This window comes from Rhipicephalus sanguineus, chromosome 8, assembly GCF_013339695.2.
Source record: "Rhipicephalus sanguineus isolate Rsan-2018 chromosome 8, BIME_Rsan_1.4, whole genome shotgun sequence".
Taxonomy (NCBI): domain Eukaryota; kingdom Metazoa; phylum Arthropoda; class Arachnida; order Ixodida; family Ixodidae; genus Rhipicephalus; species Rhipicephalus sanguineus.
Genome location: NC_051183.1, coordinates 24,189,461 through 24,258,126, shown reverse-complemented (window position 1 = coordinate 24,258,126; position 68,666 = coordinate 24,189,461). Strand labels below are relative to the sequence as shown.

At 47.1% G+C, this 68,666-nt stretch overlaps 1 protein-coding gene across 1 annotated transcript; it reads right to left on the bottom strand.

The window, feature by feature from the left end:
- Nucleotides 1-17,398: 17,398 nt before the first annotated feature.
- On the bottom strand, nt 17,399-62,807 carry LOC119401561 (pancreatic triacylglycerol lipase). The gene is made up of 11 exons (XM_037668462.2): nt 62,467-62,807; nt 39,147-39,295; nt 37,496-37,779; nt 35,734-35,880; nt 34,529-34,637; nt 33,571-33,693; nt 31,891-32,010; nt 29,461-29,727; nt 21,298-21,415; nt 19,211-19,381; nt 17,399-17,940 (listed from the first exon to the last, which is right to left on the bottom strand). The coding sequence occupies exons 2-11, from the start codon at nt 39,217-39,219 to the stop codon at nt 17,832-17,834; spliced, it is 1,521 nt and encodes a 506-aa protein (XP_037524390.1). The 5' UTR covers nt 39,220-39,295; nt 62,467-62,807; the 3' UTR covers nt 17,399-17,831.
- Nucleotides 62,808-68,666: the final 5,859 nt, after the last annotated feature.

Below are 68,666 nucleotides of genomic sequence, written 5' to 3'. Positions count from 1 at the left end.
CAAGCATTCACCGAGTGTCCGAATTCCGGAGAGGGAAAAAAGACTGCAAGGAGACGTTGGCCCAGATGGGTACAGGCGTGCGTTTTTGTTCATCTATGTTTGGGTTGTCACTCTGTGTCAGAATGCCTAAAGTGTAGCCCATTTAAGCAGAGAGAAACGTAACATCGGAAACACTTTCGAGCTTAAACAAAGCGATTGACGCATGCGGCGCCCTTGGAGAAGCAGTCCTTAATGTACAACAGTAACTTGACAAAGCGACTGTTGTGAAACGGTAACGTGACCACAGTGCGACATAATGTCAACACAATGTATGTAAGGGAGAAAACAAGCATAGGCTTATGGTCGAAAGTTTTCATAAGGTAATATCTTGCCCTGTTGCCCTTGGTGTAGGGAGTAATCGAAATATTTTGAAATCTCCTCGCGATGCCCACATGATCTCTACTACAATGTCTTCCATATCCACCGCGTTCTTTGGAGACACCCGAATTACATTGATCAGTCATTCAGGAGGGGCATGACAACACATAGCTGCGATATTTTTTTTCTTTGTTCGTCCTTACGAAAGGTTGTACATAATGCATTATTCTGTGCCCTACACCCTAAAGTCATTGTTAGTGTGGATCAAAGCGTAGAAGCCAGCCTACATGCCCATTATACTCAGAGGCACCCCTTCTCCGACCTGCATAAAATGCACGTGATGTAAGGAATTCTCAGAAAAACTGCAATAAGTGATCGTGCTGCTTCATGTCATAGCGGCTCCGTGAGTAAACATTTCTACCTGCACCTTGCTACTCGTCTGCTTTCCAACACTTCGTAGACTATATCCATACATGAACCAAAACTCCAATAAAACAATTTTTCAAAATATATGCGACAGGTCCTAAACACATTTATTTTCATCCTTTCACTTGCTTTTGTTACACCATCTTGGCATTCAGAACTGTGGACTCAACGCGCTAAGTGACGTGTTTGCAATAACCAATTTACCCCAAGCTAACTTACTAGATTGCTACAGTAAAGGAGTGTCTTCTCCTGGTGATGGTATCGAGCTTTTTCCGTGATTTGCTTGATTACAACTAGATTTCAACTGGCATTAGTGTGGATAAGAGCTAATAGTTTATTTATTGCGAAAGGATTATCGCGTGCTAAAACATCCGTCTCCGCATATACACTAGCGTCATCGTCTAAGGCTCTACGTGACGGCTTATGCAAATGAAACATAGTATCTTATAACCGACTGCGCTTGAGGTGCTTCTTTGGCATGCTGCCGCAGCAGTAATAAGAACCAAGAGACGTCACCATCGTTAAATATAGTTGCACTACATGCGGTCGAAGTCAATCCGCATATTCTAAACTATATGCAGCCACTCAAACAGCCTGTGTTGAACCACGTCCGCCAATGCAGATCCTATCAGTCTGAATTTTGCTATATGTTGTCACACCACAACATGAGGAGTGGGAAAAGATATAGTCGAAATTGCTCGATATGCCGGTATACTTGAAATATGCCTGATGTACTTGTAATACTGCAAGCATATAACACGAAGCACACAATCAACCAACAAGCTGTACCGAACTACAACGTACCAATCTCCTAATCTCTGTCGTCGCGCCGTTTGGACCACACCAGGACGCGAGGAATAATGTCGACGATGCCGTTCAGCTCTGGACACCTCAGGATGGACAGCAGATCCAGCGTTGCTCGTCGATTCAGCCGCACTGCCGATCCACGCCGTCTCGAACAGTAAGGCACGTCTTCTCCTCCGACCGATGAACATGACTCCTCGGAAGAAACGCGCACTAGTCCACACCGACACGGTCCAGCGTCATCCGTACGATACAAACGATGCGCACGCACCCAGCATGGAAGGAAGAAACAGGTTGTCGCGTGACGGAGCACCTCTTCTTCTTCTTCGACGGCGACCGCAACGAGCGCACTCTCGCAAAACGGCAAGGCCGGAATAAGAAGCAGGCCGGGAGTATTAGTAGTGCCGTACTTCAAGACCACGGAGCTCGCCGACCCGCAAAAGGGGGTGGGTTGGGCCGATTCCGGCGGCCGACCGGCAAGAAGAGGCAGCCGCCTGACCTAAACCGCCTCTCCCTCACTCGCATACCACACCCCTCCCCCACTTCCACCCATTGGGGTAGTGGGCGATCAGCACCCAAAATCAAGCCGCCCCACTTTTGTCCGCTTCTTTCCTTTCCGCGCTTTATTAATATTTTCCGTCTCAAACTACAGTTGGTTCCGGTGCTGGACCTGTTGCCCGGCGTAGCCCCCGACAACAAGTCGCATGAATTCCGTCCGTCAGTACGTTATATCCTGCGTCTTGGAAGAGAGTACCTCTGTTTGCAAGCAGATGCAAATAGGCCAGCTGTGTACGGAGCGAGCGTCGTAACCGATGTCATGAGGTATGGAGGGCGCAGTAAAATAAGAAGCTCTCTCGTTCCTGGTCCACCGTTCAGCAGGCGGCGCACGTAACATCTACTCACGCTGTTCACCTTTATTGCGTACGCATGGGAAACCTCACTGTTCATTTGCATAGAGACTTGCCTTCCTTTGTCCCTTTGCATCCTAACTTTAGTTCTGTTTTTTTGTCTGCTTTTTCTTATAGTCCCTCCGTCCATCCATTTCTTCGCTCGTCTCTGGTTCTCTGGCAAGAATGAATACGACAAGAAAACCAAGAAGCGAATATCAAGTAGCACTGCACACGCAGTGCTGCCGGCAATGAACAAGTGCTTTGTTGCGTGTGGGAGATCATAGTTAGCAGTTGTAGTGCGTATAGGAAGCAGCACCTCCCGTGTTATTACACAACAACGCGCCTCTTCCGTGTCGTGCCGTTTGTACCCCAAGACCAGCCCGCAGGAAGTCCCGCGGGCTTCCTTCCTGACCTCCCGCATCGAGTACACACAAATAGCGCCGATGAAGAAAGGAAAAACTTGCACTTACGTAACAGCGCATTGTTCTAGATATCCCCCTTCGAAACGGCACTGGAGTCATTTCGCGAGAGCTAAGCTTCGCTTCTAAGTCACATCCGCTTCGGTCCTTTTCGTGAGCCCTACAGGCGGGCATACTTTTGATTCATCAATAGGCACTCGTTCGAGGCTGAAGGGGGATCTTTAGCGCTTTGCAGGCGCTTTGCCGCGCCCGTTGCTCCAGATGAAAGTGTGTCCCTGCAAAGCCACTTGCCTTCACGCAAAATACACCGCCTCAGCCTTTTTCACCGCTTCTACAGCCATTACCATTTCTTTTTTCTATTTCGGGTCAAATGAAATAGATCAGGAACGTTGTGCTAAATTTGGCTCTGTAAACGGCACGTTAAATAGGCTTTGCAACGACTTATTCTAAAACCCACGAAATCAAAAATTAACCTATAAGGGTACTTGGTTCTTGGATGTGAGCGCGAAAAGACAAGGACGAAGGGAAGAAGACACACACACTGGCGCTACTGACAACAAAAAAAAAAAAAGAAGAAGTTGGTGTCTATTCAGTTGGTGTCTAGTTGGTGTCTATTCATTGTTACGTTATTGCGCACCACTCTGAGGACGAAGACTGAATCACATGAACACAAGCGCGAACTTGAAACTGAATTTAGTAGACGGACACATGATTCTTTTATACAATCGCGTATCATATATAGTTACAATGGCATCTTTGGGGCTAACGCAGAAGAAAATAACGTATCTGAATTTGTAATGCAGGGATATACGATAGGTGCGTGTTTCCTCGGCATGAGTGGTTATCGGTGTTGTACTATTTATATTTTAACATGAAAGTGTTTTGTGCCGGGGTCCACCAAGATTTTCATGACGTATTTCCGTCACGGAAATATGGCAAAGAAAAAGAAAGCTATAAGAAAAAGTTCCGTCGACAGGAGTCGAACCCACCACCTCTCGGTCCGCGACGACGGCTGGCGGGCGTTTAGCCCACTGAGCTACCGCCAAACTTTTTTCCTTTATTGTGAGCTACCGTCAAACACATAACGAAGGCTACATGAACGCGCCTTTTATCTTTCACGATTTCCTCACGCTGTGCTCTTGCATGCATGGATGGATGGATGCTATGAGCGTCCCCTATATAACGGCGTGGTGACATGTGTGCCACCAGGCTCGGAAAACAAAAAGAACGCGCCGTTGCTGCGACCGTCCCATTCGGCGCGTTTTAACACACCGCCAGCTGGTGGCTTCGGCCCAATCCTGGCTCATAGCGTCCATCCATATCGAAAAATAGCTCTCCGACGCTCGCCTGGCTGTCGCACCGCGTTCCCCGCTCGCCCTGTGAGAATTAACTGCCAGGCTAGAGGGAAGACACGGCGCGCGTAACGTTTCTCTTCGCGTTTCACGACGCTTTGGAGGAGTGCATATCGATGATCAGTGTTTATTGTGCGCTTGCTGATGCCATATTTGCGCGGGATTCACCCATATGCGGTGTCCACGTATATGTTAAGAACTTTAGCTACCGCAAGGGTTAAATCATGGTCACGGGCGTTAGTCGTCGGTACGGAGATGTACCACTAGGCGTCAACGTGAGTGCGTCCACATCAGGCGGTGCTATATCTGCCAAACAACAATAGACATTATACAAGCTCTGATATACCACTGCACTAAAGCAATCAACTACTTCTGTGACGACACGTTTCACTTTCGTGTTTTACCGATTCCTATGACAGAGGGATCAACCACCTTTTTTAAATCAATTTTTGTAAATGTTTTGGGTTTGTTTGTAACTATGGCACGTGATTGTTTAAAAGCATCATGTGTCCGTCCAATGAATTCAGTTGCAAGTTTGCGCTTGTGTTCGTGTGGTTCAGTCGTCGTCCTCAAGGTGGTGCGCAATAACGTTCCAATTAAAAATTAAATTACGGGGCATAGCACTCCAATACTATACACAACGCAGGTTATGAATCTTATGAGGGCCCCGCCGCGGATGTGTAGTGGTTACGGTGCTTGACTGCTCAGACGAAGGTCACGGCATCGAATACCGGCCGCCTTGAGATGGAGGCAAAATTCTAGAGAACCACGTGCTTAGATTTAGGTGCACGTTAAAAAACCCCACGTGGTCGAAATTTCCGGAGCCCTCCACTACGGCATCCCCCATAATCATATCGTGCTTTTGGGACATAAAACTGCAACAATTATTAATTACTGTTAATCTTACGATAGATGACGTAATGAAGTCCTCCTGCTTCGTATTCACCGCATGAGGTACTGTAGCGTACGCACCCAAACCACGGCACACTTGCCTATTTCTTTTCTGTTTTTTTTTCATTCCGAGCTTATTATAACATCACAACCGCAGCCAGGAATCGAACCCGCGAGCTTATTCTCAGCATGATGATGCCATCGCCACTGAGCAACAGCTACGGGTAGTTAATTTTACACACAGCGCTCAAGACCACCTCCTTCATGCCGGTAAAGCATTCAAGGAAAGTAAGTGGCCAAACATTAATGGATGGATGGATGGACGGATGGACAGATGGACAGATGGACGGATGGACGGATGGATGGATGGATGGATGGATGGATGGATGGATGGATGGATGGATGGATGGATGGATGGATGGATGGATAGATGGATGGATGGATGGATGGATGGATGGATGGATGGATGGATGGATGGATGGATGGATGGATGGATGGACGGATGGACAGATGGACGGATGGACAGATGGACAGATGGACAGATGGACGGATGGACGGATGGATGGATGGATGGATGGATGGATGGATGGATGGATAGATGGATGGATGGATGGATGGATGGATGGATGGATGGATGGATGGATGGATGGATGGATGGATGGACGGATGGACAGATGGACGGATGGACAGATGGACGGATGGACAGATGGACAGATGGACAGATGGACGGATGGATGGATGGATGGATGGATGGATGGATGGATGGATGGATAGATGGATGGATGGATGGATGGATGGATGGATGGATGGATGGATGGATGGATGGATGGACGGACGGACGGACGGATGGATGGATGGATGGATGGATGGATGGATGGATGGATGGATGGATGGATGGATAGATGGATGGATGGATGGATGGATGGATGGATGGATGGATGGATGGATGGATGGACGGACGGATGAACGGACGGACGGACGGACGGACGGGCGGACGGACGGATGGATGGATGGATGGATGGATGGATGGATGGATGGATGGATGGATGGATGGATGGATGGATGGATGGATGGATGGATAAACTTTCTTTCTGGTCCCTCGGAAATCGCCGTAGCACGTTGCGGGCCGCTCCCACGTCGGAACAGAAAGACCAAGTCTCTCTAGAAGGAATTGGTAGCGGAGACAAATGGTATGAACCGTAATGATCATAGGCATGCACAAGGTGTTCTCAATTAGGGTGTGTAGAAGGGGGGGGGGGCATCGCTATGTCTTACCGCAACGCCCCCACCCCCTCCTCCACCGCTTCAGTAATCGAGTCCGAACGAAAACAAATTTCGCAATTGATACAAAAATGAAAATGGGGTGATGACGTCATTCTCAAAACGGCCGAGTTTTACTCCCGGGCTTTCCAGAGGTAAAGGCGGGAAGGGAACAATTCTTGGAACGCAACATCAGCTATCCTCGGCCACTGTTATCGTCAAAAACTTGCATCTGTAACACTGCTCTTTAAACAATGGCAGGGCAGGTAAATGTATGGGGCAGAGCTGGCAAGCGCTATTGGCAAGCGCCTTTATAGATGATTAAGGGAGGGGGGCTCCTTGCAGTCCCCCTCCTCCCTGTGCGCACGCATATATATTGTATGTAAAATCGTCGCGCGCAGCTGAACCAACGAACCAGGAGTGAATGGCTGAATGGTATTGTCACGTGGTCGTGACGTTGAAGAAGGCAGCAGTCAGCGTGTTCAAAACGAAACTCTTTACTTGGGCGAACTTGCGCTCGGAAGGTGAAAGCCCAAAGCACAAGCAATTCACACTGTAAACCGACAGCGGCATGCACAGTCGCCGGCCGTCGAGTAATCTGCCAAGCGGTAAAGCACGTCGGCATTTATACACGTGTCATCGAAGATTCCAGCGTTATCGCTGGTGGCCACGTAAGTTCCACAATAAACTCTAATGTTCACGTTGTGCGCGTAATCTTATCGGAAGGTTCTAAAATGATCTGGAAAGTTCCTAGTCACTCGGGCGTGGTTTGCGCAAGGCAGTAGTTACATTTGTAATATTCAGGTTAGAAAAAAGGAGCACGCGTGGCAATGTTTAATAAGCCTGGCCTACGACATGTGCCTAGAGAAAAACTCCGACCTCCTTTGGACTTCTTGCACGCAATTGTATAAATAGCATCGGTATCTATGAGGGTGGACATTTTTCCACACCCCGCCCCCTTTCTGAGGCGAGCCACGGCGGCCGGAAATCGAACGCGCAACCTGACTTCTCAAGCAGCGAAAATTCTTAACCATTGAGCGCACTTGCGCGATTGAGAAAGATGTTCTTAGCTTTTGCAGAGACCCCGTTGATCGAGTTTCCCACTTAGTAATACTTTACGGGACCACAGCTCGACCAAACGGTGGGTGCGGCGGCAGTACATATATAGGGCGGATCGTTCTGGGCAGTAATGACGGGCAATTATGCACGCGTTTTGCTTTTGGCATTGAACTTTCTTGGACGCGAGCGCTTGTCTGTTTCTTACATTAATATTTTTGTGCATAAAGGTTATTGAAGTTTCGTGATTTTGCCCCCACTTCTTGGGGAAGGGGGGGGGGTGCAGAAGCGGTTCGGAAGAAATTGCACAGGACAGGAAGGAGCGCCTTTCCTGCCGTGTGCACTTTCTTCGGAACCGCTTCGGCGCTCCCCGACCAAATGGCCCAACGGCTCACTATTTTGAAGCCTACCCTGCATTCTGTCGTACCATCACCAAATTCTTGTCTTGTTCATCTACACACCCCAGGTTGAATGAATAAATGAACGAATGAATGTAATATTTCATTAGAAACTCAAAAACATTAGAAAATTCATTTTACAATTATGCCAAGCAATCCAATCCATTTAACTTTAAATTTTTCTGATTGTAATTTTTGTGCGCACTACTGTAAGCGCCTAAAAAGTGACCACAGCACGTGCTAATAATAAAATATCCTTTCTGGGGCATTGACCAAAGACGTTCACATACCCAATATTCGGCCTATTTAGCTAACACTAAGCGTAATTGAACCAACAGTCACATCAGCCATTATTTAGCTAATACTAAGCAAAATTAGCCAGCGCTGAACAGCACCAGCAGTATTCGAGCAAATAAGATAGATGACCGCGGCCCGCAATGTTAATCGTACCACGTTACAGAATGTGGCTAGAAGAGCTCCACGAAGACACTGTCCTTAAAATTACACAGCTCATGTCCTATTCATCACAGCGTAAATACAACGCTACCCGTAAAGCAGGCTCCGTCGCAAGACGTTGCAAAACCGAAGGCGCATATCGGGCCGTGACGTATGACGTAGGCCCCTCAGCCTCGTGAAGAATATCAGGAGCGGAAGAAGGACAGAACGCAGCGGCGAATACATAAGAGGAATAAAAAGAGTGGCTTAAATTGTGGGTCACCAGTGAAGTTGATGGCCCGCGGCCTCGCTTCCGAAATAGAAAAGCCGGAAAAAAAGATAATGCGGATTCAATGGTCCATTCACGCTCAAGGTGGAGGTGTAGGGAGTAGCGGAAAACTTCGTGTTCGGAAATGTTTCTGTTTTCCTCAATCTAATAGACAGATACTGCAGTTTCGCATCTTGTGGCCATGCCAGTGAAGCAGAGCAACACCGTACAAGCCCACAATGCATTATACATACATACATACATACATACATACATACATACATACATACATACATACATACATACATACATACATACATACATACATACATACATACATACATACATACATACATACATACATACACACACACACACACACACACACACACACACACACACACACACACATACATACATACATACATACATACATACATACATACATACATACATACATACATACATACATACATACATACATACATACATACATACATACATACATACATACATACAGTCGCGCTCAATATGAATTGCAACACGTGAGCGCGTGGCCTCACGAGTTCAAAGATTTCGCATAGCTTCAACTTGTTTTTATATCAACTAAATGATATTTTCTTATTTGGTATCATACCCAAGTGAGAGAACAGTGTTTACTTAAGGAAATAAGGGCTGCTGGAAGCCATGGGCAGTCTTTGAACTCGTGCGGCCACGCGCTCCCGTGTTGCAAGTCATATTGAGCGCGACTGTACGTACGTACGTACGTATGTGCTCTGTTTGTCCACCAGAGAGAAAAACAAAGGAAAATAATGTGGAGATAGCCCGCACCACTCTGAGCTACAACGGGATTAAAGGGACACTAAAGAGAAACAATGAATTGGTTTAGATTGATAAAGTGGACTCGGAGAACTCTTGTGTAGTTTATTTCACCACCATAGGTTTGTTATTACAGGAGAAAACCAAGTTCAAAGTTTCATTCTTAAATTTCGCGCCGAACTTTGTAATTCGTGACGTAAAAGGTTTCAAAGAGCATTTAACGTATTTTGGCGCCACTAGCTCGAAGAAATTTCCACAAACTCGTTATGTCAAGTCTCTGGCCCCCTCAGAGGACAATGTACTTCGATTTAACCGATTAGGAACTACGTAGGCCCAAGCAGGCGCCGTCAAAAATATGTGACGTCACGGCAAATGGCGCGGGAATTCCAAGGTGGCGTCGCCACCTTTATTATCTTTCTGCGCGTTTTCTCGCTTATTAAGCGTCTTCTCGTAGCAAGCGTGGTGTTTTTGGTATCGTGGAAGACTACTTTACTAATGCGAGAAAAATCGTTTTGCTCTTTGGTGTCCCTTTAAACCAATTAAAGCATAAATGAATATGGGAATTTCCAAAAGTATATTTTAGAAAAAGCCAATTTCAAAAATGAATGTTTCGGGGCCACGCCAGTAGAGCGCGGTCGAACGCGAAATGTTAGGTTGATTAAATGTAGGAAAGTAAGTTTCAAATAACAATTGTCATCTACGTGGCCCAAATAGTTAAGATAGCGTGCGTGTGCGTGAGTAAACCAGAGCACGACATACTCCGTTTTGCTCAATACATATTTCCTATCGTTTCGGCAATTGGACTAGCCTTCGTCAAGGTAACAAATACATGCGTTCGTGAGATTGATTGATTGATTGATTGATTGATTGATTGATTGATTGATTGATTGATTGATTGATTGATTGATTGATTGATTGATTGATTGATTGATTGATTGATTGATTGATTGATTGATTGATTGATTGATTGATTCGTTCGTTCGTTCGTTCGTTCGTTCGTTCGTTCGTTCGTTCGTTCGTTCGTTCGTTCGTTCGTTCGTTCGTTCGTTCGTTCGTTCGTTCGTTGGGTGTTGATAGGTTTACTGTGATTGCTTCTCAGCCCTTCATGAAAGCAGCGTTTACAACGCCACTATCTGGATACAAAGATCGCTTGCACAAAGCACGTAGTACGACGCACGGGCTGGTCTTACCTGGAGAACAAACCACTAAAAATGCGTGACACTGGCTCGAACTTATTGAAAACAATATGCACGTGGTGCGACAATGTGTGGCACTGCCTCCTCACAATCTGACAGTCGCAAGCGCTACGCACCTTTCACCATTTCAGCGTGTGAACATGATCGCATCTATGCAGGCGTTCTTGACCGTAATAAATCCTACATTAACGTAGCCAGGAGAAAATGGGAGAGGGGGGTTAGAAACTCTCGCCCTCAAAATTGTTCAATTTCGCATGTGTATACAGGATGTCTGTGTCCGAAAATTCACAAAAATACCTAAACGCGACGTTTGTTAGATGCCTTCACAATTTTTCTTTAGCGGTATGCATCTTAACATAACTAAAGACGTCATTTGTGACAGTAATTGACAAAGTGAAATTAATAACACTTTAATTAGTGGAGTTGGGCGGTTATGTCAAATGGGAGAATCGAAGTCCTTCATGCGAAGGACCCATTGGAATGGAGCTTTGAGATTTCGAAAAAGCGGGCTCATACAGCGTCGAAACGGAAACCGAAATGCGCAAGAACGCGCCTGTCATATTCTTCCGAGACGTCCAGAACGAGTAAGAGTGGTCATAAACAACCATCAACCTAACTTCGTTGTGTGTGTGTGCGGGCTGCGCTTGCAATTATACCACGCATGGCGCCCATACCTTAACGAACGCGGAATAACTACACCTCGGTAATCGTTGTCATAAACAGTGACGTCACTCTGGTCGTCTGCTTGTTGCGTTCATCGGTGCTTCGGTTTCTGTTTCGCAGTGGAATTCGGCTGAATTTCATTACGCCACAATAATTGCTGGAGGCCACTTTTTATTCCATATCTCAAAGCTGCGATGGGGTCTTCGCATGAACAACTTAAAATCTCCCATTTGACATAACGTTTTAATTAGTGGAGTTAGGCGCTTAATTTAACTTTCTTAATTTACGCCCCAAACGGTGTCTTTTGCATCTTATGACGCCTGCCGCTACAGAAAAAGCAAATATGAAGGCAGTGAGCAAATATCGCATTTTCCTTATTTTTGAGGATTTCGTACACTTTTCTTGAAACACCCTGTATTTACATGCACACATAAGAAAACACGCAAGACAAACACGAACATATAAAAACATTGCTTGTTGAACACCCCCCTCCCCTTCCGAAAAAAAAATTCTGGCTACGTCCCTGAAAGCCTACGCAGTATCGTCTTTAGTGTGAAAGCGTAATATACGCCCCATGAAGCAGAATATCCGGCGTCTGTCGTTGGCGGACGACGACGCTTCCATGCGATGGCAAGAAAACTCACGCAACCGAGCGATGGCGTCAGGATGGCGTCATGATGACGTCATGGGATAATGTTACGCAACATGGACGTCGACATAAACGCCACACATAGACATGCAGTGCTTTCGCATCTAATGCGCGTGAGGAGACTTAGGTGCCTCGGTAACATTTTTTTACCTGCCTCGGAATTGCAGGTGCTCAAAATTATTCTGGAGCTTCCTACTATTGCCACCCTCAATTGTATTGCGGTTTTGGCATGCAAGATAAAAAAAAAACATGGCTGAGCCCTCTGTCATAGGAATCGGTATAACACGAAAGTGAAACGTGTCTTCACAGACGTATAGTTGAGCGTTTATTGGGCATTCTTTCGCCCCCAACGGCGAAGGAGTGAATGTTATAGCAACAAATTGTAATGTCGCGCGAAGAACGGCAAGCAGCTCAAAACTTCCAACGCGATGCTCAAACAGAAAGAACGCACGGAACGAATATACACAGGATGACCGCGAACTGTCGCAGTTGTAACCTATTTTTGTGCGAGCAGCGCGCTCCTTTCGCAAAAGCGGCCGCTGCAGCGAGCGAAGTGACCTTCGTGCTCTCAACGCAAGCTTGCTGTGAGAGCACAAGACGTACAAACCACCGCCATCACGAGATAAGCGCGCGCTCGAGCGACCACGACCTGTAGAGGCACGCACTCATCGATCTTTAAAGCGCGCTCTTCATCGATATTTAAAGCGTGCCCTTCATCGATCTTTAAAGCGCGCTCTTCGAGCCCTTCGCGCCATCTCGCTAGTGATAACGAAAACACTCTGATGTACCACCGATCTCTGAGTACCGCCACCGGCAAATGGTGTATATAAATAGCTCGCCGTTAGCATGAGGAAGAACGCGCCGTCTGTGGCCTAATCATTTCGCGCCGCGGAACCTTTTCTTCTAGTTTTTTTTCCTTTGCCATCTGTTAGTCTAATTTTTACAACGTCATATCCGTGACGGAAATACGTCAGTGGAGCCGTGGTGGACCCCGGCATAAAACACTTTCGTGCTAAAATAATAAAACGCCCATTTCCTTTAAGTAAATGGAAGTATTACAACACCGTAATTCGGTGTGTGTGTTTGTGGTGTTACAAGGGTTTCCTCGTAATACGTATGAATGGTTTTTTTTTTCTTTTTTACTATTTCCAGTATGTTGTTGTTGGCGGGGTATGTTGGTGTAGCTAATTTTTACGTATCAATGCTGCACTGTGTGGCTTTATTGGCATTGTACTTTGTGGATATCACTACCGTGTAATGGAATCGGGGCCTTCATTAAGCTGCGGCAGTGTTTTTCACAGCTGTCCCTGATGTTGCTTAGGTTCCGATAAATAAAAAAGTTTGAACATGGGTGGGACCAAGGCACCAAAGATCAACCACAAGTGCACTCGTGGGAGCCTGTCTTGTGATCATGATTATCCAGCGACACTACAACGATATATAACCACGTCAGAATTTGACAAATGGCTGCAACTGATTGAAAAAATAACTGTTGTCGAAGATTCTACGAGCGCTAAAGAAATAGACTGCGATACAGTTAAACCTCGACACAACGAACTTCATTACAACTATAAGCTCTCGATATAACGAAGAATCTCACTTTTCACATCATGTCCCTAGAACACCGTGCATTTGGAACCTCGATATAACGAAGCGTGTTTATTCTTAATTTCAATATAACGAAGTTTCAATGCTGCCACAGCGGAAGACCGCGGAGATAAATTGGAGCTTCTGCTTGGGCCGGTGGTCATATGGCTTAGTTCCACGATTTTTGTTTTAGTTTTTTTTTGTGTGTGTGTGTGGAACGCCTGTCCTATATTAGCACGCTGCGTCGGACCTGCATTTCTTTCGGGTTCACGCGTGACACGTGGCCGCTGTGAAGACTTCTTCGACGGCGCAGCATCAAGCCTCGGTTGCCGGTTCTCACGTTCAAGAAAATTATTTTTTTTTTTTGCCTCATTAAAATTAGTTTCTTGTACTGCCGTAACGTTCACGCAGTCTTCAAGCACTTACCACGCTAGAAAAGAAGCCTTTGGCGACTGAACTTTGCCTAAAAAGTAGAATTTCAATTTAACGAAGATTCGATATGACGAAGTAAATTGCGGATTTTGCCGACTTCGTTATAGCGAGCTTTAACTGCATTTCTGTTCTGCCGACAGCGCGGCTGAAACAGCTATAAAACAACACGGCCACCCTGCCACACTTTATTTTCACGTGCCTCCCTCTGGTTCTCTCGCTGCTGTTAATCGCGTGGCTAGAGGCACACTCGTGAACAATATCAGAAGGAACACCGAATTCGTGTATAATATAACATTACATGTAATGTACCGATATGAATGTGACGTAATGAATGGCGAGAAATACCTTTCCCCTTGAGCATTTAGTAATGCGAACACTTTTGAGCTTGCCAACTGCGTTTAGCCGTTCTGACCATTAAAAGGTAATTTCAGTGTTCCCTTTAATATTGCTCACAATTGTACACACGGGCATAATGCAATGGCGACGCCCATGCTTTAACTTTGGGTGCCAGAGAGTGCAGAGCGATACGTCCAGGGTTATCACGGCGTTTCGAAACAGGTGACACTGCTATGGCCCTCTATGTTCAAACGTCACCCGGTCCACGTTAAAATGGCACTCACGGTCTGTGGGAGTAGTTTTAAGAGGGAACGCTCAGAGTATGAAATTTAACCCTTTGCTACATGCATTATGATCGACTTTGTATAAATGCGTAAAATTTACAATGATGAAAATATTAAGACCAAGTTTAAAGCAAGTCGAATTTTACAATTCTAATTACAACATAAATACTAATCCAATTATTGTTCACTTAGTCACGCTATATTTCTTCATAAACCGAATTCAACGACCCGCTCAAATGACATGCGAGATTTAACTGCTGGCAGCGAGCATGCCTAAAAGAGTAAAAAAAATGAACAGTTTCGCCGCAAGGGCGAAGCAATGCATGCGAAAGCAACAAATTGGAATGTTATGCGAAGTAAGGCTAGCAGCGAACTCTTTTGGATTTGTTCTCGCGTAACTCTACGAAACGCTGGTTACCCTTGAGGGTTTTCGCCGTACATGTACGGCAGAAGCTTTCTGGTATCAAAGGGTTTTCGTCGTACATGTACGGCACAGCGTTTAATTTTAAAACGCGTGCCTTTTTCGATAATTTCACTTGCTTGACCTGTGCTGCCACACTTCGGGAATACGTAGAATTTTTTTTCATGCGCCGATGTCTCTTCGTCGCATTTTTCTTGCTTCCCAAAACGGCGCGCCGGCTATCGCTTGCCCATCCGAGCTCGTTCGCGGTGCAGCTGGTTTGCGCGCCTTTTTCGATCATTTCTCTCGCTTTGCATGTGCTGCCACGCTTCGGGAATACGTGCATTTTTCTTCATGCGCCGATGTCTCTCCGTTGTCGCTTTTTTTTTTATGCTTCGCAAAACGGCGCCGAAGGCCCCCAGATCAAGTTGGTGGCTTCGATTCGAGATTCGAGTTCCTCAGGACTCCAATAAAGTTCTTGTCATGTCATGTCGCAAAATGGCGCACCGGCTATCGCTTGCCCAACCGAGCGCGCCCGCGGAGTGGTTTGTTTCAAACGGGCGCCTTCTTCGATCATTTCTCTTGCTTGGAATGTGCTGCCATGCTTCAGGAATACGTGCAATTTTATTAATGCGCAGATGCACCTCCGTGCGCCGATGTCTCCGTCTTTTTTTTTTTTTTTTTTGATTTCAAAGGGGCGCGACGGCTTTCAATTGCGCATCAGAACGCGCGCACGCGGTCCAGCTGGTTTCGTCCTTCGGGTGTTTTTCGCTTCTTGCGTCCGCAAAGCTGATGGCAGTTGGGTTTCTAATCTCTCAAAGGGTGACCGCTTGTTACTCTCTCGTTTATTGCTCCCCGGGCCGCGATTACATCTGTTTCCGTGCGGCGCTAAATCACACGAACGACGCCGCCGTGATTGCGTTTCCTGTTTTAGAGCCTCGAAAAACTACGTCTTGTTGGTGATAAGCCGAAGGATTACTGTAGCTTTTTCACTCGTTCTGCTTTCCGGACGGGCGCACAACCATAGAGCTTTCTTCCGTGCGCTCACTGACGCATTTCGCTTACGCTATGGAAGCGCGCGCCGGTTCCTCTGCTGTCGGTGAGTCGAGCAGAGATTCTTCCGATGCGGACTATTCCCCAAGTGCCGAATCAGAATCCGATTCATTGGATTTCAGTTTGCCAGACGAGGATTTTTTGACGAGTTCAGACTCCGATGATGATCAAAGAGCGCCATCTGAAAAGCGTGCGCGGCGAGCCATGCTTCAAAGACTAGTCACACGCTGAAAACTTTTTAGTGTTAGAGCTCGAACATTTTTAACCGAAAAAGTTATAAACAACTGTTAAGGATTTTGCTTCATTTTACTACAAAAATGATTTTTTGTCACTTTACGGCCACGAAAAAAGATTTTAGACATTTTTTCCCTTAAATAGAATCGTCCGAAGAATTTATTTCAGCAATAAAAAAATTACACATTGTTGGACTGGATTTCGCGAAAAAATTCGACCCTCAAAGCTGTTAAAGCGAACGCGGCCACTCCAGGGAGCGAAGTGGTTTTCGTGCTTTCTGTCGCCTCAACACAAACTAGCGCACGCGACTGCGCCCTTATGATCAAAGTTCGCAGTTTCTGCTCGAGCAACTCAGTCCGGGCCGCTCGAGTAAACTGTACTGCTCCAGTACGTTTTTCATGATTTTTTTTTTTACTGTACGGAAACTTCGTTTTCATTAGACAGGAACTGGCGCGATGGCAAACGAGTTTTGCACAAAAACATTCAAGAACTTTTACTGCTCCAGCAAGTGTTGCCGAATTAGGCACAGAGTGTACAGGCTGTCGCACGACTGCCATAATTAAAAAACACTGAGCCCCGTGCACTCGGCCAACAGAGCACCGAGGTCAAGTTTTGACGTCATAAACATCAGGGAAAACCTACAGGCACCACGAACACTAGTGTTCAAACGCACCGAAACTTCGACGGAATCTGCGAATCGGATGTTTTAACTGCGTAGTAGTTTAAGGGACCGCCCTGTCGTCGTCTCATGTCTCGCGTTGGCGTCAGGCAGGTCCCACGTTTGACCCACATAAGCAGAGCAGGCTGCACCTTTGGAACGCCAGCGCGCGCTTGCCTGTGAAAGCCATCACCGAAGGGCGTAGCGAAACGCCAGCACCGTGTGTTACACGCACCGCGCTCGGAGCAGCAAACCGTAGAAAAGCAGTAGAAAGGAGGCCATAGAAGAGAAAATAGGTCATCGCAAAACTAACCAGATAATCAGAAGAAAAGAACAGAAACGGGTAGAAAATATGACAATCACACGAAAACACCAGATAAGCACAAGAGAAACACAAGATAAACACAAGGGAAACGAAGGCGATCAATGCTGCGTAGTTCGTGCAGCTTTCCCTTGGGGTTGAATTGGCTCAGATTTTTCGGTGCTGGCCGTTTCAAACTTGTATGCAAGAATTGTTGCAACGTGCGAATGCATTATACTGCACCAGGCACCCCTGAGTGTTTATTCTGCAGACCAGAAAAAAAAAATCGCTCTGTCTGACACGGCGTTGAGCGTAATGTTTTACATCAACACCAACAAACATGATGCACGTCCACAAATATCGCTTAAATCAAACGTCCTGTGGCCTCCAGCGGTACTCAGCATTTCACACTTTTCCTGAGAAACAAAAAAGAACGGGGCACTTGCGATGACGATGCACTAAAGATGGGCGAAAAATATATCTTGCTGGCACTGAATGATCTCGATGACGATGTCATGGCACAGATGACGTCATTCCTCCGGTCAAGTAACGACGAGTGTTCTATGTTTTTTTCTTTAAGGCTGGAACGGATGAACTGAATGGACCGCTCTAGCATGAACTCTACGAGCACAAGTTCACAGAGTTGCGCTCCGAAAAACAGCCTCAGTAGTCGGGACAGGAGTCGGTTTCTCGCAGGAACAGCTCCTCGCCCGATTGAAGTGCGTAAGAGTTGTTGGCGCAGTACAGAGTCTGGGTCAGACTCTTCTTGCCCCTGTAGTGGGATGAGGAAAAAAAAGTGAGCATTAGACCAAGCCCGGGGATCCACACGACCAAGCGCAACCCTGAACGAGAAGAACCAAAGTGGGGGTTAGCTAGTTGTGCATTTTTTTAGCTGAACAACTAATGGATTGATGTAGAAGGTAGAGCACGAAAATCATTCGGAAAGAAACAAGTGGTGGGTCGAATTAATTTCGCGCTGTACTTACCACTTCGAGAATTAACCAACGCGTCCAAATCACGCTTTTACGTTAATGATTTAACTTCACGCATATTACAAGAGACATCTGGTTTAAATTAAAACAAGGAAGACGTTCAGATGAACAAGGGAGCTGGAAGAGATTAATATTCTTGAACAAGGTGTGTCACTGGAACCAACGCTTAGACAAGTGGTCTTGTATTCGAGGCAGTAACTGCGGAACAGTTGCTGCATTGCTTTTGCTGGCTTCAGTCGTTGGCTTCAAGGCAGCGACTGTGAAGACACTTGTCGAAACCACCTGTGAAGACCACTTGTCCACTGTGAAGACCACTGTGAAGACCACTTGTCGAAACGTTCGCTCCAGCGACACCTCCTGTTCAAGAATATTCATATCCGATTTAACAGCAACGCGATCGCAGAAGGCTGCCGGTGAATTAAGGTATCAAACAATTGCGACTGCCGAGCTTCGGCTCCAACCAAAGCTACTGCTATGACGAGTGTCCGGCTTTCACGTGAACACTACGCCGGTACATTCTGTGTGTGATCAATTGCGCATTCGTCTCGGATGTGGCATTCACAAGGTGTTACGCCTACTTGATCGGCTGCAGTGACACAGGTCCCGATTGTGGTCATTATAAGTTGCCAGGAACACTTCAACATATATTTTTCGCCTGTCCAAGGTACGCACGAGAACGCCAGGAACTGATCTCCTCGATTGGGCAATATCATATATATAGACCATTAACCGACGAGGTTGTTTTGGGTCATTGGCCTGACCTCAGCAGCATAAGTGTGGTTACAGAAGCAGTCGTAGCCTTCTTACAAGCCACTGGCCTGGATGCACGTCTTTAGGTTTGCCCCAGCGTAACGGGACTATATTCTCATCTCCCTACCTTACCATCGTCATTCAGCACTCTTTCGTTCCCCCCTCCCCAGTGTAGAGTAGCAGGCCAGAGCAAACTGTAGCTCAGGCCGACCTCTCTGCCTTTCTGTAAATAAATTCTCTCTCTCAATTCAGATTGTAGCGTAATGCGCAGATATTCTCGCAGTGGCGAGGGGTTCAGACCGCTTGAAGTAGCTGTCGAAGGGGCGCAGCTTGACGGAGTGCACGAACAGCTCGTTGTCCACTTCTGGATCCATGTTGTTCCACTGCAGCCCCAGCTCTCCGGCGTCGGCAACTTCCTCCCGGGTTGTGACGTAGTAAGTGTACCGACGTCCACCGCGGATGTCCTGAGGTCTGCGCACGTAACGAAATATTAGAGCAGGCAAAGTAGACATGCTCAAGTGCAGACACGCTTACAGAACAGAGGATCTAGGCACCACGGTCTCGTTCATCTACAATGTGCAGTGTCATAACAGCGCTAGTTTGGTAGCAGATGAACCGGTCTGTATTACCACAGAGTTTCCAACAATATTTACTAGAGGAAACTGTGGCGCTGCGATCGTTCAGCCGCCATGGGAATGATAGGCAATACATGGGTCTTCGTGCTTGCGGCTACGAAAGCACTTGTGGCTTTATTTGTCGTTGTGTTCTGGCTTTCGTTTCGGATAAAAGACCGCCTCGTTGGGAATCTCCTGACCCGATTTGAATTGGTCAGCCTAAAAAGGTCCAGGTGGTGAAGTGGGGCTGTTGAACCTTTGCTGTACTTCGTCTTGAGACACAGCTGCTGCAGACCACACGGAGCCCAAAGATCGAGGCTTAGGCAAATCCATGTACTACCCAGCATTCCCATGCTGGCTGAAGCGTCATGCATTGCAGCTTCCATAAACACTAGCTCAATATTCTCCTCTAGTTTACCATTATGAAACTATGTGTATGACCACTTGAAACGAGCTCTACGATGGGCGCTTTTCTGTGTGTGTGCGTGGATGTGACAATGCACAATGCAAACATTCTTTCCACACATAGTCTCCTTTCTCCTCCAGATCACGGTTGTCAATCGGGCTCAGCCTGGTTAAGCTCCCTGTGATTCCCCGCGTGAATCTTCCCTCGTCTCTCACTAGAGTGATTCATTCACATATGACTTGAGGGAATGACTACGGTAGAGGATGCCCAACTATACCACAGATTGTGTGTTAGGACCTGAACGTGTATAGCATACATCAAGATCAAGCCGCTCGCTGGATCAGTCGCTTGGAAGCCTGGTAAAAACGTTCGCACCCCAATGTTCTACAAATGCCGCTCTTTTATTTTACTTTTTGAAAATTGTTATTCGGCGAGACGAAAATCTCGAGTAGGTCCCCTAAGGTGCTCCTGCTGTACTTAAAAATTTCATCCGTCGTCTCCCGAAACTACATTTTCGTGAATTGAGGAGCGTACCATTGCAAGAATGTTTGTAGCCACAGCAAGACCTTGAAAGGAAGTAAATGAACAGAAATTTTTAAAAAGTGTGCCCTTTGCAGAGGTACATTTCCTGTTTCAGAAAGCTTAATGGTCAACCATTACCTGCATGTCCCACCTGTTGATGAAACCCTAGCTAAACATTTAAAAAAAAGTGACACAAGAACAGTGCATCTGAATTCTACAAAAGCTACAGTAATGCAGAACGCACTTAGATCAGCGCGCGCTCACAGACCTAATACATAACAGGTCACTAAATGTACTTAGCCTCCTCAGACATGGAGGCAATGGTGCGGGTTAAACCTACCCGTGCGAATAGTAAGCATGTTGCCTTACCAAAGGAACCTAAAAATGTTATTCATAGATGGTTCCACAATATTTGTCCTCCGACGGGACACCGGGTCTATCGGCTATTTATATCAGTTTTCCGTCAAAGCCTGCAAACCTATGTCCCTGTAGAGGGACAAGGGGTCTGAAGAGATTAAGCTTCCTCGTACTAAGAAATGAAAAGAGTAATGTCTTGAGAGGCACTACGCTCACTGACGAAAAAAGGCAGTTGAATGCTCAGAAATGCATGCGTGTACTTACCCTACACGTCCAACGTGCACCCGCCGATGCATTTTCACGAGTTCAACTCCTATTTTAAGATATACATGCCTATGTACGCACGTGCGATACAGAGCCCGTCCATTGCCACAAGTCACGGTAGGGACCTTAGGAGCAGAAGCCCTGCGGCGTCCTCTGGTGGCGGTTCAAGTACCCGTGGGGAAGTTTGTCTCGCGTTAAGAAGCGCAAACGGGAGAGAGACAAACCTTTGTCCAAGCCTGACATGAAACTTTCCCTTCAGGTTGAGGTAGAGCTGTCCGAAGGCGTCCCACACCGCTCTCTTGGGGGTCTTGGACATCTGGACAGCCACCTGATACTGGTGCACTGGGCGTGAAAAAGTGGGTGAAACATTAGGGTCATAGGCGTGCGCCCAGGGGGTGCAGCCTCCCTCCCCAACATTCAATTATGGGAAGGGGGGAGGGTGGGCCAGTCAGCCCTATATCTTGGTCGGGCCTGTCCCGTCAGTGTTTAATGTACAGGGTTTTGACCACGCATGCTTTTGACCATAATGGCGGCCGAGGACCCCAGATGTTGCAGCTTTCTGCAACATCTGGGGTCCCGCTATATTTCTTCACAAAGCAAGTTCATACTGCAATTAGACCAACAGCAAATATTGTGCAGTAAAGAGCTTTCCGGTAAAAGTACATCTGCCACTGTGATGGCTTCAAGAAACGCGAAAGAAAGAAGGCCAACATGGTGAAAAAGGAAGGGGGAAGCTACCAATGCCGCTGCGTCGTTCCGTGTTCTTTAAAGATATAGTAGATGTAAACAAAAAGAATGCGCCGCGTAGGTTCAGAAATGTAGGTACACAGGATAGTTCCGTTAAATTGTTTCGCCGCCACGAAGCAGTTAAGTTACCTCAAAAAGTAACGCCGATAGCGAGAGAAATTATCAGAAGGCAGAGAGGTCGACCTGAGCTTCTATGCTCTGAACTCCACGGTTTAACAAAGTGAAATACCACTTCCGCTTGCTTAACTACGTCACGAATAGTTTCACGTTCCTGACAGGCATGGCGTAGAAAGGATGGCGCCAGACACGACATGTGTGCATAAATACATTTTATGAGGCATGAGACAGCGCAATTTTTGTTGCGATATATTCCATTTATTTACGAGAATCTGATAGTTCCGGGAAAAAGCGGTTAAATCTCTGAGCTGGAGTTTGGAAGTTTTCCAGGATCCCCAAACGTAGCGCCGCTTAGTAAGTTTCCTGTAGTCCAATAATAGCCACGTAGCCAACTCGCCCATCCCGACACCAATTTTTTTAGGAGCCAAACTCGGCGATATATAGCCAGATATGGCAACGCTACAATGACGGTCTTTCTTCCAACTAACAAGCGCACTCGCTACGCACGTACGTAGCGCCAGCTCACGGAAGCTAACAAAAAGAGGTCGTTCGAAGGCCCGGCCTCCATGATTGTTCGCTGGCAGGCCGTCTCGGAGGCCACATTTGAACGGAGTGAATATTCATTCGACTGCCGCGTGGTGAAACCTGCCGCAGACAGGGTTTCGTTTTTAGGGATAGAAAATTCAAGTCCGCACGGAACGTGAAGTGCCTTTCTTGCGGGGGATGTTGCGGAGCTCGCTTGTGTGAGCAAAACAAGAAGGTTACGCAGTATGGGTGCTCCACTACTTGATCGGTACTCATTGTAGTTTGTACTGAGCATAAAACTATGGTAACTTAGCACCAAGCAACAAAAAAAAAACACTGTTTCGCTGCAAGGGTGGAGCGATGAATGCGATAGCAACAAATTGGAACGTTATACGAATTCGGGCTAGCCGCGAATTCTTCTGTATCCGGTCTCTCCTAACTAAACAGAACACTGGTTTGAGGGAGTACGGCCGCTCCAGGGACGGAAGTTGTTTCTGTGCTGTCTTCTCTCAACGAGAAAAAATTTAATGTCAAACTCGAACTCTGTCGTCGCTGGATAGGGCCGCTGTGGACCCGGTGCAGACGCTGACGAGCGCAAGGAAGTAGAAAGACGCCATGCCGGTGCCTGCCAAAAACACCGTTCTAGGGAAGGCCGCAGCCTACACTAAAACTCTGCGCTTACGCATCACTTAGAAAGCTCCTTAAGGAGATTCCAGGTGGATTCGTTCATTGATTCATTCATTGTTATGCTGATCAGTACTTCTTTAGGTGGAACATGCGTATTGTTTGGGAGGAATGCATAGTACACATATAAATAGCACCATTCCAAGCATTTTCTTTATTTTGTACTCGCTTTTTCTTAAAGGTTAAAATTAAAACATCATGTTCTTTTTTCAGTACTTTTTATTGTGTTGGTTAGGCGTCAAGCTGTTTGGATAGGCAGCCGAACTGCGCAATGTAACCAGCTCGAACACGGCGGCTTTTCGGGATGACTGAAGGTAGGCGCGCCATGGTGAGCTCCGCTTAGTTTGCTGCAGCCGTAGCAATCCTCTATACGTTCGGGACAGCCTAATGCTCTTAAGTCTGAGTAACTCTCTCATCTCCATAAAATCACTCAACGCGACAGCACAAAAGCGATGAGCTAGACAAAAAGTTAAACCATCTCCCGCTAAAGGGAACCATGTGTGCATGCGAAGCAGCGGGGTCATGGTTAGCTTGAACGGGAGATGGTGTAATTTTTTACAGCGAAAGCTGTTGTGAGATGACAACAAGGCCCGTTTTTGGCGCCGTAGTTGTCCGCCGCCGCCACCGCCGGTGTCCGTAACCACTATCGCTCGAAATAAGAAAAAAATCCAGGATGGAATGAGGTTCGAACCTGTGTCCTCTGCGTGGGAGCCCAGTATTCTACCTCAGAGCCATGCCGGTTCTTGAAACTGCTTTGCAAAAAGACCCTATACAGGCTTCATGTCGAGAAGGAACCACATTAACATATGTAATGTAGCATGGTAGAAGAGTCAAATAACAACCAAGCGTAACACAACGCGAATTCTGTAACCAGGCGTCACACAATGCGAATTGCACAACGAGTGGTTTGCTGAATGCTTCCAACCCATTACAAAGGGCTCTTCCATAATTTTTCATCGTCATCAGCCACAGCATCAACCAAGTGCACATAATGCCTTAGATGTGTTTATCAGGTGCCAAGGTTCCCCGCAGAATGACGAAAAATTGCATAATTGCTGCTCCCTACTTCACAAAAGTTATGATTTATAGCGTAGCGGGTTCCTCGCAAGTGGACCTCTATTGGTTGCCAAGGAAGCCCATAAGGCTCCCATGATCCATTTCCTCAGGGTGTGAATAAAGTTAATTCCCTCTCTCTATCTCTTTCTCACGTTAGCGTATGTTATAAAGCGTAGTGGGAGGGTGAAATAACGATCGAGCATAACACAATACGAATTACGTAACTAGTGGGTCCTTTAGAGCTTCCAACCCATTACATAAGGCTCAGTCGTAATTCTTCATTGTCATCAGCCGTCGCATCAAGAAACTGCATACTTGGTACCTCGCTTCTCCACAGAATGATTAGTGATGTCGTGGGTGCTTCCCAACTTCACAAAAATTATGATTTGTGGCGTAGTAGGTACGTTGCTAATGTACTTGTATTAGTAGCCACGTGAGAGTTTATAACGGGCTCTAGAAATGCCGCTCTTCGAGCTTTCGCTGTGACTTTGCTGCGCTTTCCGCGCAGGCCTGGCGCTTTTTTTCTTGCGTTCTCGAGCCTGTGGCTTCCTCTGGCATAGAATGAGCACTGTCTTCCAGTCTCCATCCAGCTACCTCTGCGTGGAACTGCCGGCGTTCGAGGTACTATTCGACTCCCGCAAAGTCTCAAGGTCATGTGCGTCTGCCTCTCTGCAGTCCATACCATTGGTGTCGTGGTGGGACTCTTCAGCGATGGAGGGAGAGCACGAGGGCCCCGCGTCTAGAGCCACAGTAGCAGAGGCGGCCATCGGCCGCTCGTGCCACGTCAGGACGCCGGAGGCGTCGCTGCTGCCTACTCGTAGCAGGAAAGAATGAGGCGCGCGACAGGGGGAGTGGAGAGGAGGTTGTGGAGAGGGTGTGCCATGCGCAGCAAGGGTGGTCACGCCGCACAGCACCACCGGATTGAACTCCGCCATAAGATGCTTCGCATTAACGTTTCAGTTAACCGTACAAAACGATTGCACTTCGCAAAAACAGAGTCAGCTGTACGTCTAGAATTGTCAAGGAACCCATGACTTGCCGGAACTTAATCCACAGTACCAGCGCAAATAGGGCGAAGTGACCTTTGTAGGTTATTACACTTGAAGATTAAAGAAACAGTTCTGCGGACGCCGTTGCGTGCGAGAAATCTATACTCGCGGACACAGCAGTATTCTTGGCAGTGAAGGGAAAGCTTCACCTGCCTCCCTTCCTTCCCGCAGGTGGCTCTTCTGACCATTACCTGTGACGCGACAGTTGTGACCACGCGGCAACTCACCCAGGGCAGCCAGAGAGACGTCTAGTGCAATGTCATCGGGACGGCAAGGTGTGTCTTTCCCATAGGCGTGCGCAGGTGAGGGGGGGGGGGGATCGGGCGGAGTTTTACCGCAGCGCCCTCCCCCGCCTCTTCCCTACCCCTTCCCACTGAGGCTTTTGTGATCGGTAGACAGTGCAAAGACAAGGTATTAACGAGGCACGGCGGCCCCCTGCCCGGATGCACGCGTATGGTTGCAGCGCATATCGCAAGGTCTGATAGCTGTCATATCGATCGAGGGAAATGATATAAATACGAGCTGTATTTCCCTCTTTTTTGAACTGTACTTGACGAAACCAGCATGGTACGCGTTCACCTCCGGGGCCAGGCGTAAGCTTTCACTTTTACCGCTACCCTGTTTTTCAAGAGCATGATGCCGCTGTCACCTGTTTTTTTTTTTTTTTATTGTTATTTCAAGCCCATGGGGCTCAAATGGACACCGACCACGAATATACACATAAAAGCACGACGTTCCGGTTCCCGCACGGGAGCCTTGTTCTCATAGATAAAATCACAGCATATCCGCGGAGTGAATGATGATGAGTGGGCGATGCTGCGGAGGTTCATCGGTAAACCGTGAATCTTCTGTGAATTCTGCCCAGTACATCATCACCGACGTGAGATCGGGCGCGTTTATACTAAAGGTTCGATGAGTTATGACGACTTGCAGCGCACTTTAATTTTACATGTACGCCAGGGGCGTAGCCAGAAATTTTTTTCGGGGGGGGGGGTTCAACCATACTTTATGTATGTTCGTGCGTGTGTTTGTATGTGTGCGTGCCTATATACGCAAGCAAAACCGAAAAATTTCGGGGGGGGGGGGGTTTGAACCCCCCAACCCCCCCCCCCTGGCTACGCCCCTGATGTACGCTGTGAATTTTCATTGTTTAGAAAACCATTGCTTAGAAAACATCTGGCGTCTTTCGTTAAGCAGCTGGCGTCTTTTCGTTTTGCTTTAGAAACATCTGGCGTTCTTTCGTTTTGCTTTTACAAAACATCTGGCGTCTTTCGTTGGTTTATTTCATCAATCAACGGCGTTTTGAACAAAATTTTTATTGTTTAATCACGCACAGGAGAAATGAGAAATCTCACCAGGCACTACCTTGGAGGTAAACAATGGCTGCTACTGGGAATGGGAGACAGCAGAAGTCTGCTTTTAGCTAACACTTACACTTCTACTTCTACTAACGTTTCCTACTGGAACGTGCCAATGGCTGCTAATGGGGAATGAGAGACAGAAGAATTCGGCTTTTAGTTAACGCGCACGCTGCGAATTTTTTTTATTGTTCAACAACGCACAGGAGAAATCGCCCACCGGCACCACCTTGCAGGTCAAAGCGTAAGACTGGTTACATACTACGCTACGAGGGACGAACGGATGCCGCTATAAGGAGCTTCGCCCCTAAAATGGATGCGCAAACAGTCCGGTTATGCATGTTTTAAAATATGACGTAGGCAACTTGCAGATATGTGTGGAAAGTTGGCGTCATGACGATTAAGCGTGTGCGCCGTTGTCTGCATTGTCAGAGATTCAAGATAAAACCGAGAAGCCCAGTTCTTTTCTCTTTCCGTTATCTTTGCCTTATCCCAGTCTATTTCCAGTTGCTTCTGCGTGTTCGGCCAGCGCGTTCGATGAAACCTTTCTTACGTCATACATGTGCTGCTTGAGTCTTTGCTGAAAGTTGTCTGTCTCGCCGACGTAACTTTCCACCACAGTCTGCGCCCCCCCCCCCCCCCCCCCGTTTTCATTTTAGTTGTCCTCGTGTGTTTTCGCGACCACACGGGTTTCCTTCCAACTCTTGATTTCACCCCATGGGGTTCCCTGTACTAAAGGCGAAAAGGTGGCCAGCTTCAAACACTGATTCACCTTCTAACAGCAGCCGCGAAGTGTCAGACTGCCTATCAATGAAGCTTTATAAATGCAGGACGCTGGTATTTTCACTGCAACATAAAATTGCCATTTAGATCACGGTAAGTTCAACCTTGCAACATGGTCGGTCATTCAAGTGCGCAAGTAATACGGCCAGTTGGCACACTGTGCATTTTCTATCGCAATCGAGCCGGATCGGGACCGTATTTTTCGATCGCGATTGGCCCCTTTCCGCAAGCTGTATAACGAAGTCAATCGTCGAAAATTTTCATCCCGATGTAGCTCGGTGGCGATCGAAAATGTACCGTGTGACAACCTTAGAAAATTCGCGCAATGAGAAGCAACAGATAGAAGGCAAAATTGTGCGGCAGACTAACTCATGTGAAATGTTATCTAGCTACAACACTGAATGAGGCGCGCGTACGTATGGCTCTCGTGCGTTTGTCGCCAATCATATGAAAGGTTGCGGCTGCATCAATCTCTAAGCATGCTGGATTGCTTCCCACAAAGCGGAGAAACCGCCTTCGTCGTGCTTTGTATGGCTATGTGTACTAAACAGGAATGTAAATTTGCCCATGCTTGTCGTGTCAACCGCGGTCCGTTTTTATATGCAAGCCTACAATGAATGAAGGTGCACGGTTGCACGCATTTCTTGCAGAACAAATATGCTTCTTTGCCGCAAGCACGCGCTAAAGCCCATCCGACGCGAAATGATGACAAAAGCAGCGTTCTTGGCACCCTTGGTTTCCAGATCGGTGGCCATAGCAGACGACGGCGGCAGTCAGGGTGCTGTTTAAGGCATTATGAGGAACGCAACGTTTTTTCTGAGCAGGTGTTTAGCATTTCGTACAGTTAGTGACGAAGCCGCAGCAGTATTTTACTGAATTTTTTTTCAAGTTGAGTACAACAATAGTAATAAAAAAGCAGACTCGAAAGCGGCTGCGGGCTGAGTGGGAGAGGGCTGGCAGAGCAATCCAACCTTGCACGTCACAGCGATGCCTCCGCATGGTGGCGCCACGGTATGTCCTCGCGCCCAATAGTCAACGCGCGCCGTTCGCTCTCTCTCGCCGCACGGCGAGCGCTGAGGCGGTGGCGCCCTCTCTTGCGCTCAAGCAGATAGACCGTCCCGACAGCAGAAGACGATGCACGCCAACAAAACGAAGCCCTAACGTGCTTCGCCCTTAAATAAGCGTTGAGAGCATAGCAAGTTTACGAGCCGTCTTCTGATGTCTGTCGAGATAGCGAGTGCACCAGCGCTCGCGACAGCGTCTTTATAAGCAAAGTTCGCAGTTGCTGCTCGAGCGACGCAGCCAAGAAAGTAATGTAGACACACGCGTCCCGTAATTTGGCGCTAAAGATGTGTCACAACATCACGTCAGACATTACGACCTAATACCGCATGTATGTCATCGAAGTTATGAACACCTGTCTCAATGAAAGAATGTAGCAACGTCGTTCCAAACCCACTGCGCACTGCTTGGACTCAACCAAAACAAGATATGCCTTAATATGGAAGCATGAAACTGAAACAAGTTGTCCAAAATTATATGAACTTATGACTCGCCCTAAATGAATGCTCAGGTCACATGTAATATAGGTTGACTACTTGCAGACTCCTACGTTAGTTTCGTGATTCACACTTGTAGCGAAACCATGAAGCATGTTCGTAATATAGTTCTATTATCCACTAGTACGTTTGTCCTAATAATTTTCAAATATAGTGCACTTATCTTCCAGTTTAATATTGTAAAATAAAATTGTCATTTTAAGCGAATAAGGCATATCTTCTAAGGCGTGTGGAAAAACAAAGATGAATCCTGTTCTGTAGTTTTCATATAAGCTCTGATGTTTGTATTTTTTTGTTTGTTTGTTTTTTACGCCTGCGTAGCATGGTGGCCTGTGTACCACCGCATTCACCTTTACATGTGTTTTTTTTATTCCGTGTGCATGTGTGTTTTTCTGAATTTCTGCTAAATGCATACAATAAAATTTGTAAGTGCCCCAGCCTTCTGCAAGGTTTTAGGTTCATGCGGTGCAATAATTAAATAATGCTGCGCGGTAAAATAATGTACGCACGGCAAAACGGGTGGCCATCGTTGGTCTTCAGGTACAGCTTGCGTCCCATGCGCTGTCCTTCGGCGCTGGTCTTCATGCGGTCCGAGTAGAAACCCATGACAGCACAGTGAGAGTCCTTGCCGCCGCATCGCGAGCACCGGCCGGCCTCGAACTCCTCCCATGAGGGACACGACACGGCCACGGGAAGGCAACGCATGTCGCGGGTGATGGACTCCATGTAGTAGTCCAGCGAACGGATGTGGTCGCAGGAGCTCAGACGACGCACACCTGCAGCGCGGCCAAAAATAAGATTTCACCGAAACGACGGAAAGTTCTGCGCTGCAGCCGTTACGCTCTAACAAGGTTGTTTTTTTATGACAACGTTTGGTAGTAGCGCCAAGGAACGATGTTACGAAAGTAATAAAGACAAGAAAAAGGCGCACTAGCAACGTTTTATTTCGCGTTGAAGGCAAATATAAAGCTAAGAAATGTGCCACGTGCTTCTAACTTTCACAACATTCTTAGTTAACGCTACAACCCCACTTTGCCATCGATACCGCCTATCACCGGACCAAACGTCACACAGTGGGATGCCCGGCTGTCAAGCCCAAACCTTGAAGACCAGCAACGTCTGGTGAACGTCTGGTGAACAGCAACGTCTGGGGCCAAGGGGCCTGTCGCTGGTGAAGAGCGCGGTGTTCCTATTCACCAGCCCTGTTCACCAGACGTAGCTGGTGAACGGGGCTGCGTCCCCAAGTCGAGGCTGCATTCCACCTAGACCACGTAGACGGCACCCTCTAGGCTATGGACGTGACCAACCTTGAACCACTCGGCTGTGCTCTCTTTATCTTGAATAAAATTTATTTCTCCTCGACGAATTTCACTAAGGGTAACTGTCCCGGGGTACGAAACATTAGGTGGAGGGAGGCAGAGGTACACATGTAATAGTGTTATTACATATATTTGTAATAGGTGATATCCCACATTAGACGACTAGATCCCCATATTGCATTAATAAGTACTACAGACTTCGCATAATATAACCTTATTACAAATTCTACCGTGCCAAACAAGTGGTTTAGTTTCACAAGGCTCTTTGCAAGCTGGCCAAACTACCAGAAGCGGAATGCCGGTGCTGACGCCACATTAGAAGTCCCCGCCCTAGCTCACCGTGACGTCAAAGATTTTGACGGCATCTCCTCGGGCCTAGTTAATCTCCCGTCGGTACATGTCGACTGTACGTAATTCCAAAGGAGCCTTACCAAGTTTTTCGAGCATTTAGTGAGCCACGACCGCTCAAGCCTAAAAAGTATACTGCCTCGAAATTTGTGACGTCACACTGCAGTACGTGCGCTGGAATCCTAACGTCAAATTCAGGTTGAACTTTGACCTTTTATTGCGATAGCAATTATATGGACAGTCTCGGCTGGATTTTGCCGTCGCCGTCATGCACCGTATATGTATAAGTATATATATATATATATATATATATATATATATATATATATATATATAAAGCCCCAAAGAAAATTAATTCAGAAAATTGCTTCCGAAGCGCGGAATCGAACCAGGGACCTCTTGCTCCGCAGCGAGTGGCGCTAACCACTACGCCACGAAACGCAGATCCTCCACGTAGCTAGCGGCGAGCGTTATATACACACCCTTTACCGCTGAACGGACTCGGAGACGGCAGGCGCTTATAAGCGTTTCTTCATTACCAGCGAGATGGCGCTAGGAGCGCGACGGGCGCATTTAAAAGTCGTCGGCGAGCTCGCTCGCTTCTTATATTTGCGCAGGGAGAACCTTGCCCTTCCGCTGTTTGCTCGTGCGGTTTTCTCGTGGGGAGGGGGAAGAGGGATGTTTCGATCTTTCACCGCGATGTCCGCGCTCATGTTCGCTCATGTTATGGAGCGTATCAAAGTCACTCGAGCTCAAGGGGCGCCGCTAAACGAACAAACAGAAGATGAGCGCGAAGTATCAAGTGTCACAGCTCGACACTTGAAGCACGCTAGTTTCCTTCCCTGCTTCGGCAGCCTTTGCAACAGGAGCGCTGTTCAAACTGAGAGTATCCATTGGCGAACCTCACTTCGTATAGCATTAGTTTCTTGCTATCGCATTCATTGCTTCGCCCTTGCGGCGAAACTGTGACTTTTTTTTTCTCTTCTACGATTCACGTTATACCAATTCAACTAAGAAAATTGCATCAAAAGAATAGCTTCTCCTTCTACGGTAACCAATTATTTCTCGTCAGCACGTCCTTACTATTCTGGTCGCTCTTAAATTAAGCTTATCTGAAATTTGTTGATTTCCCATCAGCTGGTTCAGGTGCATCCATTGGTCGCACCTCAGCCGAACACAATCCGTAAAGCAAGCTGTAGCCAAGCCCTCGCTAATTAACAGGCCCTTGTAGGGATAGGCTGCAATGCGCGTTCATGGGAACAGAATCCTCACCTTCAATGAGACCGCCTTCGTCGACAAACTTCCTGAAGTTGTACCTCTGGCAGCCCGGCTGGTTGTTGCCGTTGTTTGGGTAGAAGTCCACATGTCCCACCATCTGGTTCACTCCGAAGCCTAGAGCGTGAGTGACACGGAATACGTTAAAGGGATGGAAAGGACTTAAAATAGTGATGAAACAGAATAAGGCTAATGCAAAAGCTGGAGGCCATCCTAATCCTTGGCTCAGGTGCGAGAGCGGCGCTAGTGGGCCCTGGTGTAATTCTTGGGCTAACTTGTTGCGCTGCCAAAGCGAATCTCAGAGGCAACATAGAAATAAGCGCGTGGTTGAAATCCACTCCACCAGGTGCCGCAACGATTAGAACTGCTCACAAGAAAACCACCTGCTCTATTATCAATGAACTCATTCAATTAATTTTCATTAACTATCCTGACCGTTAATCGGCCCTTATCGTAAGTGAAGGTACGCTCCGATATCATACGTGCCCGATCTAACTCTTAACTTGAACGAGAACCATCAATTTTGTACTAGTTTTATATTTACAAGACTTTTTTTTTTGAATACTCGAAAAACCGAAAGAAAGTGCTCGAAGAGAAAAAAATGTCAATTGACGCAGAGCTGTCGATGGTATGGACCATCGCACTTACGATGGTCCATACTACGTCATCTATCGCACGGACAAGCACTTTACGTACAAATCCACAACATGCCTACGTACGCGGCCTAGCGCTTCAACGACCATAATGACGGTAACAGAGCGACGTAAGTATACTGCGCGGTAGTAAACACGGACGACAAGAAGACAAGGACAAGCGCAGACGTAAGTATACCGCGCAGTATACTTACGTCGATCATGAATCACCAACTCGTCCAATCGTCCACCTTGATCGCTAACAGCATTGCGCCGAGGTACAGCACGTGTATTTGTTCACACTGACAATTTTCAAATGTCCGTGGCTTCCTTTTTTGTTTTCGTCGTGGTAGCCGCGTTGGCGAAACAGTGGAACACATCATTCGAATTATCTTTAGCAACGCGTTTCCGGCACGATTCACAACATGCGAGCTCGCTGCTGCGCTAGCGAAACGTCATGCAGAGTCTCGCAGTGTCGTCTGCTGCGGCGACCTAAACATGGCGGCTTGTGGTAGTTCATGTGAAGGGCGCTTGGGGCGCCCTTTTACGAAAAGGGTCTATTGGGTGTATTGCGGACGTCTCATTTTACTTTTACGCTGCTTAAGGCAACAGGAAGAAGTCAGATCAAGCGGCAATAACGGAACAAAATGCAATGTGACTTGACTTCCGAACAGTTAAAAACTGTTGGGGTTTAACGTCCCAAAACCATGATATGATTATGAGAGACTCTGTAGTGGAGGGATCCGCAAATTTGGACCCCCTGGGGTTCTTAACATGTACGCATATCTAAGCACACGGGCTTCAAGCATTTTCGCATCCATCGAAAATGCACCCGCCGCGGCCGGGATTAGATCCCGCGACTTTCGGATAAGCACTCGAGCACCATAACTACTAGACCACCACGTGCCTGTAGCGGCAGAGCTTTAGCGATAGGGTTCGTGACCAACGGTGTTTTCTTTCATGGTGTTTCTATTTGTGCGGTATTCTACACGTTTGGTATTCATGGTGTTTTTTTTTTATTTCTATTCACCTAAAGACCACTGACCTTCGATGAGGAAGTATGGCTTGCTCGCGTCCGAGTGGATGACGTCGACGAAGTTGGCGTCGGTCGGATCCAGCCGCACGTCGGGGGGCATCCTGTAGAATAAAGGACCGGCAGGGTCCAGTCCTGGCGACGGCCCATGCAGTCCCCGCCGTTAGGCCTAACGCGAATGGACATTCGCGTTCGTCATACGTAACGTCTACTTCGCGACGGCACGAAACCGGAAGCATGTGTCTGTCTTCGAAGAAAGCACTGGGCGTTAACAACTAGCTGCACGTTGTACTTGCCACATTATTAACGCTGTAAGACTACACATTCACAGTTTAGACGAGTGTACGTAATTGTCGCCTAAGTCGTATTTACAAGCCCCTTCAACGACACTGCGGTGGCTTCTAATGCTCTGAAGAATTGGGGTGATGTGCACTTGACACATGGCACATAAGAGGACAACACGCACACATCTCGCAAACAGTCCTCCCTAATCTTCAGCATCATTGTCATTAGCCTGACTACGCCCACTGCAGGGTAAAGGCGTCTGCCATGTTTCGCCAGTCAACCCGGTCCTGTGCTTGCTGTGGCCTCGCGCCTTCAGTCTTAAGCAACGAGATTTAACTGGGAGATCACAGTGTGCATACATGACTCACAAATGTACCCTTTGTAAGAGACTTGCGATGAACAATAGCTATCCTACAAGCAGTCAATGGCGTTATCAGGATGCTTAAAGCGTGTGTTGCATTGCGGCCGACAGAATGATAATTGCAGGGTTTGATCCACCTTTTAAGATTTGTTGTTGCAAGTTAGCGTCATACCAACAAGGACAATGCGCAACTTTGACGAGCTACTGATGTTCACTGAGTAGGCACACGAAACACTTGGACGACAGAAACTTTCATTGATTAATCGATTGACCGAATCAACTGCCAGCTCCGGTCTCGCGGAAGGGTAATCGCCAGGGCCGTACCTGAGATCCGACCTAGGTTGCCAAGTCTTGCGCCAGCGTAGCCGCAGATCTGGGCTCCCAAGCTGTGTCCGATGCAATGGAAGCTTGGCTGGCTCGCGCCCAACACGTTCTGCGAAACGGAAAACGTTATCTATAGGCCATTCGTGCCGGTTTTCCATGCTTATACCTACCGCGTTTGCAATTGTTCAAGTGCAGCTTTGAACCTATGTGCAGGGTGTCCCAGCTCTCACGAAGCACGATTTAAGAGGAACGGCGTTACGCGAAACAAACCTATATACTACATATTATTCGTTGTATGCTTTAGTAGCCACTACAAATTGTTTCGTCAATGAGGTTTAAATAATTAGTCGCAATTATATTTGTAACTCGACAAGTATCGCCCAATTGTCAAATTGTCAACAAGGCGTATGTATGCATGCTCAAATGTCATCTAACTGCTATTTTCAACAACGTGCAAATTGCGCGCTCCTTTTTTTTTTCGATTCACCAAGAAGCCCGCGATATAAGCAATTGCCCCACCCGGTTTCCTCCTTTCAGGTTATGTTGAAAACATAATTTTTTTTAAATCGAAGTGCGCACAGGTTACGAAGAAGACTCGCGTAGCCCGACGCGACAATGCACATCCTGCGGCTGGGCGCAAGTACCCAGCTATCGCGCACACGATTCTATGCCGGGCTCCCATATCACCACGCCACGCCCCAATATGAGTGTCACTCATCACCAACTACACACGAGTTTGTAGCGTTTAAAAACTTCAAAAGTTCTTCATCACCAGTCACATGCGAGGTCTGTAACGTTTCAAAACTTCAAGAGTAGTCGCGACACCTCTTTCCTGAACGTCCAGTGTCACAGACTTGCCGCGACGCCATTGTGCCCTTCTTGTAAGAGCTACACCGATATTCAACATTTGCTGAAGTCCAGTGAACATGATAAAGATTGAGAATGTTTCTTTGAAGCACTCCGAAGTTTAGGCTCGCCACACGACAGGGTGCATTTCGCCCCGAAGAAAACTAGCTACATAATAGCACAGTGTACTTTCTCAGTTCTATTTTGTGCTCGCTAGCTCAAACAGGCTTCGTGTCATTCATATTCCAAGAGGGTTCTAGATCTGCGTGTTTCCTTAAACAATATATTGCGCTCAACTTCGAGGGAAATGATAGAGGCCATGTGACGAAATGAGGACAGACAGAAAAAAAGCGATGCACCTCCATTGTCTTGACTAGAAAGGCGATCTCCGCCCCCACGACCCTGCCGTTTGCTGTGGCCTGGCTGTAAGGCAGCACGTTGCCTCCGCGCCAGTCAACCACTATCACGTTGCAGTCCATAGTGTCCAGTAAACGGTCTTTCATCTCCTGCATGACAAAAAAAATGCACAGAAGAGAAAGTCGGCCAAAGTTGGAAAAGTCTGAACAAGTTGGAAAAAGTCTCACATGAGCAGCAATCTACTCTGCATTGTTTCTTTCGCCGATGCTAATATAAACTATAAGGTATTGCATGCCAAAAGCGCAACCTGATTATGATGAACGCCGCATTAACAGACTCGGGATTGATGTAATACTGAAAGGCGAGCTAGTCTGTACATATACATCGTAATAACTTTTCTAGCGCAGACTAACACACGGACAAAGAGAGGGAACGACACCAGCGCTACTATCACTTGAAGGTTTTATTCAGCAAAGGAAAACAGATAACCGACTATTTCACCCGCTGCCCATGCGCACCGTCGTAGGTGCAATATCCGGAGCTATAGCGCCGTATCTGCTGCTACCCCTTTCTTTCAAAAGCGACACTTCTTTTTCGGAAATAGTTAATGTCGGGTGGCTGGTACAAGATGACTCCCTGATGTGGATGTGATATGCCTGTGCAAGCTCTCGTGTGGTGCTCGTGATTGATGTCGGGTTTGGTGTCGGGCACCAAGGGCTACGTTCTCAGCCTCAGCAGCGCAACACCTTCACCGCTAAGCTGCCAAAAAGCAGCTCTTCGATTCCGCTTTATTTCATTAATAATTGTGTTTAAGAAGATAGTGGTGCTTAGGTGCAGCTCCGGTACTCCTTTTACGTAATATATTTCGTCGTAAAGTTGTCAGTAATCACAAAACAGTACAAAATTGACACCTGAATGGCCGTTCACAACCTATGCCAGCACTACAAAATTTAAACACGAATGGAGATTCACATACCTAATCTCACTACTACGATAGAATTGTACACGCACCGGGAATGTTCACACTCGATAACTGTTCACACGCACGAAGCGTCCACGCTTTACAGAAGAGTTCATCAAGATGGTCACAACAGTCACTGGGCACTTGCCCGCACTTTAAATACAGCTGTCATGAAACAAATACTCATGGGCACGAAAATACGACAAACACCCGAAAACACAGTAAACATATGACCAGAAGTATCTGCTAATAATCGACAATGCGAACAGTGGTTTTTATGTGATTAAGCATATTTCTGATATTTTTTATTACTCTAAAAACTGTACTAAGGCGCGCCCATCGTATCTTGAAAAGTTTCGATTGGCCATGGGCCCAAACTTTTTTTCTAATCATAGTGGCCATCTATGCAACCTATTTACTTTTTCTAAATTCATTGACTAAATTACCAGACCACAAAAGTAATTATTTACCTCACTCAACACGTCGTAAAGTATATTATGTACTGCAATTACACCCGCCATGGTGTCTGTGGTACAGGACTGCTGACCCGAAGATCGCGGGATCGAATAATTACTGCGGCGGCCGCTTTTCGATGGAGGCGAAATACTAGAAGCCTGTGTACTTAGTTAGGCTTAGGTGCAGTTAGACTTAGAACCCTAGGTGGTCGAAAAACACTACGGCGTCCCTCATAATCGTATTGTGGTTTTGAGACGTAAAACAAACATCTACTATTAATTACTGCCATTGCATTACCATCAAATCTGACACTACGTAACTGCAACCCGCGCCAATAAATCACTCACGAAAAGCCAGTTGCCGACGAGGATGTTGTCCATGAAGCCGTGTATGATGATCTTGGTAGGCTTCTTCGGCTGGAACACGGTGTGGTGCAACAGGTGATCGGCGTCTGACTGCAGATACTCCTGCACCGCGGGGTTGCTGCGTGTGAAGAGTAGGAAAGTGGTGTTGACTAGGTGCCGGTCGTCGGGCAGCAGCGACACCGGCCGGTACAGCAGGTGGAACCAGTTGCCCCCGTTGCGGAAGCAGCCCAGGTCCGGCATGCATTTCTCGAAGAGGGTCAGACTCTCTGCGTGTGTAGAAGACAGACACGAGAGGGACTCAAGCTGTGGACACTGCATCGTTGACGCCAGACGCTAAATATTTACTAGGGATGGGTAAATATTTGCATTAACAATTTAACTGGGCATTTCTTAACTAATAATGTTCATCCTATAGCTATAAAACGAGGGGCGCAAATTAGTTTATACACCGACCAAGATGGGAGAGGTAAATGCCAGAGCATTATTCCTGCATCAAGAAAAAAAAGTTATATCCTTGAGTGAGGCAAAATCCGGCAGATCCCACGCATTGTGGGAATTGATGTAATGCGAAGCAGCCAGCGAGTAGCTGCATACACCGCTTTGTTTTTCTTCGAGGCAAATCAAATCATTAATACCAAGACAACTCGCTCACTATCGCATACTTGTCATGTATGTATGCTTGTTAAACCTGGTATATACCCTGCTGATGAAACATATCCTGGTATACGCATCGCATCACCTGTCATTTATGTTCTTCATACACTCATGTCATGCCACACCAATGTTCATATTCGCCAAAGCTATTGAAACGGCCGCAAGCGCAGCAAGATCGTGTCTTGTAAATCAAGCCGTACATGACATGCATTTTATGATTTTCATGTTACCACCTGCCATTTATGTTCGGCATACATGCACCCATGTAACACCATACCGATTTCGATACATGTCATGTTCACGAACCGGCCGCGACAGCACCATGAGCGTGGATTGTATCATGCCGTACTCGACATGCGTTTCATGATTTTCATGTTACGACCTGATGGCTCATTGATGGCTGCAGTTCTGCGCATGCCTTTCCTTTTGCCTTGTGAAGTATACAGGCATATATTGACGGCTTAATCAGGCAGCTCGCAGTGGCTTCATCTGTGTGCATCCTAACTTGCGTTCCGCATTTTAATACTCCGTTTGATATACAGCGTGACTAACGTTGCTTCTTGTAGTAGCGGCGTTCACACAAAGAAGTAGATGTTTCTAGCAGCTGTTACTCGAAACTGCTGTTCATTCGGGCTAAGCAATATATCGAAACGTTTCGCCGCTTCAAGGTGAACAAACTAGGATAATCGGCTGTTGAAACGTTCTTTTAAATCGAATCTTGATTGGTTGCGTTTCTTTTGGGTCCTTCATTTGCAGTCCGTCGCGACGCCTCGTGCGGTGGGCTCGCGCGAACATTTGCAACCACTAAAGCTGGCCACGAAACGCGCGGAGTTGTATACATTTTGATTACCGAACTTCCTGCGCAACTTGCGCAATGTTCGGCGTTATGCATGACACAGAGTACAGCTATGTTTCATTAGCTAGCTGAACAAGATCTAATCTTGCACATGGACAATCGTGCGTTTGTAGGTTCTCCCACCGGCTGTCCTGAAGCATGGTCCGGGGAGCAGCAGGGCCAGCAAGAGGGCCCGCCAGGGAATCCAGCCCCTCATGGACCTCAGGAGTTCGTCCTAGGGTCTGCGGGGGCGCCCCCTAGAGGGCGCACCACGGCGCTTCGCTTCAAAGGATCTGTGGGAAGAAAGCGACAGTGTCTATCTTGCAATTCTTCCAATGTCTAAAGCCATGCACATGGATCGCAAGTGAGAAAGAATATAAAGGTGAGTTGCTAGAACAAGAAGAAAAGATATGCAGGTTAACCATGGACGTGCCCGGCTGGCTGCCCTGGTGCGCTTGGTAAGGACAAATGGGCTAGAACAATTAACAAAAAAAGGAAAGTTAAGGAAATTAAAGAGGCACTTAATGTAAACGGCCGCCAACAGTTCACACGCGGTAGTGAAGTCCAGTCGTCATTAAGGAGTTTAACAGGCTAGCTATCGTTTTCGTTATTTTTGTTTTCCTTCTGGCGTTTTGATAGTTAAGGCTGGGACGGCGGAGAAGAAAGTGAGAAACGGTCGATTCAGTAACGTGGGCTGTAACACAGTAATCAAGTTACACTCGTGCACCCCTTTACGGGAATCATCGCTCACCAGTGACTCTAGTTCAAAAACAAGTTACCAAGTAGGGGCTTCCAGAGCGACCTGACAGTCTGATAATCCGTAGTGCAGGCAAAATCGCACGACGGAAAGGAAGCGAAATACAATCGGCGATTACCAGCTGAATTAATCAAGAGTAAAAGACAGGTACACCTGGTATGTCGCCCTACCCCACCAAGAAAAAAAAACGAAAAAAAAAACAAAAAAGCGCCATTTGTCAACAGAATTTCCCACTGCGGCAAAGAAATAAGGTGCCATCGCTCTGCGCAACCTAGAGACAATACAGTTTCAAAAGAGTCATTAGCAGGTTAAAAGGTTAATAAGGTAACAAAACCAACAACGCAGCGATCAGAAATGCACCGGCTACCTCGTGCACAAGAGCATGATGAGTTAGCCAGGGAGCCACCGCGACTGGATTGTCGAGATTGATCAATTCATTGTATTAGTTAATAATAGCTCCTACGAACGATCCCCTTAAGATAATATTAGCAAAATTCACCCTCTACTCGGCCAATATCCTGCATTGGGTATATGAGCCATGCACAGAGGACAACAACAACAACAACAATTGAAATGCGACCGCCGCGGCAGAGATCGAACCCGCGATTTACAAGTCAGCAGCCGAGAGCTTCTTGGTAAATATTCATGTTCAAAATACAGGGCGTGCGTACAACGACAAGAGAGAAGTCAAGGCACCACAAACGCCGGTGTTTGTGGTGTATTAGCTTCTGTCTTGTCCTTGTACGCACGCCCTGTATTTTGAACATGTAACATCTGCATCACCACGGCTGACTATGGCGGACAAGGAACATGGGTCAACTTCAGAGCCTTCAAGTGGCAGAACACATAACTACACTATCGTATTTTCTTCGGCCATTGCATGCGACTTACATGTAATAACTCCCATTTCCGTTTTTTTTTTTTTTTTTACGTCTATACTGTGCTGTTAGGGTTGCGTCAATTGGGAGTGGATATTCGCCCGGCATCCGGCTGAATTGCGCGAGCGGAACTTCACCGGCAATGTCTCCTCACTGGCCGGCTGTAGTCACGTGGTTAATGCCGGCACCCAGCAGGTTTTCCCATCGGCTCTCACTGTTTTACAAGTGTCCGTGGTGTGCCCGTGTCGCTGGGGCGCCAGACCTCCACGTTTGAAACTCGCGAAAAACCCGTGCCGGCAAAGCGCTTTTTCCCACAGGATGCCGGCATTAACCACGTGACTACCGCCGGCCAATGAGGAGACACTGCCGGCCAAGTTCCGCTCGCGCAATTTAGCCGGATGCCGGGCGAATATCCACTCCCGCGTCAATTATAGCACTGAGAATTGTGTCGTTTTGGTGGGATGTCTGGGTTTACCGGGACTGTCTTTTCGCCGGTCCTCTAGGCAACTGTACATTTTTGCCTGAAATAAACTTCAACTTCACACCACCGAACGCAAGGTCGGGGTACTTCTCTTCATATCAGAAAAAAAAAAAACAGCCGGTCGCACAGCGGCAGTGGGAATGGAACCCAGTGCCTCCCACAATGGATGCGGGCGCTCTAACTGCTTGAGGTTGGCGTGTCAAACCTCAAACCATTATCTTTAATTCTCTGAGATGAAAAATTCCTGAACACGGTGGCTTGCTGGAGCCAACGCTACAAGCTGTGGGGAAGATAATAAAACGACGGAGCATGTTCTGATTGAACGCGGAGATATCCACCCAGGTGTGTGTTTGAGCAGGAGCCTACATGAAGCTTTGTGTTTTAGGGACAACAATGGAACGCTGAACCCGTCCGCGATAGAAATAAGTGACAGAAGGTTAGAGTATTGGTGGCAGAAAAGTATAGAGAAAGGACAAAAATAAATATTGAGGAAAATAAGGTCATTCCGCCTTAAGGGGCAGAATGCTGGGCTGTGAATTCATGTTTTTTTTTTCCTATGGTAAGATCGAATTAATCGAAGTAAACAAGGTATTAGGCCAACTTGAAAAAAAAATTGGGGGACGCTTAAGATTCGCATTTAAGAGCTCAACGCCACAGCGATATCCTGCCCCTAATGCACACTTCGAACACTACGACTGTTTAACAGAATGCGCGCACTAAGGTGTGTGCCTAATGTAATGGGTAGCATGCCTTAAACCAGGAGCAATTATGCGCGAGAAAGTTTTCGAAGTTGCGATGCACCCACTACGTGGTCTTAAGGGAATACGGGCAGTAATGTGTGTGTCTTTTGTAATGGGTTGCTTTCTTTAAACCACCAAGTCGTTAGGATATTGACGTGGTGTGACACCCGATGGCAATGTACGCTTGTACCACGCAATATTACTGCGATATTACATCTCGTACTGTGACACCTGTATACAGGACGCGTAGTTTTGGAAAGCATGAAAGTTACTTTCAGTGCAGCTCCAAGCAGAGGCGTGGCTGTCGGCATCAAATAACGAATAGTGTACGAATTAATTTCAAATTCTTTCTGCAGAGTTCGCTGAAGGACATCCCAGAAAAGAATCGCATCTTTGCAGCTCACGAAGCATTGTTCTATTGTTTCTGGTACATCACAGAGACGGCAGTTGACCGACGATACAAAAATGCCTTTTGTTTGTAACCATGTTTTTACGGGGAGTGTTTCAGAATGGAATTTATAGAAGAATGTTTTTGAATTGGGAGGTATATACATTTTTTGCACTCGTTTCAACACATCATGGCCTGGAAGATCAAAATATGATGATCGGTACAGCGGAGGAGGAAGAGCATAGATATTAAGTCCTTATATAGTGTTTTGCGTGATACAATATACAAATATTCTGTAGAAAATCGGGCTTTAAGAAATCGAACAGCAAAGTAAACTTCCTCCATAAATCCCCACAGGCATGGGCGTGCAGAGAAGTTTGAGGAAACAACCAAGTCAGGGACACAATTAACAAAATTGACTCAACGAATGATGGGACCTCTTGATGGAGTGCCGTACGATATGTTCTTTGTTATTGGTATGCACAGTTTGTGGAAGACGCGAATGCAGGACCGTAACGCAGAGCCGATCACCTCATCACGTATACATTTCACCCGAATGGTTATTAATTTAAAAGAAGTTTACGACGAACTTTATTTCAGACCGGAATGGTACACAATCTTGGCGAGGTGCTTAGCCTCGCCACCTTTTCTGGGCAGCACCTGATGAAGAACTCTCCCTGCAATGAATGACTATAAGTTAGTCTTCCAGTTTTGTGGCAGTGCTCGTATACTTTCATTGGCGCTAAGTGGATAGACTGTTGTGATACTGTGTACTATTTTCATACGCATTCTATTAAATACCATGATTAAAAAAAAGCAGAGGCGTGGCTGTGTGGTAGAACACCTGCTTGCCACGCGGACGGCCTGGGTTCGATTCTCACTCGGACCCCAGCATTTTTATTATTGTATTTCATTTGCAGCTTTTTCGATTTTTCGGTCACGGACAAGATGATTTTTCGCTCACAACCAACGGTGCCGACGCCGACACCGATGGCGGAATTTCTGCGATACGAGCTCTTTAACGCTATCGCGTTAAAATTTACACGATCAGATGGCAAAGAAAACAATTTCCGTCAACGGGCATCGAACCCACGACCGCTCGGTCCGCAACAACGGATGCCGGGCACGCTATCCACAGCGCCACGGTTTTTTTTTTTTATTTCCGGTTGTACATCACACAAACGGGGACAACAGAATTATGTTACAGGACACCACAAACATGTAGGTGTCTTGTGTTCCTTACTCTGTTGTCTTGCGCTGTAAAATATGAAATGGCGACCAAGTTCTGCGTCCAATCAGCGACGCTCTTCTGGCTATCACACCTCGTTCTCTGATTACGTTTTAACCGTTAACTACTACAGCTACCACAAGGGCTTGCTTAATAATTTAGGCCGCGCCTATAGTGCCGGCAGCCGGCATATTATCCCGGAAAAGAAGTTGCCAGCAGTTTTTCTCTATTGGATGCCCATTACCATGTGACCTATCTGCCGGCACATTTCCGGTGAGCCTGTCGTGCCAGCAATACATGTGCATGATTGTGCATGATGCCCGTGTCACTGAGGCGTTTTGCCTGGCTTCGAGAGACGTTTCAACGCTATATAGACATCGATGGTTTTCCACAAACGAGAGTACATTATTTTCCTGTTGCTCAGTGAAGGCCCTCTGCGCCCTTCGAGCGCGGAAAACTAATCGTGGTTTCGCCCTCGCTTCGCGAGTGCGGCCATTTCGCTAACGCTCAATGGCTGGTTGGCAGGGTCTCCGTCACGCGCTGTTTAGCCCGCGCGCCTGCCCCCTCGGGGCAGGCGTGCGGGCTGATCAACTTGAGGAGTCAAAGGACGCCCGAGGCTGGCATCTCCGGTATCGCGAGGCCGCCAATCTATCGTCAATTTGTGACTGCAGGAAACGTGCACTTCTTGTGCTACCAAGTGGAAGCGACCAGAAAAAGAGCCACGTTCACGTGGAGTGCCGTTACAGACTACAAGTGCGGACAGCCGATGGCGCACGATCCGACACACGAACAAAAGCTCTAAAGGGGCCGTCCCGCAGAGGTCACGTGTTCGCGGGCGGCCAATAGGAAAGAACTGCCGGTAACCGGTCGACCGATATAATTGACCGGCAGCCGGCAATATATAGACACCACCAATAATTTAACACGGACGTTAGTCGTCGGCATGGAGATGTACCACCAAACATCAGAGTGGGTGCATCCACGTTAAACGGTGCTATAGCTGCCAGACATCCCCAATATACATTGTGCAAACTCTCTTATATCAATGTACGGTCGCGCTCAATATGACTTGCAATACGGGAGCGCGTGGCCTCACGAGTTCAAAGACTGTCCATGGCTTCCACTAGCCCTTATCTTCATAACTAAACGCTATTCTCGCACTCGGGAATGATTCCAAATAAGAAACTATCATTTAGATGCTGAAATGAAAACAAGTTGAAGCCATGCACATTCTTTGAACTCGTGAAGCCGCGCGCTCTCGTGTTGAGAGTCATATTGAGCGCGGCTGTACAGTAAACATTCAGTTACTTCCGTAAGGACACGCTTTACTTCCGTGTTATTCTGATTCCTTTGGCGGAGGGATCAACCATCTTTTGTTCTATATTTTCAATAACCACCATGATTAAGAAGACAACACACGGAGGGACGTTCAAATACTCGGTCACAGAACAACAAATATGAAGGTCTACGCAGCAAAAGATCCGGCAGATCCCACGCACTGTGTGATCCGATGTTATGAGTAGTAGTCAGCGAGGAGCTGCATACGCTGCACTTTTTTTTCCTTGTGTCGAGCCTGGTGGCGCACGTCACCGCCCCATTAATAAAGGGGACGCTCATAGCACCCATCCATCCGACTAGCGTTCTCTTTTTTTCTGTTCTACTCTTTTTTTAAAAGTTTCCACGTCCAAAGTGACCACTCCGGCACTTGAACGAAACGGCATGCAATTTCTGGAATTCCACACTATCTTCAAGAGCCCGTGGGTATAAGGCTTGTCCTGTCAGCTAACTAGCATGCAATGTGAACCAGCGTGGAATTCTTGGAATTTCACTCCGTCTTCAATAGCACGCGCGTACAATTGCCTGTACCATCAACTAACAGGCGTGTACTGTAAAAGATCATGAAATTCTTTGAATTTCACTCCTTCAATAGCCCGCGGGAATAATGGCTTTCCCTACCAGCTAGCTCGCATGCACTGTAAGAAAGCGTGAAATTTCCGGAATTTCAAACTGTCTAATGACTCATGAACACAAAGGCGCATCGATGAGCTCGCTGTCATGTACTTATGATGCACACTCCAGGAGACCTCACGGGTGAACTGCGCTAACGGTCGCTATCGATAATACCATGAGCTTATGAGCTTACTACGCAAATACTATCTGCCTATGTTCTTGCTATATGGTTTATAGTGTTCTAATTACCATTCTTCTTGCACTTCAATTTCTGGCCGTTGTTAAAGTGCCAGCCGTCGCTAACCTTCTATTCCACCCTCTTTAAGCTGTAAGAAATATCAGCCTTTTGATGAGGTTCCTACGTTATGCGCAGCCAAGGTACCACAAAAAGCGTTCGGAGCACGTTATACAGGAAAAACAAATCTTAATTTTGCCGCAACGTTGCCATATATTCAGGTACGTGTGCTTAAGTACAGACGAAGCATCCAATTTATTTAGCAACTGATCTCGGCAATCAATTGTAGGTTTATTCGTCGACTCCGAATATACGGCCTAGAATACAGACCACGACACTGGTCGTGTCAGACAGTGATCGAACCGCGTTTCTTTCAAAACGAGGTGAAGGCGACGAGCACGGCGCTGTTTTCAATGTACCAACCATCGCACTACAGTACCATAATATAGTATCCGCATAATACCGTATCTGCTATACTCCCCCCCCCTCCCCTCCGAAACATGCATAAAATGTCTGCGATGGCACGGAGGTTGCAGCAATTCCAAAGACCACGTGTTCGCTCTGAAGACGCCATCTACAGCCACGTCATCATAATAAGGCGAGTACGCGATCCACTTCACGAACTTACATCAAGGTAGGCTTCATGCTAACTCGTTCTCCGTGGCTTACCTTCACCCGTCGCTACAGTCGTGGCTTCAGTAAAATCCAGTACGTCCACAAGGTTCGCTCAGATGGCAGACATTTCCACGAAGCGCCATCAAAACATTTCATTTCATTGTCCTAAAACACGCGTGAAAACAAACACTTCGTCTAGCGGTCAGGTCAGGCACAACGTCAAACCTGGAACAAGGGCAGCGCAAAAAGCGGACGTTTTGGGGCTTCACGTGGGCTTCACCGTTTCGCCAGCGGCCGGGTGACGCCGCACCCGTGCCCGATGACGTCACCTGGTCCCGCAAGACCACGTGGTCGATGTTAGTCAGAGCTCGTCAAAGGTTGTTGTCGAGAAAAAAACGTGCGTGGAACTGGTGGAACTGCACATTCGGCGACAGGCCACGAGAGAGATAAGAACCTTAGAGGGAGAGGGCAGGTCGTTTTATTCTCTTACTCTCTACACATAAGGTACTCGGAAAGACTGGGGTCAAGCTTTCAGGTGGCAACAAAAGGCCAGGCAGGGTCAGCACAAAAGGAAATTGCAGACGGACCGTGGAAAAAGGCTCAAACTCACGAAATGGCCAAAGCAATGGATAGCAATGGGATAAACAGATTAGGCCAAAAGTGGAACGAAAAAGAGTATGGACCACCCGCAAGTATCCACAAAGCTGCCATAACGAAAACATCTGCAGCTACGGAAAAGATGAAAAGACCGTACACGCATTGACGACTCCGCTGCAAAACTGAAGCACCTGGTGGTCAGTTGATCTACGATTGATTGCGGTAGTTAGTTTTTTTTTTTTTTTCGTCGCGTGCCACGACCGAGTGTCGCCTGCCGCCAACTGTTTTGCCTGCCACTCCTGCCATCGCGGATGCCAGCGTTCATCTACCCGTGCAACTCAATCAACTAGCACCGACATCATTTGATGTGCCAACGCCAGCGGCCGCAGAAGAACTCGCTGAAGCTACGGATAGCTCTCCGTCAAACGAACAAACAGGTCTCTCCTCGGACGCCGCCGTGCCACTCGAGTGTTCTCGACGCTCACAGCGTGCGCGCTCCAGCCAACGGGTGACTCCTGCAACGCGTCTTTCGCGCTCCCACCTGGCTTCCCTGTCCGAGCTCCGACGCTCATGCTTTTCAGTGGAAGACGCCAGCTGAGCCGTTTTTGTGCCGCCGCTTCCCTGTGTCAGCGGTTCTTGCTCAATCAGTGTTGGCGGTAACGCGTTACAAGTAACGGCGTTACCGGTAATGCGTTACTTTTTTCGATAACTTAGTAACGTACTCGTTACAATTTAGGAACTGTAACGGGTAACGTACTTCCGTTAACGTTTTTCGGTAACGTGTGGTGTCACGTTACTCGTTACTTTTTCATCCTGGGGGTGACGTCTTCTCAGTGCTCGTCCCGACAAATTTTTTTATCGCAGCGTCGGACTGCTGTCGGCCTGCCAGGCATTGACCAAGAAAGCGCGGGCGGAATCGCTTTTTTTTGTTGAACTTGTGGGGACCAATTTATTAAGACGCGCCGACTCCTTGTGTGGAGGTTTGGGCCATCGCCACACAAAGCTTGATGAAAGCCGCATAATTCGTCATGACAAACGGTACGGACATGCTTCTTTTGGAAGTGGATGTAGCAGGTAGATTGCTGGCATCTGCGCCTTTTCGTGCCCAAAGGACTGGCCGTCCGAAGAGAACGCGCAAGGGCTGGTTTACTCCATACCACGTGCTCATCGTGAAATTTTGTACGTGGGGGAAATAAAGAACTCCCCCGAAAGCCGGCGACAACAGAAAAACGATGTCCGCAAGTTCGCGTGACAAAGGAGTACACTCGCTGAGCATAGCATGGTAAACGACCACCGCATCGAATTCGACAACTGCCGCCTCGTCGACTTAAGCGGCTTTCTGTGGAATTCTGGCCAATCCAGGCGACAGCCGGTAACGTATACCGGTCTACAGGTGCGCTGCCGATCGAGAGTCTGCCTTATTGTGGAGAATTGGCGTGACCCCCGGCTGGAAGAAAAACCCGAAAAAGAATGCGAGCGGGACGCGAAACGTTGAACTTTTTCTTGTAACGCAAAAAAATCTTTTTTTTTACTCACTACCTTGATACCGCTGTCACACGAACAGCCTTAACCACGGTTAAGCTAACTACGGTTGCGGCTAACCACGGTTTCAGGTAGCTACACGGCAGACATTACCGCAGTTAGTGTACTAATCGTGGTTATTGCAAACGGGTGATTCCACGAGAGATCGACACGGATCCGAAAATAAATAGTTTAGATTTGATTGAGTATATTATATTTTATGCATGTCCCATGCCAGTAGCCCGAAAAGGAACTTAATTTCCTTATTAACGGCATAATTTAGGAGGGAAAAAATGTCAAACATATTCAATACGGAGAGACCAATTTCATTACCTGTCGTTCTCGAAAGTTCACGACGTTGTAAAACACAAATATTATCGTTACAAAGAAGATATGTTGTGAATGAAATGTGTGCGCAACGAAGGGTAAAGTAACATTGTTTGAAACTTGTAGGGCGAGGGAAACTGTTTTTGAAAAATGTCTAAATATGCGACATTTTATAGGAGCTACAAAGTTGATAAGGCTTATCAACTTTGTTTTAAAAATAAATTTTGCTTCTTTCTATCTGCAACTGCAGCGAAGTTTCTGGTTATTGAACTCCTGAGCGAGTGAGGCTGCTCTTGAACACCCTCACATAAGCGCTCGCAATTTTTGCGGTAATTATACAGGTTAAAGTGAACAAAAAATGTTTATGCACAGATATTTTTTTTACGTGACTAGCCCATTTAAGCATTTCTATACTACTACAAAATTCGCGCATGTATTTTGCTAGCAGAAGCACACCATCAGAATTATTGTAAATATTTTGAGATTTCATTGATGCTTTCTTTGCGAATAGCGTTGATGATTGAATCTCATATTCTGTATAATGTCACATTGAGAAAAATGGCTTCACCACGTGTCAGAGTCAGAAGCCATCACACGTAACTCTAAAGGCAACTTTAAGCCACTATACCATTGCTAATGTCTGGTACATTTGTGCAAGTAATACTTGTTAAATCAGCATTTTGGGTATATTCGTTGTTTGGGTTAGAAGTTCTTACGCGAAACAAAAATTTCAAATTTAAATTATTGTTTTTGTGGGTTCGTGCAGCAAAGACACATCGATTAAAATTTATGATTGCGGAGTAACGGCAGAGGTAACGTCCGTTACTTTTTTTCGGTAACGGTAACGGTAACGCGTTACATCTTTTTGTAGGTAACGTAGGGCGGTAACGCGTTCCTTTTTTTATAGTGTAACGAGTAACCTATTTAGTTACTTTTTTTCAGTAACGCCTACAACACTGTGCTCAATTAGCAAGTGGTGTGCGACCTAAATGGAAACGTGGACGCCATGTCGTTTTCATTCAGACCCCCAATTTCTCGAAATCGCAGCGACGCCACCTGCCTGGGAGCGCAAAGAAACAATCCCATGCCGACCGTCTCCAGCTGCAGAACGAATCGCATTTGAAAGGACAGGTACCCCTCTCCCTCTCGAACGTACCGGCTTGCACAATTCACTCAGTGTCTCAACCCGTCTTCTTCGCCTGTCTCAGCCCCGACCTCCTGAAGGAAATTGAGCACCCCTTCGCCACTCCGTTTTCTCGACCAGGACTTTTTGACTACGACTCCGTCTACACGGCGGGGGACCCCGTCGCGTGCCGACGCAGCGACGAGAACGAGGTCGGCGTAGTCGCGAGGTGGCGAGCGCGTGAGCCATCGAATAAATCGGTTGGTTTTGGTAACGCATGTAGCAGCATCCCTTCTTCCTCTGCCCCTCCGCTACACAGCGATGTCATGTGCATATAAAGAATCCACACATATGCCAACACATTCACTTCCATACTGCATAAAACGAGGTGTCGAAATACGTAAGGTGAATTTAAGGGCTAGTTTTTTCTTTGTTGGACACAACCTGAACGAGAACCAACAGACAAACCAAGGAAAGTATAGGGGACGTTTTTTGTAGTAATTCGAATATAAATTGAGAAGAAATTAAAGTGGACGAAAATACAACTAAATCAGCATCGGACGCGTTATTCGAAGGTTCTGCGTCCACTTTAATTTCTCCACATCACATTTACATCATAATCACTACAGATAACGTCCCCTATACTTTCCTTGGCTTGTCTGTTGTTTCTCATTAAGAGAAGGTAAGACGTGCAAAGACGGTCACAACGCAAACGCCGACTATCAATTGAGTGAAAGAGTGCCCTACGGCGGAAAAGAAAAGTAGAGAAACCTTGAAAGCGCGTATGCTTGGACATGTTGATAATTCATGTTCACTTTTATAGCCTGCATTAAGAACAAGGACGGAAAAGAACGCTAATTATTATATATTTCACGCGCTTCTACATTCAGGAAATCAGTTTTATACCCCAATGAAATGACAAGTGTAATATATCCACTCAATAACATCAACTGAACTTTTATGACGTGTTTCCTACGTGCTATCGCACGAAAAAAAAAATCATTTCATAGTGATGAGTGTGACCGTTGTGTCTGGTGTCATGACCTCAAAAGGTATACGGGGGACGGGTCTTCAGCACGAGCCGCTCTGAAGGCGTTGTTGCGGTTTCTCCAAGCAACCAGACTAAATGTCAAACTGTGACTGATGGAAGAAAATGACTGATGGAAGAAAAATGACTGATGTTGCTGTGTAGTACTTGGACTGCTGTTATGACTTCGTTTTGTTTGTTTGTTTTTTATTGTTGTTGTAGTATTTTGTCGCGTGCTGTCGTCACAAACTCTTCTTCTTCTTCTCTTTCATTCTTTTACATCCCCTTTCCCCTCCCCACGTGCAGGGTAGCAAACCGGAGACTGCTTCTGGTTAACCTCCCTGTCTTTCCTTTCTCCCTCTTCTCTCTCTCTAACAAAGCTTGCATTCAACACGTGTATATATTTTTTTAATTAGTTTCCTAAGAAAAAGTTGGTATATAAATATATCTTTGCCAATTTTAGATCGCTTGGCAGCTGCACAGCATTAACCCAGTCAAGCGGTCAGGAATACGAACAGCGACGTGGATGATGACAATACGGAATGTGAGGATAAGGCGACTTTTTTTTTTTTAGTGATTAGCCAAACAATTCCTAATTCCGTAGATTAGGAGACACCTGTCACTACGGTCTTTGTTCCTGATGTTGAGACTATGCATTTATTTGGCTCAGAATAGAATGCCGCGAACACAATCGATCAAAATTGTCGCTTTCGCCAAACGTCATGAAGATATTCCTGTGTGCAAGCAGGCAGAATAGAAATGTCATACGAATCATGGTAATCAATGTATATAGATAGTGTTCCCAAGCGCCTCCACATTTGGTGGCAAGCGTGCGGAAAACGTGGCGGGAAGGAGCGAAAGATTTTTCTCTCTTTTTTTTTAACCGTGACATAGGAGCTGCGCGCAGCAGACCTCGCTGTGATCTTTCTGGACACGAGGGAGGTGGACGGAAGCCACTCACGCAAACACAGGTGGCCTATATAAAGAGAAATACGGTATACAGCTTCGCACTCCCCCGTAGCTCGCCTTTGTGCCTGTCGGACAATTTGAGTAGGATACAACAAAGCCCTTTCAGACCACGACGCATAAAATGAAGAACGGGTGGAGAGGGGAGGGGGGGGGGGATGGTTACGAGCTATCTAGGAAGAGCCAAAGAAAGCAGCAACGAACAGAGAGATTACCCCCACACTTTGCCAGACGGTAGCAGTTTACGGGAAGAATAAGCCAACCCAAGGTCGCTCTAAGCGAAGTGGCCTCAAACGACGCCCATGTGTTCTGCAGTCACAAACATTGCTTCCAAAGGGTCCCGCTGAGAAGACGACCGCGCAGACGACACAGAAATAACGCCGTCATTTCATTTTCTCAAGAACAAGCCCCTACACCATACCATCCGACAGCAATAAAGTTGTCCAGAAGACCGCGTTGTTCTGGGTCTTGGCCGTTCTTCAACGGTTCTCTCACTATAAAACCAAGGATCGCCTGAACAGTGCTGTGCTGTGCGCGAAAAGCTACGTGCGGGTTTCGCCAGCCAACCCGAGTGAAGGGGCCTTCTCATTGTCTGCCTTGTGACTCAGCGAAGCCCATGTTTCGAGAAAAAGGATTAGTAATGCACATTAGGGCGAACTCTTCCTTCCCTCTCCTCCGAAACCACACTCGGCCTGCTGTAACGACGTTTACATGAATGCGACAACTGGCGCACTGCATCGCATCGACTTTCTAGCGCATCGCATCCATGTAAACCGGAGTATTGCTCTAGGAAGGTGCGTCGCCCCAATGCGCCCGGCAGGGGTGAATATCATGGAATACGTCGACGCACGGACCAAGAGCTCGTGTATATGTTCCCCGTATACAGTAACTCAACAATAATAGTCTTTGAGGAAGTTACGGAAATAGGGTTCGCAGATACGGTACAGTATTATTACAGTATCGCTCCTCCCTTCTCGCTCGTTGTGCTTTTACCGCTACTATTTCCGGTAAATACACCCCAACAGCACAAAAGCTTTTTCAAAACGTTTGTGTGGATTGCCACGTCTCATTGTTGCCTGTTAATCCACGCATTGTTGAGAATGCACTGTCGCTCGGGGGACGCACTATCACTGGAACTGGAAGCGGCTTAAGCACAACGAACGATTTTAAAAGGAGGAGCGGTACCGTAATCACGTATTTGCGTACCGTACTTCCGTAACTTCCTAAAAAACTAATAATAATAATAATAATAATAATAATAATAATAATAATAATAATAATAATAATAATAATAATAATAATAATAAATAATAATACACGGGGATTTACGTGCAAAAACCGTTATATGATTCTGATGCACGCCGTAGTGGAGGGCTCCGCAAGTTTCGACCATGTGGTGTTCTTTAACGTGCACTGGCATCGCACAGTACACGGGCCTCTCAGCGTTTCGCCGCCATCGAAAACCGGACCGCCGCGGCCGGGATCGAACCCGCGACCTTCGGGCCAGCAGCCGAGCGCCGTAACCCCTTTAACACCGAGGCGAACCTCTGCAGTAACTCTACGTCGTGTCCGCTTCGAGCACACCCTTCTGACACCAGATGGCAGCTGCGGGGGGACTAAGAAAACAAAGGCTTCTCGTTTACACTACGCGTAAACGTCGACTCAGCCTAATTTGTCTTCTCCGAGTCGGAATCGACTGGGTAGAGTTGGACTCGTTTCTATTCTCGGCTATCTGCTTTCCTCTACTCAATCATTCCACTTCGGTATCAATTACATTTCGTGACGCTACAGACGGCTCTCGTTTTTTTTATCGGGCACGGCTGGGCGGAGTCCGACATCTTGTCAGCTGGGTGTTTTCTCTTTTCGATCAATAACTCAATCATTTTATCTTAGCATCAGCGACACTGCCGTGGATACCCGCAGAAAGTAATCTGTCAGGTATGACAGGGTCCACGTTCCCGAGCATAGGCAATGCTGGCGCACGCATATGTACCTGAACCAGACTCGTCTGTGCTGAAATTACAGTAATTAGATTACTTCTTGCTGCCACGAGTAATGTAACGAATTAATTTTTCAGCTGGTGATTTAGTGATAATAAACTATTTCAAGTGACTCATTTCAAGAAAATTACTGGTTGCTTTCATAATTTCGAATAAACTTTACCAAGTCCGCGTCCCACGTGGTATAAAAATTGAGAAAAAAAGCATAGATAAATAAATACAAGTTAATATGAGTGCCAAACCACAAGCATAGGAAACTGAACAACGATTTCTGAGATATCAATGTACTCGTGCCGTAAATAAAGTGTGCATGAGTTGTGCAGGAATGATAACTTTTGTTAAGTTAATTTCAAAGTAACTTTATAACTTTCTAAAAGTAATAGCAAAGTAATGTCATTACTATCGGCCAGCTGTAATGTCTAATGAAACATGTAATTCAAAGAATTACTAGTAGCGTGATTAAATAACTTTTTCGCAATCACAAGCAAAGAGGAAAGGCAGGGAAGTGGACCAGACAAGCGTCCGGTTGGCTACCCTACTTTGGGGTATAGGAAATAAAGGCTAGAAAGAGAGAGAGAAGCGACTTCAATAAAATAAGGCTCCTTGGTTACTGCAGGTGGAGCGCCTCGTCCAGGGCCCCAATGGCTATCGCGGTTCGCCGGGCCTGTCCAAGGGTCGCCAGTTGGACTGCCAAGTCCAGTTCGGCGAGTCTCATCTCCCACTCAGCGGCGAGACGGCGTCCGCCGGACGCTGTATGCACTGATAGGTCATGAGTTCGTGTGTCGGGGTGTTCCTCGGACAACAGGAGCGCTCAAAAGCACGCTGAAGGTGCTCTCTTCGGAGCCGGCGCGTTTCAGCGGTCGAACAGGAGTTCTGCTGCGCCGAGAGCAGCCATGCAGGAGCAGTTCGAAGTGCGCTCGCCTGAAAAGCGGAGTAGGCGGAGGACGGAGAGTCACGTGACTTAAGCGTCACATTCTCCTTGTTCTTTATTTGGCTTAAGCCGGCGAGCGCGGTGGCAATGGTAGCAACAATGTGTAGTCTGACACCAAAGTTTGTGAATGACTATCTAAGTTTGTGAATGACTATCTGGTGTATATATGTGCGTATGTGACTGTACGTACCGTTTGTGTGTATATGTGATTCCTTGTGTATACCATAGTCATCACCCGGCACCCGGAGTGGCAAGCCAGGCGACAAACCAGGATAACCCCTCTGGGATTTTCATTAAAGATTATTATCTATATCTGTATGACACCACTGATGTTGGCCGTATTGGCGCTGTTTATACTAGTAGCGACGATGACGACTACGAAGTGCGTGCAGCCATGTTTACTGCGGATGCGTCGCAGCACAAACGTAGTACGTAATTGCAAATGGGGAGAGAGAGAAACATCTTTATTGACGGCACAACTAGGTCGTTGAATTTAGCTTGCCGGTGGCTCGAAGGGTGGTGGCCAGTAGCTTGCCACGACCGCTTCGGCCCAGGTAATCGCTTCTGCCTGAATACGGTGGTACTTCCAGCAATACTTCCAGCAAGCTGGGAGTATTGCTCTTGGAGGTGGGTTCCCCTCGCCTTCCCAAAGAATGTGATCTTATGTAGCTTCAGGCTGCTGCAATTTCGGCAGATGAGTATAATTTCTTCTGGGTAAATTTTCCTTCTGGGTAATGAAGGCTGGGAAAAGAATCTGTTTGGATTTTCCTCCAGATCGTAACATGTTCCCCTGCGAGGTCTGCATGCGGGGCCGCGTATGTTTTGCGGTTCTCTATAATATGCGGTAATTTCATTATATGTGGCGATTCCTTCCTGCGGGAAGTCCAGGATTGAGGGTGTCCACCTACCGGGGCATAATGGCGCACGTGACCCACAGATTCCTCGCGTATTGTGCTCCTGTCCCGTTGGGAATGCCGGGGCTTCGAATGTTCTGATCCCATGGCTTATATTTCTCCGCACCCTCTCACCTGCTCTCCGGAAGCGTGCCGCATTCCAGTGGCAGATCGAGTGGCCCGGGCTGCTCTCAATGCTCTGCGTGCCCCTCCTCACTGCACGACGCCCCTGCTCCTGCTCTCACAATGGAATTCGCCATAAGTGTGGGTAGGCGTTCTGTCTGTAATGGGCACCAGTGCCTCACCTGTAGCCTACCGAGTTTGGGATGAGGTGGGGCTTCGATTCGCCTTCCCAGTCTTCGCGCAGGGGTGAGAAGGAAGGCCCCGCACGCGCGCTGCAGGAGTAGCCTCGGTTACCGAGGCCGCGGTTTCACTGACATACGCCATCGGCGCTCTGGCGTTTGATTGGGAAAAAGTTTGATCACAAAATAAAGAGGTCTGTTTGTGAGCCGTGGTGATTAATGAAGCCCTGAAAACCCTGCATTGAGAAGCTCATACAGTAGTTGCACAGCAGGTTTAAGGTCATCATGTCTCGCGTATTCCCTGACACGAACGCAAAAGCTGTGTCATACGGAGCGTCAACTTCCCGGCTTGCAAACGACGAAGGTCTACCACATTTTTTTTTCTCTTTTTAAGTTTCCTTCTTTATTTTTACGCCTTTTGTTGGCCGGCTAAACGGCCCACGACTCGCGGAAGCGCCGTGCTTCAGCTCGCGTTCAGCAAAGGTCTCTCAGTGCATGTGTGTGTGTGTTTTGTTTTTAGTGTGTTTTCTTTCAGTGCCTCGTCTGGCTCTGCGGGGGAAAAGAATGTATAAGGCAGCGTTGACATTTCGTTGATAGAGACAGATGCAGCAGCAGCACGATGCTTGGCGGGGACATGCAAGGACACGACACGTTTGCCGATCGTGGCCCGTGCGACCTGGAATTCGTCGGGCACGAAGGCGGCACTTCCTTGATTACTTGGGGACCCGACCGCGGAAGAGTGGATTGGCTTCTGGCTTGTAGTCTTACAGGAACAACGCATGTTTGCACTTACTTTTTCTCTTCTTTTTCCTGTCGCTCACTGTTCCTATAGTACCGAGAAAAGCAAGGTGCGACAATACTTGAATAAGTTCGGCTGTAAAGCATGTGCACTGATCGTCGCCCGAGCAACAAGGTGCATATACAGGATGGCACGCGAAGCACGCTGTGAAATCCATGCTTTCGTTTTTTTTTAGGAAACTATGGGCTCGAGTACATGCACGAGCGAAGAGACGAAGCTCCGACAGCGAGGCATTCCTGACATTTTCGAATTCACGAACTGAAAATGATTTCTCTGAATAATTTTCTGGGCTTCCTGCTTGCCAAAACCACGATATGATTACGACGGTTGCCGTAGTGGAGGGCTCCGGATATTTTGACCATATGGTGTTCTTTAACATGCACCTATAAATAGATATATAGATTTATAGCTTACACCAGCATATAGCACTTCGCCTCCACAGAAATGTGACCGCCCCGGCTGGGATCGAACCCGCGTCTTTCGGATTAGCAGCCGAGCTACGCGTAATGTAATTTCTATTTGAACGATATCAATGAACACCAAGCTTAATGCTAACGGTATACTCATAGTGAATGGTTCGAAAAGTACCGGATGGATCAAAAGGTATACATGCTCGCATAATATTGGCGCATGTATTTGATCTGAAAACCGATGACGGCGTAACTGTCAGCGAACGTTGACATTGAATGCCAGGTTGACGAAAAATTCATGTTCCGAGAATGAATCTCAGGCCAGGATTATCTTTCTTCGTCAATCCAATAAGGTTTTCTTTTTTTCTCCCCTGAGAAACTAGCATGAATTTCCTTGTAGCTTTGTAGAAGTCCAGGAGATTCCGCTGTAAAGTGGAAGGGTTTGGTCCGCACGGTAGTCAGTCAGGCTATCGATTAATCGCTGAATCGCTTAGCTTATTCGAAGCGATGTCATATGCATCTATACAGAAGAGACGAAAAATTCCTGAACCGGGCATGTCCCTGGAGCTTCGACGAGTGGTATTGCCTTCTTCAAAACAGAAGATGCTGCCTTGAAGGAGACAAGGCCACTTGTCAAAAGTCCAGCGACACCTCCGATTCAAGAATTTTTCGTCTCTCGTAGCTTTGTGATACAAACGGGTGGATATGACAGGTTATTCCTTTCACGAACCCTCCGTCCCCTCGCGAGAATTCGGCAACAACAAAGCACATTCAAACGAAGCGTATAACCGCGAATGCATATTACACTTTAAATATACAGCGTAGAGCGTACCCTATACTACATATTATATATATATATATATATATATATATATATATATATATATATATATATATACACACACACACACACACACACACACACACACACACACACACACACACACACATCTTCCGTGAATACATGACAGAATCAACATCAGACTCGAAACTGACTACAGATATTCCGCATCGCAAACTCTTATAGCACACGTTCTTTCAGGGAGGCCTGGAACGCCTCTCAATTCCTGCCATCGAAGCAGATGTGTGAAACTGCTTCCGCGACGCCTCTCAGCCGCTGATGTAGAAGAAGAAGACACGTGGAACTCTGCGAAACTGGGTCTGCCTTCTGCGAACGCAGCCCCTCATTCACACGATACCGTGCGAGGCATATCACGCGACACAGATGCAACAGCGAACAGCGCTCTTGAAGAGGGCGGTGCATTCAGATATGCCTGCGGGGCCGATGGATGTGTTACGTAACACCACATCCGGTTATCGCGCCATGCAGGTTGCATTTCCGCATCCGCGTCTTCTTTCTTGAAGAGCGAGCCAACATATGTAGTTTTCCTTTCTTTCGTATGTCCATTCATTCAGTGTTCGTTCCGGTGTGCGCACGCAAGAAAACAAGAAACGTAATAATAGGGGATGCGTTACATAAAAGGGTCAACCAAAAGCTCCGTTTCCCCCGCGACCTTTTGTGTTATCCGCGTTCTCGCTTTAAGCCGCCATCGAGCCATTGGAAGCCAAGCCAAGGCGTTATCCATCGTTCGCAGCTTCCGGAACGACTCGTATAAAATGAAACGAGGCGGCGCCAAAACATCTTCCACAGCGGAAGAGCCAAGTACCCTAATTCCTTACAACGTTGTTTTGCTGTTTATTACTGCCATCACGTTGGTGTTTCGTCCTACATCTCGCGCTGTTTCCAACAAAGCGTGCAGTGCGTACGATTACGAGCAAAACGGTGTCGAGTCTACGGCACGAAAGGCATGAAGACCAGCCTCGGCATCATTGACGTTGTTGCCGATGCCTTCTGCGTGCTACGTATACGCTTGTCTGCACGCAACTACGGGGAGAAGTACAGTGAACTCTCACTTGTACGAACGTCGGTTTAACGAATATTTCAGAATAACAAACTTTTAGAAAATCCCCAGTGGTTTTCCTATGCATTCTATGCAAAAGTCTTTCAGTTAAATGAATTTCTGAATAGTAAATATTTCAGATGAACGAACTTTATCTGCGGACCCGAGCTCAATTTTGAGATCAATTCAATGAAGTTTTGCGCTCTGCAGCACTGGCATGACCGATGCGAGCCGCCCCAAAATCGCCCATCCACGGCGGCGGCGCAACATTGTTGGTGCGTGCAGTGCCGCCGAGGCAAAGCGGCAGTGCGGCAGACAAAAACGAGCCACGTGCGCTTCAGTACCTGCATAGAACTATCAGATTTGGAAATTGTTTCCAGAGTTTGTCCGGAACAGAAAGAAGAAGAGTGCGACGAAGTTGTAATGGCTGAGGCAGGTTCAAATCCTGTATAGCCAAGGCTGTAGGATATGCTAGAAGGCTGCAAGACTTCGTGTCACAGCACCAAGCTGTGCCAGAGGCAGTGCACAGAAACGTGCTATCTGGAGAGCTTTCTCTCTTCTTGCGCTTTAAGGACGCCAGTCCAAATGAAAATTACAGAATTCTTTTAAAAATAAATTGCGTTTCACACTTTTCACTTGGCATCTGCTGTGCCCAATGCTGTTCCGTATTCTAGTGAATGTTCAGTTTAGTGAACTTTCAGTTAAGTGAACTATTTCTTTCGGTCCCTTGAAGTTCACTCAAGCGAGAGTTCACTGTATACGGTGGTGTTCGATTGCAGATGAAACGGTGCCGGGCGTCAACGGCGGACGCAAAAAGAAAGCGAACAGAGCAGTCGGTATCTCGGTCGCAAATCACGCGCATGCGTACAAGTCGGGGACGCAGTTACATAACAGCACGCCTATTTCCTAGCCCCGTCGGGCATCGAAACACTTCCTTCCGGCCCGAGAACTTGAAAACCGTGTCTCGCTCCTCTTTTCCTCTTCCCACTTATAGGAAGTTAGTTCCGCTCTAGACACGCTAGTGCACAGTTGTGGCGCGCGTCTCGTCTACAAGGGCTTCCACGAGGAAGTGTTTTTCTGGCCACAGCCCGTGAGGTATAGGTCCCCGTAAGATCCCAAAGCTGTGCTTTTCCGCCTTCGATAGGAAAGGCCATAGACACGGTCAACCGACGTAGTACGCAGCGCCGCACGCCCCTGTATAAGTGGAGCCGCCCCCCCCCCCCCTAATTTTTTTTTTTTTTCACACGCTTGATCTGTTCACTGGAAGGACCGACAAACAACAACAACATCACTTCCTGGTGCTTAGCCGAGGTATCGCAGACAAGCCAAAACAATGCACGTAGGGTGGTTAGGGCAACTTCTCCTGAAACGGCACTGCTTTCAAACTCTCTCCCTTGTTGCCAGACAGCTTGGTCTTTTATTTCTCTCTTTCCTACGCTCTCTCTAGCGCATCCGGTGCATATTTCTGGGCATCGTGCTCACGACTGGTAGTTATCATTAGTACGCGTCTAATTACGACGTTGGTTGGGTGCACGCGCAAAACTTAAGCGCTTGGGGTTGGTGGCCTTATTACCCGTAGAGCAAGCACAAGAACTGTTACTCTATGCGGAAGCGTACAGGAGCTATGGGTATGCCTGGGATAAAGAAACGAATGGACTCAACCGTTGAAGATATGCGTGCGGTGCACGGTTGAGTGATGTCAATGTGCGATCGCTGAAAGCTTTGCTGAAACTTGCTGAAAGCTTTGACTATTTGAGAAAAGCACCTATTTTCAAAATCTATTTTTGGTAAGAACACCTACTTCACCAAAATTTCAGGAATGGGGGGGGGGGGGGGGCTAGCCCCACCCCCCCCTGCCTACGGGGCTGATTCCAGTGTACAATATAAAAGAGGGAAGCGAAAACACGGAGTTGATAGAAACGTACGAATCTTGATGACGATAATAAGTGGTTAAATATTTAATACGCAATAATATGCAAGAACCAACGTGCCCTCTGCTGGAATGACACAACCATGTGTTCCAAATTTGCGCTGTTTCTTTCGGGGACGGAACGTCATTGCGCAAACCTGAATTCGAGAGGAAAGACCGACAAAGTGACAAGGGCTTGAGCCTTGTGATTACCTCATACAACGATGCCAGCTGTATGTGGGTCGCGCTAACGACCCAAACGGTTTTCGAATATCGTAGATACAGGTCTCTTAACAGGTCCCGGTCTTTGTGTCACTATACTGTAGCATCGCGGCACTGTCACGGTCAAATGGCTCTTCACATGCCGATTCTGATCGCAATAGTACGTACTAGCACCTCCTTGCAGATTAAAACCTGATAAGTTATTCAAGGTTATTCTGAGACAATACGTACTATGCAATCGATTGTTTGTTGCTCAGCGCGTGGTGGTGAATATTTCGTAAATGTGATCAAACAATGTTCGCCTCTTGTTCTGTCATCGAATTCCCTGTTTCATTATGTAGCGTGTGATAGTTTTCGTCGTCGAATCTCGATGACGGAATTAGGTCGGCCGTAATAAGCTGCTGAATGTGGTCATTGTTGTAATAATTTACGAGATTTTACGCGCCAAAAACAGGACATGATTATGAAGGATGCCTTAGCGGAGGGCTCCGGAAGTTTCGATCAGCTTCGACCCCTAGCACTTCGTATCCATCGAAAAGCGACTGCCGCAGCCAGGATCGAACCCGCGACCTTCGTGTCAGCGGCAATGTCGTCATTGGGGCGAAAGTGGTGGCATTCGTGACGAAGCAGAATGAGCGCTCCTCCGAAGACCTTCACGACGCGCGCAAACAAATGCACAAAGCATTGAAAGCGCCCCTGATGAGCAGTGGTGGTAGCAGTGTGGCTTCGCTCGAGCTGGCGATAAGGCGAGCATCAGAGCATCGGGATGTGTCATTGAAAGCGCATCGGCACATCCGGCTTATCTGCAGCGCATCTGCTGATAGAGCGCGATGGCATGTAGTTTTGCCCAGTTTGGCCACAGCTCGCGTATCCCGTTTTACTCCTGTACATTTCAGCACTAAATGTTTCACTTAAGTAATTTCATAAAATCGACTTAATTCACCGAATTTATGTTTTATTGGTTGTGTTCCGTTAAAGGCACCTTCTTCGTGTTATCCAAGGGGCGGAACTTGTGTTCTTACCAGTCTGCGGGCGTTCTGTTTTCAAAGTTCGTTGAAACGTTTCAGAAAGCTAGAATTAGAGCATTCAAAGGCGTGGTTCCGTGAATCGCACTGACGAGAATGCTGCGAACAAAAGTTCGAACAACGATTCCTACTAGAAAGGAAGCGCTGACAATTTAGAACTGAAGCGTTCGGTGGAATACTTGGGAGAATAGCGAGCGATGAAGTTTTAACAAGAAACACGAAAACAAACTAGTACTGACCATGCGGTTTACGTCCCAAGGCCGGTTAGGGTCGCCAAACTCCTGGACACACCTCCAGCTCGGCGTCATCGACGGACCCCGGTATTCACACCGCTGCTTCGAGCACGACGTACACAAGTCCGAGTCGTCACAGGCCGCCTGCGCCACACAGCACCTCCAGTCAGCTTCCAGTAAAACCAACAGCTAACCAGCAGAGCCAGCAGCTATGCCCGAAGACGCGTAGTAGAAGACTTGGTGCAATGTCGAGAAGCTCAACGACTGGAATGAAGGGGGCGTTTCTTCGAGTGACAGCTATGGCCGTTCTTGTCCCCGATATGGAACTGTATGCTGGTCCAACAGATCGCCTAGGGCGCTTGTCGGTACAACGTTCAATTTTTCGCGTCTAGCCAAGCCGATAAGGTGCCGATCCTGAGGGGGTCCGTTATCCTAGACAGACCAGAGAAAATAAAAATGATAACGAAATCTTTTTCTTTTCGTTCCTAAGAATGACTCATTACTTTATCGTAGCTAAGCGTGCCGGAAGCTTTCACATTAATATCACGTGAGACGTATCGTAATTTTTTTTCCTATATGCCTGATTTCTCGATCGCCATCCGGGAGACTTAGAGCGTTGGTCTACGTCAGTGGCTGGTGAGCAAGTGGTTGCAATGCTTGGCTGAAACTTCAGTTGGTCGACTTCGCGGAGGCTGTAACGGGAAGAGTCTTACCCTTTCCTTCCTTCTTCGCTTTCTCACACTCTCTCAAACATGAAGGGGGTGAAGACGGTCGCAGCAACAGCCGTATTGGAAGCTTCAAATGAATATGACGTGTAAGTTACATCGTAATTTTTTTTTTCTATACCTAGTGCCTCACGATCCGAAAGCTTCAGATTAATATGACGTCAGAGATATATATACTAATATCTCATTCTATACCTAATTGCTCGCTATCCGTATGATTCGGAGCGTCGGTACACGTCACTGCAGATATCGTCCCGACTGTCTGATCAGCAAGTGACTACTGTGCTCGGCTGAGGACTGCGATGGTCGACTACGGCGGCTGTAACGGGGAGAGTCTTACCCTTTCCTTGCTTCTTCGCTTTCTCAGCCTCTCCCACGCTCTTTCAAACATGAAGGGGGAGGGGGGGGTGAAGACAGTCGAGTCGCAGCAACAGCTGTCGTGCCATCTTATACCCCTCCCCCCTTCTTTCCAAACGCATCCGTAGTAGTCGCTCACTCATGCCAAGTTAGCGAGACCAGCCGTTCCGCACTTATGTCGCGTCATGCGTCTCTGAGCGGCCGCTGCGCAGACGCGGCGCCTAGTTTGAAGAAGGAGCATCCGGAAGCGGCAGCGCGGATGGCAGTCGAGCATGTCAGCGTCCTTTCGTTCTCTTCACGCAGACGAAGTTGCACGCCCTACTTTTTTCTTTCTTTTTTTACACGGAGGTCGAGTAGCGTTATATGGCTTATTGACGTATACAGCATGGCCCACTCTTAATAGAAACGGCAAAAGATCATAACATGGAGAGTACAAGGTTGTCTGCACTATCAGCACAACTACTCCTCATCACAGGTCGGCAAAAAAATGTGGAGCTCACTCAGACTCACTCATGGAATATACCGTATTTATTCGAATCTAAGCCGATGTTTTTTTTTTTTCGAAAAAACTATGTGCGAAAGTGGGGGGGGGGGGGGGGGGAGGGAGGGGTCGGCTTAGATTCGAGTACAATGATTAAGTTTTTTTTTTCTTTTCTGGCCTTGCGAATTTCGGGGGGTCGGCTTAGAATCGGGGCCGGCCTAGATTCGAGTAAATACGGTATTTTCCCTTATAGGCTCTCTCGGACTAAGACTCCCCAAAATTTTCCTCAACCGGACTCACTGGTACTCAGTCAGGCTCGCTCAAATTTTTCTCAACCGGACTTACTCGGACTCAGACTCACCTAAATATTACTCAGATTCACGACTCGATCTGAGCCTGAGTGAGTCGACTCATGAGCGAGTCTGCCGACCTATGCTCCTAGCTGATACACGCGTTATTGTGCTTCCAGCTTCACCTATAACTGCATGTAGTCCCTTATAGGGCCCCTAAACCATCTCTCAAAATACAAAGAACAAGCACGTTATTCTCTCCTGGTGTTTCCCGTCTTTACGGCACAATTCGTGACGCCAGCAGTCTGTTCACGTGACGTCATGATAAAATAAGCTCGCGATTGGTCCATATATGAAGGATATCCAGTTGTGAATTGTCTCCTAACCCAATTTGTCATGCAGTCGCACGCCCGTTCTCCCTTGTCGCGCATTACTATCGTGCGCGATCAAGTGATTTCACTTCGTTGTGTGCGTTTTCGACTGCGCAAGTGGAGATAACATCGTGTAGCCGAAAAGCGCGAAAGCCTGATAGGTTCCACGCTTAGTGATCGCATTAGTGCTTAATTGATAGGCTCAACTCTTAGTGCTCACGGTTTGACCCTGCTTTACTCGCCATGTTGGCATGACAAACTCAACTAGACGATAAAAAAATGTTTGTTTAAATACGTCAAAGTGGCCACTTGTAGGGCGGTGCGTTAAGCTAATTACCAGATTCTCGTTACATAGGTTGAAAAGGCAAACGCAATGGCATACGGGGATATCTTGGCGGCTACGAGGTATTGTTCTGCTATGCTCGAGGACGCGGGTTCGATTCCGGGACCTGGACGCGGGCTCGAGTAACTTTGACGCTGCGTGCAGTAAAAAGTTTAAGGACCACGAGACACGGGAAAAAGCTTAATATTCCCGTTGCTTCGGCAGGCAACCTTGAACTTAAACTTCCGGTCTGTTCCAAAATGCGCCAACAACATGTACTGCGCAGTTCGACCGAATGCAGTAAAAAATTGCTGGGGAATTTAAAGTTTCCTCAGACTCAGTGGTCCATAAACTTTTGACACCGACTGAAAGCATACTTGTTAAAGAAGTGCAGCTGGCAAAAAAAAAAAAAACACATAATCAATCCGGAATTCGTCACCAACGGCGAGCTTAATGATCGTACAGTTATTTTGGCGCGTAAGACAGTCCAATTATTTTCTTTTATCAATAGTAAACTTGGCGCCAAAAGCACCACCACGTAGTAACACATAGACTGGACGGGCGCTCATTTACAACTATTTATTTCCTGATATATAATACAATTGCTGGGGTTTACCGTCCCAAACCCACGATATTATTATGAGGGACGCCGTATAGTGGAGGGCTCCGGAAATTTCGACCACCTGAATATAAGTGCACGGGCCTCTAGCATTTTCGCCTCCGTAGAAAATGCGGCCGTCGCGGCCGGGATTCGGTCCCGCGACCTGCGGGGTCAACAGTCTAGTACCTTAACCACTAGACCACCGCGGTGGGTTACTTATTTCCTGAAGAACACATGTATTTGAATCCTCTTTTTGTATACGCATGCGCAACATGCATGTGCCTTCATCTAATGAAGAAACAGCGCTAGAACGGGACGAAGACGAGAGGACACAAACACGGCGCTCTCTCGGCATGTAACAACCAGCCCAATTCAGGACGCCTTCATTTACCTAACGACATTAGCAAGCACGTTCGAGAAAACGCATTTCCGATTGATGCATACTTATTGATGTGTCACTTACACAATTTTTACCCCTCTTTCTTATGACAAACGCCTCTAAAATTTCACGTGCTACTTCGTTACGTATCTCCGTGAAGCGTGGCACGCGTCCCATGCGCACTTGAATGCGCATTGTCCCTATTCCTAAAACTAAGTGCTTGCTCCGTCGCTGAATCATTGACACAGCGCCCGTCCTGTCTATTTATCTCCAGCATTTCATTAAAGCATTTCTCTCTCTCTCTCTCTCTCTCTCTCTCTCTCTCTATTCTTTTCTTTTGCGTTCCTGTATGGTCGTGTTCTTGGCACCAAGTTTACTATTGATAAAAAACATGCACCAACTAGCCCAGCAGCGAGTACAACTCGAACCATGAGCTTTTTTTTTTTTTTCAGACAATAGGCTGACTAACTTCATCGCGTCTTCGCACACATGGCTTATGCAGGATGTCTCAGCTAACTTGCGCCAAGCAATTTCGCGCCTTCTAAAGAAAAGCTGGAAGGAATTAAACGGGGCAGTCATCTTATCGTAGATTAAATAGTACTACGTTGCTCAACAAGCGTTACAACTTTTCTATTGAACAGTTTTCGTCAGAGTTACTATTTCAAAGGCTAATTAAGCCATCTTTGTTAATTACCCACCTTATTGAATTGGCAGTTATCTTAGCATGGATGAAATATCCCGATGTTTAAGAACAAGTGCTGCAAATTTTGTACTCATTCCTCGATAAAGTTACTAATTGGAAAGTTAATTAACCAATCTTTGTTAATTACTCAGCATGGTGGATTGGAAAAAAATATCCTCAGGACAATAGGCCAATTCGACACGCGTAGCGCACATGTTTCTTTTTTATATAGTATAATCAAATTAGCTGCAACAGCCCCGCCACGGTGGTCTAGTGGTTATGGCGCTCGACTGCTGACCCGAAGGTCGCGGGCTCGAATCCCGGCCGCGGCGGCTGCATTTCCGATGGAGGCGAAAATGTTTGAGGCCCGTGTACTTCGATTTAGGTGCACGTTAAAGAACCCCAGGTGGTCGAAAATTCCGGAGCCCTCCATTACGGCGTCCCTCATGATCATATCGTGCTTTTGAGACGTTAAACCCCAGATATTATTACAAATTAGCTGAAAAACCCTGTAATTTGCTTCAAGAACTCACTATTCATATGCCAAAGTCGTCAACACACTCACCTATGACGCATGCACTCGCTACTCGACGATGTCACCTCTCAGCGCGCCTGCGCTGTTTCTGACTCGAAGCGAAACCCTGCGTCTCGGACAGAGAAAATCGCTTAAACTTTTCTCGGCGAGTGAGCGAGGAAGAGAGAAAGAAATGGGGATCAACAGGACAGAACGTTTATTCTCTTTCTTCATCCAAAACTAAGACTACAAACTCGTTCTTGTTCGAGGTCGTTTGTTACTCCTCGCGTCGCCGGTCTGCAGTTTGTCTCCTGTGAAACTAGGAAGTATAGAAGAAGAAGAAGAATATGGTGGGCAAGGGTTTGTGTATAAACACTCCGGCCAGCTATCGGCGTCAAAGCAAGGCCTAATATAAAGAACGGGGCGTTTTTTGTGAGCTTCCGAGGGGCGGATCCACATTACAGCGCGCCGCGACGCTTTAGGCACTAATATGAGACCACGTGTGTGTGTGTGTGTGTGTGTGTGTGTGTGTGTGTGTGTGTGCGTGTGAGTTCATGCGCGCTTATTGTGACCTCAACGTAACCCGGTCTTCACCGCTCTCCGCCAAAGCGCCACAGTGGAGAGAAAGCTAATCTGGGGCTATAGGAAAGGGGGCACTATTTTTATTTCTCTCTTTCTCGCTTTCCTGCGTCGGGTAATCTGTCCCAAAGCGTGCAGGTTGAAACCCCGCAGCGATTGGCCGGGACAGAAGAAAATGCTCGTGCAGCGGATCATACGCAATGCGCATGTCTGACTGTGACTCTCAAGTCCGAAGATCAAATGAAAGTTTAATCGTTAATAATTGCTAGGCGTGACCAAAAGATGCTCGTGTTCGTGCGTTTTCAGCATTTTTGTCTCCTCGTGTCGCGCCGTTTTCATAATAACGAATTAATATTTGCTGGGTCTTTACGTGTCAAAACCGCGATGCGGTTATGAGGCATGCTCCGGAAATTACCGACCACCAGGGGCGGGGGGGGGGGGGGGAGATTCGTTAAGGTGCACCTAAATCGAAGTACACTGGCCTCTAGAATCTTTCGCCTCCATCGAAAGTTCGACCGCCGCGGTCGGGATCGAACCCACGACTTTCGGGTCAACAGCCGAGCACCGTAACCACTGTACCACAACGGCGGCTCTGTCTATTGTGGGTTGTGTGCACTCATGCTTCCTCTCTCTCTCTCTCTCTGTTCATTCCCTTCCCTATTTGTAGGGTACCAAAGTGGACGTGATCTAGATAACCTTCCCTCCCTTTCGCGTACTCACTCTCTCTTTTCGCGAATCACAAGGGTGTGAGGAAGGGAAGGGGATTAAGTTAAGATATGCTCTCGAATGACACTGGGGTTTTACCATTTGAAATGAAATGAAATTTTTATCTCTTCACAATACACAGAAGGATAGCCAATGTAAACATAGGCGTCCGCACGAGGTGAGCAGGGGGGGGGGCAGCA

What these genes read in the sequence shown, in the direction of transcription:
- LOC119401561 (XM_037668462.2), bottom strand. Translation starts at nt 39,219, where the DNA reads ATGAGGGGCTGGATTCCCTGGCGGGCCCTCTTGCTGGCCCTGCTGCTC. An exon ending in GCCATACTTCCTCATCGAAG is followed by an intron (nt 32,011 to 33,570) that starts GTCAGTGGTCTT and finishes CTCACGCTCTAG; the next exon opens with GCTTCGGAGTGAACCAGATG. An exon ending in CGAAGGCGGTCTCATTGAAG is followed by an intron (nt 29,728 to 31,890) that starts GTGAGGATTCTG and finishes GCCGCGCTGCAG; the next exon opens with GTGTGCGTCGTCTGAGCTCC.